This window comes from Cyprinus carpio, chromosome A9, assembly GCF_018340385.1.
Source record: "Cyprinus carpio isolate SPL01 chromosome A9, ASM1834038v1, whole genome shotgun sequence".
NCBI classification, from domain to species: domain Eukaryota; kingdom Metazoa; phylum Chordata; class Actinopteri; order Cypriniformes; family Cyprinidae; genus Cyprinus; species Cyprinus carpio.
Window position 1 is genome coordinate 26,052,999 of NC_056580.1, and position 72,089 is coordinate 26,125,087.

Below are 72,089 nucleotides of genomic sequence, written 5' to 3' on the forward strand. Positions count from 1 at the left end.
GTGTCTTTGCTGCTGACCCTTGATGATCCAGTTAATCCATATTAATATGCAAAAATGACTTTAGATAAACTAACAATTGTGCTTCATTGTTTTTTTATTGCTGAAGAGTGTTGAACCTTCTTCATGTGTTCTACTATACAGATGTGAATTTATTTTTCCTTCAGCCTGAGGTTTATTCATTACACTTATGCTGTGAAAGGGCTTTTACATTTGCTATAAATAGAACTTCTTATATTAAAAACAATCAAGCCCCACTCATATTTAAAAAGTAATGCAAAAGTAACACAAAAGTAATGTAATGCATTACTTTCCATAAAAAGTAACTAAGTAACTTAATTAGTTACTTTTTTAGGGAATAACGCAATACTGTAATGCATTACTTTTAAAAGTAACTTTCCCCGACACTGCACGTGACAACTTGTTTTTATGGACTTTCCTTTTCTAGTTGTCAACAAAGTTGTAAGCGGTGAGATCAAAGCAATATAATCAACACATCAGTAGTTACTGATCCGTCACTGATCCCGCCATTGTTTTCATTTACTACCCTAAAATTAAAGGTTCAGAGGCTAGAATAACTTGGCTGGGAATTTTCAGTGTGCATTCCAACTTAATGTGCCATTTGTGATGGGGTTATGCATGACCTTCACACCCTGAGATGCCAGCCAGAATACCTCGAACAAATGGTCAACTGCTATTTATAAAAGACAGGATTTCTGGTTTAATTTTCTGTTAGGAATGAAATATTGAGCCAGTACATGAAAATGTCAGTTCAAGGCACTACAGTAAGCATACAATAATGATTTATAGTCAGAGCTGTCAGGTTTGATTTGGCAAAAAATTCAGGATTTCATTGACTTTTGCATAATTATACATAAATAAAATAAAATAATAGGTCTCATTCACTAATAATTGGGTGGTTTTATACAGACCCAAATTACCGAGCTGTACTTAGTCACATATCTATTTCACTGTAGATGATTAAATATATTTAAGCTGAAATATCTATGTATGAAATTTAATCTCAACACAATTCTAACTGTAATTTGTGAGTATGTGTAGTGTCAGATGTTCCTAAATATTTTTATAAATGTAGAATAAATTAAAGTACGAAAGATGTTTTATGTTGCAACCAGAGATATCGATAGAGAGCTCAGAATCCTGTGGTGCACCTTGAAGTCAACATAAAATTGTGTTCAGAACCTATTTTAATAATGTAATCTGAACTACTTAAGAAAAAAGTGAGTATTAGATTAGTGAAATCAGCTGAAAAAGAAAGTTATTTTGGAGCATTTTTTTTCTACTTTTTGGAATAATGTGCACAGATGAATCATTCACAGTAAGACAGCAATGTGCATTCAGAAAGTAAATAAAGAGTTTTGATTTACCATTAAGTGTAAGCAGTGTCTAAATTTAATTAAAACAAGAGTCTGTTTAGTATTTGAGAAGGCATGAATGTATGTTGCGCAAATGTGAATATTACATCATAACCAATATTTAGCTAGAATGTTCAAAGCACGCAATGGATTTAGAATAGAGAGAGCGGCCTTGTCTGATTTAATGAAAGACTTTTCTGTTGTTTATAGGATAGAAGACAGCTTGGTCTCTCGTGGTCAAAAAGAGATAAACAGTGTCATGATTAAAAATGTGTGCTCATGGTTCGCCTTTACCAGCAGAAAAAAGCACTTTTTTAATTACACGTAATGGACGATTTAAATCCCTGAATCAATACATCACTAATTCAGCAAGCAAAGTGGACCATGTAAAAGCTTTTGGCCATAAAATGCATGTGAGTGGACACTCGATTTATTCCTAGCAGCTTTAGTGGTTGAGTTTGTGCTGTTGTATAAGACTTCACTTGTGACTGAATGGTTGAATTGCATGGACTGATAAGGAATAGTTTAAATAATGACTTCCTTCCTCAAGAACTTGCATGTATTCTGTCCAGCAACTTTTTTTAATCTGAAGTGGGAGCTTTCTGTTTAAACTGTGGTAACAAAATGGATATATTGTGTCAGAGAAGTAATGAAATAATACAAAACAGGTTCTTGTTCAGATATTAAAGATTCAGTTAGTGAGGGAGTCATTAGACTGATTCACACTGTAGAAACTTTGAGTTTGAGATCAATTCCTGTGTTTCGTTAAAATGATTCATCAAAAAGAATCATAAGAGCCTACCGGAAATACATAAAAACTTGATTTTTGATTAGTAATATGCATTGATAAGAATTCATTTGGACAACCTCAAAGGTGATTTTCTCAGTATTTTGATTTTTTTGCACCCTCAGATTCCAGATATTCAAATAGTTGTATCTCGGCCAAATATTGGTCTGATCCAATGGAAAGCTTATTTATTCAGCTTTCAGATTATGTATGAATCTCAATTTCGAAGAATTTACACTTAAGACTGGTTTTGTGGTCAATACACAGATTCACACTGTAAACACTAAGTTTGAAACTGATTCCAGTGTTTCATTGAAATGATTCATTAAAAAGATTTAAAAAAAAAAAAAACTGGACTTTGTTTAAACCATATAAAATGCTTGTGTCAGATTTATCAAAAGCATATCTTTTACTCTTTATTTTAATGGCATGAAATAACAGAAAACTGGTTCTAGGCTCTGATTCACAATACAAACACTATGAGTTTGATTCCAGTGTTTCATTAAAATGATTCATCAAACAGAATCTGTTCAACAGAACCATTTGTTTGTGAATCAGACTACACTTGCTCTGTATGTTAATGAAAATGAACATAATTTTGTAAAAAAAAAAAAAAAAAAAAATGTGTTATGTGACATTTCTTAATATTGCTCAATAAAGTGTAGGCACTTTAGTGTAGACTAAAGTGTAGATTGAAATTAAAAGCCTTTTAGCTATGTGACAGTGTGTAATATATCTGTAAGCACATGATGGGTTTTAATGTCTGTGTGGATTGAAATAGAAGTGCTAGTAGATAACGGTTTGGAGAGGTTTTATCTTTGGAGCAAAGCCCAAACTTTTTGAGTATGTTTAGTGCTATGACCTCTCAAGACCAAATTTCCAGGACTAAAGTTTACCCATCCATCTGAAGCAAACCAGCCACACAAAAACATCACAAACAAGTCTTACACAGTAATATGTCCTGCTTTGAGATGAATTTTCACCTGTTAAAGTAAGCAAAAAACACAAATCACAAATCACAAATAAAGGGTCTTTTAGTTTTGAGTCAGAACAGGCTGAACACTAGTGCATTTTCTGCTGTTGGCATTTTTAAGGAAATGTACCATATTAGCGTAGAGGCGGAATAACACATAATGAAGGATAACTACATTAGTGCCACAATAGCCAAGGTCAAGGATCAAAGCACCTCTTTCAGCCCATTACTGAGTCCAATTTGCCTCTGTCCTTTTCCCATTGACCAGTGATTCCATTAGTGTTGAGCTCAGACGGTCAGCTGAGGCTTCTTAACTGAAAGGAATGACATTGCCATAATTGAGAGAAATAAAAACAGACCGTCATTTTTCTTCTGAAGACAGAAAATTCCTAGACAATCTTCTGTTTCAGAGTGTTTTTATCATTGTCATTGTTGCACCAACCACAAAGTTTTTTTCTTTTTCTTTTTCTTGGTTTAACACTTGTGCTGTGCTGAAAATCCTTTACATAATCTGGTGCTTCCTGTCAAATATGACCTGCAAAATTGCTTGTAAATCTTTCATTATGCAATATTATCAACAAATCTTGGATTCAGTCTTTTTGGTCTTGTTGATCTGAGATTATGCACCTCAGTTTTTGAGTGAACACTGCCAAGATTATCCACAAATAATTATTTTTTCACTCAAAAACTAAGGTATGTAAACTCAGATCAAATGAGGCCTATGACCAATTAGATCCAAAAAAGGAAAAACAAAACCTGTGCTAATTGAAAGAAAACAAGTCTATAAAAAGAATCTTACATTTGGTAATAAAATAGCACAACAAGAGATTTATAAACTATTTTTTGTGGGTTTAGCTGGGAACACTGCAACTGTAACAACGTGTGTGTGTTTGTGTTTTATTCCACAATAAAAACTACAGAGCTCATCATAAACCTCACCAAATTGTATTTGATTTTTGATCAAAACAAGAAAAAACTAATCACCTATGGGGTAAGAAAACTAACCGTTAATTATGGGGTAAATCTTTCCTTTAATCATTTACTGTGGAGTATGTTTTCGAGGATCGGTTCACACATCACCAAGCTTTCAAACTCATTTCTGCATGTGATCTTAAAGATAAGCCCTAAGCCATCCATATTCATATAACCCACTTTCCAATGTGAGAAGTCATGGAAACCAACAGTGCTCAAACAGTAAAGCTGTAAAATGATTTGTGTATTGGCTTGATTCTGGGTCTAGGTTCTGAGTAGATTATCTGTTTCTGATCGACGATTCCAGTTATCTTGACTGGCAACGTGCCTGAGTGTAATTACTTGGATTGGGTATTAAATGAAATGCACTAAGAGCATTAGTTTGCATGTTAATTTGATGCTGTGATGATACTGCACAGTCAGCAAAAGAGTATCACTATTGATCTGTTTTCAGCACTGATAATAATAAAAAAGATGATTTGACTTTTAAAAAACACAATAACAGTGTTTTGTCTTATCTTCACTGAATGGGTAACTATAGAGACTACAGTATTTGTTTTTCCCCACTAGACCACGCCCCCATTTTATGATATGTTCCTGACTGTATCTATACTGTGTTTATAGGCCAGTGCTATGTGTTTGCGTGTGTGTGTGTGAGAGAGATAGAAACATGCCCGTTTAGGCTGTTTTCAAAGCAATAAAGGTGTGCTGTAGATAAAACTCCACATTCCACAGCTTGAAAATAACCTTCTGGTCTGGTCCCTAAAAAGACTGCAGTAGAGATAGGCTGCTTTTCAGTGTCATTGTTCTGTGTCGTCTTATGGCTAAGAAACAGTCTGCAATTGTAACAATATAAGTCCTAACACAATCAATAATTAGTTGGAGGTGTACCACATAAAATGTACAGTGCCATGTGTTTCATGTTTTCATGTTTCATGCCTAGATAAAAGGCGTCTTGGGTGGCAAAGTAGACTATTGCACACTGATGGAAGAATATAGAAAGGTGATATACAATGTACCACTGAAGGATTAGTCATACGAGATATTAATTTGCTGTAATTATTCTATTACTGTATATTCTAAAAGAACAGGTTATGTAACATTCTCATATTTCAGAGGGCCCTGGAATCATTATCTGACCACAATACCTATGAGTTTTGCCCTTTGTCTGCTTATTGTTGACGCTTTGGAGCCAGTATGTTGGTCCTGCAGGCAATATTCCTATTTTTGCACCACGCAAGAAAATGAAGCTCGGAAAATCCTTTCATTTCTACTCCTGACATGTTTTGGGAAGGTTAGGCTGGCAGGATTTAAGTTGTTGTCATTGATCTTTGTGTACATTCTTTTGCCCGACTTTTCCGAGAGATGGTAATACCACAACAGTGGAGAATGACAGGCCTCGTCATGTTTTGTTTTGTGTTGGGGTCTTGAGCAGACAGAGCTTGCATTTTTCCATCCCACTCTCCTCGTTTTCTTTTCTATGGAATCCTACATCACCTTGAAAAGGGGCTGTTATGCATTTGGGCATCTGTCTGGATGGACCTGGGCTTCCTTCCTCTCAAAGTGTTCCAGCACATTGACATAATGTCCCATCATGCCCTGCTCCAATGCTCTTCACTCTTCCCCTTCATTTGGAATCGGGATAATCCGATAATGTGCCCTGGGAGAACAAAAGGGCTTGAAAGCAGTCTATCCCTTGTGCAGACTGGCTACAAGAGAGGCATTGTGCCTCAATGCCAAACTTAGGTAGCATTAAGCTGATGTTCGTGTGACATTTTATGTTACATCGCTCTTATGACGATGTTTTGTTGAACAGTAAAATCTTGATTTGTTGCTGACTTTTTGATCATGTCTTCAGATTAATGTGCTTTTAATAATAGAACAATACCACACGACAGCCTAATATTGTAATCAGACTTATATATTATCGATGGTATCACATATGTTGAGTAATAATAATCCATAATAATTAAAAAGTAATCTCATCTGAATCAGGAAAGAAATATGCACAGATCAAGCACCATCTATAAGTGAAAACAGCCCAAAGCAGTTCTAAACAAATATGTGGGTGGATTTTGATGCGAGGGGACAACAACAGATCGATTTTTTCACTGGAGGAAGCGGTATTATGGATTATGGACTAGTGTTTTGGACAGAAGTGATGGTTTGAAGTTAAAAACATCTTGATGGATTTGTTTCTTACAAACTCTCAGCTTTTTACTTCACAAGACATTAATTGGTGGACTAGAGTCGTGTGGATTATTGTGCTGTTTTTATCAGCTGTTTGGACTCTCATTCTGACGGCACCCATTCACTGCAAAGCATCCACTGGTGAGCAAGTGATGCAATGCTACATTTCTCCAAATCTGTTCTGATGAAGAAACAAACTCATCTTGGATGGCCTGAGGGTGAGTATGTTTTCAGTAAATTTTAATTTTTGGGTGAACTGTTCCTTTAATATTATATTTTTAAACACATAATCCCCAGACTTGTACCCAGGCTCCATCATTTTACACTTTGCTGCTGTGTTCTTAGCTGTAATTTGAGAGGGAACAGGGAAAATGGGAAATGGTTCTGAGATACTCGGCCGATGCTCATCACCAGAACTGCTGGGGGCCATCGGACCACAAAAAGGCCTCTGTGGAAGAGAGATCCGGGGTCGGGCCATGCCGCTCATGTCTGGGTTTCCTCGGTCACTTAAATCCGCAGGTGCTGAGAGGGGACGTCTGTGACTGCCCAAAATTCCCAGGGGGCCATTTGATACAGACGTGAATCAGAACATCCTGTCACTGATGACTGAATTACACTCAACTCATTCCACAGCTCAGCAGACGCATATATCCCCTCTGGTTTCATGTGTGACCTCTGTTCTGACCATATGTACTAAAAAAATCAATTATGAAAACAACAAGTTTCCATTATACAAACTACAAATGTACATAACCCTATAAAACCCTGCTGTATCATATTTGATATGCATATTTCTAAGGCCTCTAAATTATTATTTTAATAAATTAAATTAAATTATCGACATGATGAAAACTGCTGTCACAATCTACTACATACAGTACCGTCTAATTGATAGTTTATACTTTTTTAGCAAGTAAAAGGCCTTTTAGTATAATTAAACATCCTGTTTCAGCTCGTGGTTCACTTGTCTTTTTGCTGTGAAATCATTACTGATGTTTATAACGTAAATGTAAGAACATCTTTAATATTTCAAGATTAACATTTACTGGATTAAAGCAGCTTAGTTTTACTTATCAATACATAATCATTTGGAAAAATCATATTTTAATGTGAATATCAAATACTGTAATCAAGCTTTTGATGAACGTTTATTTGTTCATCTCTAAATCATCATTATATTGCATTGCATTATACCGTATGTTTTAACTTCCACAATAAAAACTACAGAGCTCATCATAAAACCAAGCATTTAAATCTTGAAAATCCCAGATTGTTTCCTCATCAGTCAATGTTCTTATATAAGAAACATATGAATAAACAGAGAGAGAAAGAGCGATTTAGTGGGAAAAGCTTCATCAGGATCATATATATATTTCTATTTTGTTCTGTTGCTGTACGTCTAGTTGTTTTAATGCCATTTTTAGGCAGTATCTGAGAAAAACAGATTCAGGAATCGGGCGGTCAAAGGTCAAGCTCAAGTTACGAGTGGACATTAAGACACAATTGTGTTTGGTGTTAAGAAAGCTGACATTTAAAATCCAGGGGCTTTGCAGCAATAACCATCATCCCTTTAATCCCAACACAAAAGCCATGGGCGGCAATGATGTGTGGAATTTGATTCAAAGTCGACATTTGGCAGCCCTTTCAAAGGGGTCGGTTATAGCGAGGGCCTCATGCTCTATGGATATACAACTGCCTTTCAAGAGGACAGTGGGAATGTGCTTAAGTCACAATCCAATTCAGACTGAGACAATGCTGTTTCTGCCACCTCTTCTTTTAATTAATGCTGGATAAAATCAAAAGTTGTGTTTGGTGTGTAAGCTGTCATTCAGGCTTCACTTTTCAGAATATTGTAGATTGTTTTGCTTTCACAAAAGTTGTAATAACTACAAGAATGCAATACAAATTCTCTGGATTGTACATGCATTCATTAATATCACAAAATAACTCCATAATACAGCCTCGAATATTTTGTATACGTAATAAATGAACCCAGCTAGCTTATACAAGAAGCTCTCATTACTTATATTTTATATATTTATATATGAATCAACATGATAAACATGGTAAAAGTTTGTGCTTTTTTTCTGAAAACCACTTTAAATTGAAATATGGTCAAAGGCTGCCCTCTATTGGTCAAAGAGTAAAAACGCAACCGAAATATTAATGCTTAAAGAAGGGTAGTTTACTAATGGAAATTCATAAAATAATTTTTATTGTAAACTAAGAGACATTATTCATTCATTCATTCATTCATTCAAATTGAGGATTTTAGGTTAAAATGCATATATTTCAGTTTATGTTTTAGATGCTGTAACTTGTATTTGACTTTTTTTCTTTTTCAACTAGTTCACTTCAATGATCTTGAAGCATTAAATCACTTTTGAATTGTTATTTTAAAATATTCCAAATGAGCTCTAAATTAATATGAGGTCATGAAAATTGCATGAACAATTATTGATGAAACATTGGAGGCAATTCTCTATAGCTGACATGCTTGAAATTTCAGAATGGAATGACTAATTTAGAAAGCTATCTAGCTAATATTGATAAATGTGAGGTACAAATTGTACCGAGAATGGAAATGCTAACAGATAACTCTCACCAGGTAACCCGTTGCTAACCACTTCTCTAGAATGGTGCTGTATTCATTAAACTATTCACTAGATGGTGCTGTGCACTCATCAAACTCAGTTCCCTCGCAAAACTGCTTTTGACAGCAAATATTGATGCTCCAAATGCTTTGGGTATGAAGTTAAATAGCCATTATATAACTAAACACAAAAAATAACTGCTGAGGTCAATGCACTTTTAAGTAAAAATCTCTAGCATAAAAAGATTTGATAAAAATGCCCTGATGATAATATAATCACTTAAATAACATAAAGCAGGACTGTGATATTATCACAAAATTAGGAGTAATTTCATAACCAGCCAATAACCGTCTAGGCCTCGGTTAATGAATTAAATAAAACCACAAAATAATAAAACAAAACAGAGTTTATATTACAGGTGTAAAGATTCACATGCAATACAGGGAAGTGCAACCCACTACAAACAGACATTAACACAGTTTCTTGTTAACAAATCATTGAAGCATACGGTGTACACACTGCCAACATGTTATTTAAAGACAGCTGTAGGATATATTGTCTCTGCACTCGTGGATATTTTGTATGATGGGTTTTTTATAGTAATTACTTTGAGTTTTGTGTTTGTCAAATGGGTATATCCTACTGCAAAAAGCCATGGTAAAGTCATTTGGCTGACGTGAAGTGCTTGGCCTTTACTCTATTTCCTGCTCTTAATGCTTGTCACTGCTGCATTTGGCATGTATAAAATTTGTGGTTAAACATTTTTCTCTTTTTATAGCTTCTGGGCGTATATATTTACTACAGAGGTCCACTGGAAAGGCTACTGGGAAGAAAAATAGGCTTTATAAAAGGACACCATCAACCTTTGCGCTCCTGGTTTTTCTGAAGCCAAACACATACACACAGTAACTCTGTGTTGTCCAACTTGTCTGACAGCTGATGTTTTGATTTTTTCACACTTTGTATGTCATTTGTACAAGACAGTAGCCATTTTTAAAGTAAAAAATTATTTATATTTAATGTCATATTATATTGAACCCATTATTATAAACATCACAGGTACAAACAACTTACAACTACTAAACATTAAGCTTTGATGAAGTAATAAATTATGCCTCAAATCATGTGGCTTGGTGAGGAGAGGTGTGCTATTATTATTATTTTTTATTATTGATCTAACTTACCATCTTTGCCTGGTAGATGATAAAAAGGGTGAAATAAACCCATATACTTACATAAAGGATGCAATATAGAGACAGAATATAGCGACTTGACGATGGGCTTTTTTGTCAGTAGATTATTTTACACACACACACACACACATATATACAGTACAGGTCAAAAGTTTGGAAACATTACTATTTTTAATGTTTTTGAAAGAAGTCTCTTCTGCTCATCAAGCCTGCATTTATTTGATCAAAAATACAGAAAAAACAGTAATATTGTGAAATATTATTACAACTTAAAATAACAGTTTTTCTATTTGAGTATATTTTAAAAAAAATTATTTATTCCTGTGATGCAAAGCTGAATTTTCAGCATCATAACTCAAGCCTTCAGTGTCACATGTAACATTCAGTCTATCACATGATCATTTTAGAAATCATTCTAATATTCTGATTTATTATGAGTGTTGGAAACAGTTCTGCTGTCTAATATATTTGATGAATAAAAGGTTAAAAAGAACTACATTTATTCAAAAAAAAAAATAATCTAATAATATATATTCTAATAATATATTTTCTTTACTATCACTTTTCATCAATTTAACACATCCTTGCTGAATAAAAGTATTGATTTTATTTAAAAAAAGAAAGAAAAAAAATACTGACCCCAAATTACTGACCAGTAGTGTATATTGTTATTACAAAATATTTATATTTTAAAAACATAGCTTCTTTTTTTATTTTTTTTACTTTTTATTCATCAAAGTATCCTAAAAAAGTATCACATGTTCTGAAAAAATATTAAGCAGCAGAACTGTTTCCAACTTTGATAGAAGTTGATAGAAGCAGAAGAAACTTCTTTCAAAAACATTAAAAATATGTTTCCAAACTTTTGACATGTACTGTGTATATATATATATATATATATATATATATATATTATATATATATATATATATATATATATATATATATATATATATATATATATATATATAATAATAATTATTATTATTATTATTATTTTGTTCCCGTAAGGACACACAAAATTAGTCAAAAGTGACAGTAAAAAAAAATGTATGTTACAAAAAAGTTAATAAATACAGTTCTTTTGAACCTTCCAAAATCATGGTTTCCACCATCTCAAGCTAAATAAATTAATATTTTAATATATTCAGAGATATAACTATATAGTCTTTAAAAATATTACCAACGTGAAGTTTTACAGTTAAATTTAACATTATATAGTGAAGCTACTTTTCTATAAATATCCATTTTACAATATATATTTTTTATGTTTACAGTTGTATAAAAACTAAATATTATTTATAAATTCATAAATGTTGGCTAAAATGTAAATGTATATAAACTTCTGTTCAAAAGTTTGGGGCTCACTAAGATTTTTAAAATAAATTAATACTTTTATTCAGCAAGGATGCATTAACTTGAACTTTCCATTCATCAAAGAATAATGAAACGTCAGAAAAAAATTACAGTTTCCACAAAACTATTATGCAGCACAACTGTTTTAAATATTGATAATAATAAGAAATGTTTGTTGAGCAGCAAATCAGCATATTAGAATGATTTCTGAAGGATCACGTGACACTGAAGACTGGAGTAATGATGCTGAAAATTCAGCTTTGCATCACAGGAATAAATTACATTTTCAAATATATTTAAATAGAAAATAGTTATTTTAAACTGTAATAAAAAATATTTAGATCAAATAAATGAAGCCTTCCCTAGTAAAAACCCTTGTGAAATTCTAAAAACCACAAATGTAAAAGAAATCTAGTTCTAAATAAGCTTTTAAAATCATAGTTTGTGTGATCATTTACTCACCATCCCTATCTTACTATTTTATTTTGTGTTAAAGAAATTATAACTACGTGTACATATCCCTTTAAGACCTTTACGTTCTCACATGGCCAAAAATATACCTTGAACAATCACGCAAGTTTGGAAACTGTTTGTTATGTAACCATAACTCTTTCTGTCCAGATGTCTGGAAATCTCTGATTTCAGATGACCGATGTCTTCCATCCCTAACTGTGTTTCACTTCTGACCACTCAGGAAAACAGCCACAGAACGTCCAAGTGTCCATTTCCTGTCCTCATGCCTCACCCCAGCTAAACCAGCACAATGCATCTGTAATTACGTAACACGCCACTTCTTTTTATGTGTTTTTCCAAGGAGCGTGTGCATACACCGATGTGTGTGTTTCTGCACTTGTGACGCTGCATATCTCAGGAATGAGGCCATCCGAGGGGAACCAGGAAAATGACACAAAGGTTGATAAATGTGTTTGCTGTGGCACCAGGCAAAACAAGCCTGACTGTCACACGCCTGCTTTTTCTCAGCAAACTGAATGCTGTTCTCATACATCGCTGCTGTTAGAGTACAGTAGAGATTGTGCAGACTAAAGAAGTACAGTAAGTAAAGAACACTTGCATGTATTTAAGACACAATGCATTCCAAATTACACCCAAAATGAACATTTTGTCATCATATTAAATTTAAAGCAAAAACGATGGCGGATGTAGACATGTCACGGCAGGTTTGACGTTACTGACAGCAATTTTCATTTTGCCTGTCACACAGAAAAAGTGAATAATGACCTAATATTTAATATCGTATGTCTTCGGAAGATGTGAAATATAGTGCATGGCTCATATCAACTACAATTATTATACTTTAATGCTGCCATTTTCAATTTTGGATTATCGTACCGTGCAAAAGATTGGGTTACTATGTTTTGTTTTTTAAAAGAAATTATTGCTTCTATTCAGAAGTGACACATTCAATTAGTCAAAAGTAATAGTAAAAACATTTTTAATATTACAAAATAACTTTCTATTCATCAAAAAAAGCCAAAAATAAATGTTTAATAAATGCTGCAAATCCGCCTATTAGAATGATTTCTGAAGGATCATGTGACACTGAAGACTGGAGTAATGATGCTGAAAATTCAGGATTGCATCACAGGAATAAATTACATTTTTAAATATATTCGAATAGAAAACAGTTACTTAAAATTGTAATAATATTTCACGATTTTATGGTTTTAGTGTATTCTTGATCAAATAAATGCACCCTTGGTGAGACTTCTTTCAAAAACTCCAAACTTTTGAACATTTACTGTAAATCAGCTTCTACTTTCATTGTAAATAGAAAAGAACATCTCAGACATTTTCCCTAATGTTTCGTTTTGTGCTTCACAGAAGAAATTATAGGGTTGGAATGACATGAGAATGAGTAAAATTTTAATTTTTGTGTGAACTATCCATCTAGTTTAGTAGCAGCAGTAGTAGTTAATTTAGTAGTAGCCTACAAATTGATGTGCAACACTCTCTTTTTAGTTTATACAAGTTATACAAACTACCTCATAAATGTGATTAAACTTTGACCATTTTTATGATAGAAATATACAATTAGATATCAGCATTGCATGTTTCCATGCCTCCCACATCTCTCTCATAAATCGAGTGTAAACTCTGGCTTCCTGAGTTGAAATACCTCTCCTGTGATGCTTCATGGCCAAAGTCAGAATGAGGTCACTGTCGCTTTAAGAAGCATCCTGCTCGAGCTCTTTGACTTCTGTGAGCACTGCTCAGATCTTCGTCCACAAAGCTGCTGATGTGCAGAGAAAGAGGACAGGAACACAGAAAGAGTCCAGATCACTGATTCACACATGGCTGTGACATCCCATGAAGGTCTGTTGTATGAAGATTAACTTTATTTGTCAGGTGAGTGTTTGGAAGACATTTTTCTTTTAAAGCCTCGTTCAAGTCAGCGAAGCATTTAAAGTGCACTAGGATACGAACGTCTGATTCCACTACTTAAACGTTCATATTTTGCATCTTTTGTTCATTTAAAACAACATTTTACATTACAAATTATACTGTCAAAATAATAATTTAAGTAAAAAATCTGAATGTCTTTGCTTTAATGACTACAGAACTGGAGATGTTCATGTTCTCCAGCAGGATTTGAGATGATCCAAAGAGCTTCAATGAAAAATTTCTACAAAAAGTCACATGAACAATTCATATTTACTTACTAGTGACCTAGAAAATATGTAGAGTATTATGTCTGCTTCATTTAGATCTTAAACTTTATGTTTGCGTCCAGGTTTAAATAAAAATTGTGATCCCTGATGTTTAGACCCCACTGTATGTTTTGAATTGGTTTGGGAAAACTCATGCATAAAAAAGCATTGAATCTCTTAACTGTCTCTATAATTGTTTTATAATAGTAAGATTATTTGATTATATTGTTTGTACTGATTTTCAATGAGTGAATCGTTCATTATATTGAAGGAAAAAGTAAAATCAAAGACCAAGTTCAACATTAAGCATCACTGAACTTCAGTTTCACCTTGAATGAAGAGGAAAGTTGGCTTGTCTAGTGATGGACATTTGATAGCCATCATGCCACCATTGTTAAATACAATGGAAACATGAACCTATATGAATATTTAAATGTTAGCTGAATGCAGTTGTGCAGCACTGGCTTATTAAGACTTGCAAGAAAGTTAAATACGCTCTCTGTGATACTATGTGGTCAGGAAGATTTGGTTGTGGTTTTTATCCACATTCTCTATCTTTACTGCATCTAGCACAATAAGCTTGAATGTTTCCGAGTGTCAGTTGTGCATCATGATAAAGAAACGGCTGATATTTTGACCAGTATAAAAGTCAACTGCTAACAGAATGATTATTTTGGATATTGAATTCAAAATGTTCAGATGTTAAAGGAATTAAATGAAAATTCTGTCATTTTTTAATGACCCTCATGTTGTTATAAACCCATATGATCTATCAACAATTTCAGAGCTTTGTTAATGCACTTCTCAACATCATACAATACAGTTTAAATAATAAAAACAATCTTTCCAGCACTCTCAGAGTAAATGGCACAAAAGCTGTCACAGAGATGTTACCCTTTCAAAAGCTACTAATATGAGGAACCAAAAGCCAACTCAAATAATGCCAGTGACTTAAATTTCACTCTGTTCCTTGCAAAAACTTTGTATGCTGTTGAGAAGTCTAGAAAAATAGCATGCAGGTCATAGAAACTATTAATGAAGCATTTATATAATTTTATCAAGAAACTGAATATAAAAAATATTTAAAAAATTACAAAACATTTCTGAAAAAAAAAAATTATATATATATATATATATATATATATATATATATATATATATATATATATATATATAGTTGTAGTAGCCTTTATTGTCACTGGTCACAGGTACTGTGTGTATATATATGTATATATATATATATATATATATATATATATATATAAATTACATGCATTGGAAAAGACTACTGAATATCTATTCATTTATTTGTTCCACAACAGTGTTGTTATTGTTAACTAAAGCTAAAATTGAAAATACGAAAACAAATGTGTTAATTGAAATAAATTAAACATTTGCAGAAGTAAAAAAATAATTAAAAAATACTTAAACTTATTTTATTTCAGTTAGTTGAAAAGGCAAAAAAGTTAAAGGACTAAAATTTAAACTATAATAAAACTGATACTGAAATAAAAAATGAAAACTAAACTGTTTTCTGTGTCAGTTTTCATTTAACCTAGTTTTCCCTCTGTGTTCTCTCAGTTATTTCACCCGTGTTCTATTAGTGCCTTTTGTATTTATACTCCCTGTTCTGTTCAGTGATGCAGGTTATTGTTCATATCTATGTTTTGTGCTCCGTTGATTCTAGTGATTTTCCTGTGTTCCTTGTGGATTTCGTCGTGCGCTCATTTATAAGTATCGAGCGTGACAGGCATACAACAAAATTATTAAAACTTTGTAATGAACAAGAACAATGAAAAATAAAGACTAATTCAAAATATTAATAAATACTAAGATAGCAGAAATGATACTAAAATAACACTGTTCCACAGAAATAAACAACAGCATATGGTTTTGGAATGAAGTTAGGATGCGTAAATCATGAGAGAGTTTTCATTGTGTGTGTGTGTGTGTGACCTGTTCCTTGAATTCATTTTAAGTGGGTCAGATGTTAACTCTCTCTAACTCTGTCTTATATAAAAGGGAAATAAAACAAACCGCTAGTGCTGAGACGAATGATTATGTGTGCAAGCAAATGAACTGATATATTAATTCAGACCTGTTTACTATATATTCCGTATGTTTTCAGGACTCACCCTCACAGTGGATGGAGGAGGTAGTCTGGTTTAGTCCAGCGGGGAACAGTTCTCCATCATGGATCCGTTCGAAAAGCTGAGCAGAGAGAAATTGATCTTCTATCTGACAGTGCCGCTGTCTTCAATCATCATCTTCTCCAACCTCTTCATCATAATAGGCATCGCCTGCAACCGTCAGCTGCATAACACCCCAAATTACTTCTTCCTGAGCTTGCTGGTGGCCGACTTGTGCACTGGCATCACCCTGCCCTTCATTCCCCGCATGACGCTCGACCGGCAGCTGGATTTCAAGCACTGCTTGGTGATGTACATCTTCCCAAACTTTCTGTTCCTATCGTTCCTCTTCAATCTGGTGATGGTGCATTACGAACGCTACCTGTGCATCGTCAGCCCGCTCCATCACAGCCAGTTCTGGGTTCACCGCTGCTTCCCACTGGCCTTGTTGATCGTCTGGCTCCCGCCATTGCTGTACGCATCACTTCCTGCCTTTGGATGGAATAACTGGGTTGAACCCAGTGCCTACAAGAGCTCAGACTCAAACGAGACGTTCTTGAGATCAACCACATCTCGTAACTCTTCCAAAGAGGATGAGGTTTGCTCCTACAAACAGGTTTTTCCCAAGGCCTTTATTTATTTGGAAGTGTGCGGACTGGTGCTTCCGGCCATGCTGTCCATTGTAGCCATGATGGGACGGGTGTTGTGGATCGCGCGCAAGCAGCTGCAGAACATCTGTAAGCTCCACCGCGCCGTGGACCGTCTTCAGCAGCAGCAGAAGCCATCTGACCATGAGCAGCAACTTAACATGCGCTACGCCAAATGCATGGCTGCTGTGTCTCTCACGTTTCTGGTCTGCTGGGTGCCGTATATCATCTACCAGCTCATGTCTGTGACGGCTCTGCAGACCGGGGTGAGCTTGCCAAACTCTACTCTGTACATCATCATGTCCTGTACGGGAATCGGAAGCATGGCTGTCATTCCGCTCATACTGGGACTGGCCAACAAGCAGTACACTGAGCCCATCAGCAGGGTGATGCTTAAACTGAGAAACCGCTGGAGAGGAGGACAAAATAACAGAGATATCACACTTTGACAAGTGGACAGTGAGTAGATAGGATGTTTCAGTTGAATGTGTAAAGTTCTGCTGTGCATTAAATGCTTTAAAAAAAAATACACTACTGTTTAGAAGATTGGGGTTGGTTAGATTTGGAGTGTTTTCAAAAAAAAAAAAAAAAAAGTCTCACCAAGGCTGTATTTATTTGATAAAAAACTGCATAAAGTATTGTGAAATATTATTACAATTCCAAATAAGTGTTTTCTATTTGAATAAATTCTAAAATATAATTTATTCCTGTGATGCAAAGCTAAATTTTTCAGCATCATTACTCCAGTCTCCAGTGTCACATGATCCTTCAGAAATCATTCTAATATTTTGGTTTGCTGCTCAAGACATTTCTTTTTATTCTTGATGTTGAAAACAACTGTAATGTTTAATATTTTTGTGCAAACTGATTTTTTTTATGAATAGAATGTTCAAAAGAACTGCATTTAGTTGAAATAGAAATCTTTTGTAACAGTATAAATGTCTTCACTGTCACTTTTGATCAATTTAATGCATCTTTACTGAATAAAAGTAATAATATTTTTAAAATAATGACTGATCCCAAATTTTTGAACGGTAGTGTAAAAGAACAAAACACTCTATTAGTTAGTAATCACTTCTGTCTTTTGTCAGAGAGTTTTGTGTTGTCACTAAAAATCGTACATATGTTCATCTTATATATATTTTATATGCCTTACATACTTAAATGTTAAGTTTTCTGTGATATGTTTTACATTGTTGCAAATTGTGCTGATCTGTCACCAGGATAAAAACATCTATTATACTAAAGTTGACTGCAAAAATGACTTGTCAGTCTTGGATGCATCAGTAGCATTAAAACGACAAACCAATTAGCAAAACTGTGTTTATGAGTTATATTATAGCTGTATATTTTAAAAGCATATTCTTCATTTTGGGTGGATTTAAAAAAAACAAACAAAAAAAAACAATATTTTATAAATAATCTAATATATATTATTTTTAATATTCATTTATTATATAACATTAATTTATGTATTAGCATTTTTATATTTCATTAAATGTTAAACTACATTTAATGAAAAATATATATATTATATTTCACAAGTATAAAAATACATTACTAATTTTTTTTTTCTTTTTGTGGTTTGACTGGGTGAAAAAAAGCAGAAAAAATATTATTCTTGAGCTATCTATCTATCTATCTATCTATCTATCTATCTATCTATCATTACAAATTGAGGACATTTAGCAGGCTACATCATATTAGTTTACCAAACGTTCATATTCTAAACTTTTCTCACTGGGATAAAGCATTTACAATGAGACATACTTTTGAAGTCATAAAGTAAATAAATGAACCATTATGGGAACTTTAAATTGACCAACAGTTTAGGATGTGATCATAGATGTCTTAAGATATTTTTGCAACTGAGATAAGAGTGTTTTGAAAGGTCCTTCTCATACGCTCTTTCCCAGAAACGGTCCTTCCGCTGACAAACCCACGAACAGTGTATTCATGACGGTGGGAAATGGTTGAGTGATACACTGAGTCTTTTGAATATTGTGTGTTTGCATACTGTCTGTGTGAGCCACAAGACAAAGAGCTAAAATCATAAAGTAACTGTAAACAAGACATAAAGACAAATTGAGCCGTCCTAATGGTTTGTGTTGGATGCAGGGTAAAATGTGAAACATGTCGAGTCCCTTGAGAACATTTCAGTAAATTCACATTGGTAGATGCACTCTAATGTCGATCATTACTCACATGAGCATTTATCTCTTAGTCTGTAAGCCTGACTCTTTGTTCATCATAGTTTTGAAACAGAAGCTAAAGAAGGTCAATAGTGTAAAAAACCACAAACACACCCTCATCCATCCACCCACCCCCACACACTCACACACACACACACACACATACAAATTCATCTCTTGCACTTTCGATACCCAACACTTTCTTCCTTCTTGCTACTCACAGAGAGTTCCTCTGTTACTTTTTCAGCTTTCATCAGTAAACAATATAATTTAAATTGTCTAATTAGTTGTGCATGCAAAGCATTACTATTGTTCATACTTCCATTTAGGAACTCCTGATCTTAAGTATTAAATTTAATCATAAAACTTAAAAATACTGAAAAATACTGAAAAATACAAATTTTGTGGTTTATTAATCAAGTATAACATAAAACACACAAAGTACAAAAAATATGCATGAAAGATATTAGACATTGTCCAGGCAGCATTTAAATTAAAAATAAATGTAAAATAATACAAACAGTTCAAATAAATAAAATAATTTAGTATACACTCTATCTGACCTTTGACCTTCAGTCTCTGAAGTTTGAATTCACAAGTATTTTAATGTATTCATTTGAAATAAAATAAACGGCAGTGCCGGTGCTTAACATTAAAGAATATCTTAATTATAATGATCATATTTAATATTTCTTAAGTTATTTGTTTATTACATTAACTGTTTTTTTTTTCTTATGAGTGAATTTCAAGAAAATATGTCCAGAACATTTCTCCCTTAAATCAAAAAAGTTATATTTTGTTTAAAAAATATATTGTAATTTTATTATTTAAATAAGTATAAATAAATGCAACAAATACAACTAAAAATGCTGTTGAGTAAACATTTTACTATGTAAATTATACATTTTCCCCTATTCCAGTAATGAGAATAAGAATTTTGTTTGTCTGTTTTTTATTATAGTAATAAAAATGAGATTGTCCTATGGCGATGACTAGAAAGGTTAGGATTTTATGAGATTCCCCCATAAATAAAAATGTTTCCTTTCATCTGTCGGGAATTATATTGCATCATATATTACACTTGCATCATAAAATCCATCTGCACAGAAGAAGACCCCCAAAAAGCAGGAGCATCATATCTAGTCAGGTTAACTCAGGCCATTAATTGTGCTGTGACCTTTCATTCTGAAAACCAGATCCAAGAAGAGCCAATGTAAATGTGCTTTCATCACTGACAGCAGAAGTGTGGCCGCAAATCAGAATTTAAAATTAGATTATTTTACTTATCAGAGAAGGATGAGTGCATTTTTACTGAAAAGGTAACTAGATCAAAATCAGATACACTTGACCAAAAACAATACTCACCTTTTTTCCTGTTTGTTCTGCTCTCCATCATCTTTATTGCAAGCGGCAGCAACCTCATACTGGCTCGTCAGTTTCAGGATGTTATCTGTCTCTGTGCTTCTCTGGGTTTCCATGCTCAGAACACTCCAGCTTGAGATTGAAGCTCAGCAGATCTTCACCTTAAAGTAAAAAAAAACAATTACTCAAAAATGAAAATGTTCATCATTTATTCACTCTTATTTCAATTCAAACCTGTAGGAGATATTTTAAAGCAGGGGTGTCAAATAGGGATGTAACGATTCACTCAACTCACGAATCGATTCACGATTTTTATTTTTATAAGAAAAATTATGAATTAAATGTGTTCTTTTATTATTGCTTGGACGAAATGCTGTACATTTCTTTGTGAAATTATAATATAACTATAATAATATACTAATATAGCACTTGCATATTATTGCTCTTTTGTTGGTTTTGATTGCTTCTATTGTCCTCATTTGTAAGTAGCTTCGGATAAAAGTTGAAATAGAATGTAAATGTAAATAACAAAACTAAATTGAAATTTTAAAACAAGCCCCAAATCATATAAATAAGTAACACAAATAAAATAAATCTCTTAATATAAACAAAATAAGGCTTTGTCTGTGCTCTTTCCATTTAAAATTAGAGGCAACCACTGCATTTTAATCATGATCCAAACAAAGATGCAACATCAGCAGTTTTTAATTTAAATTAGATTGTATAATTTAGAAATTTTGAAGCAAAAACAGAATGGTTTGAGTTCAGTTTTGTGAAACTATACATAAAAATATCTGCATGAAACAGCAGAGCTGAACAAGACGCAGATTCACTCTCTGCCAGCAGGTGGCGCTTAAAGTGTAGCGCTGCACTTATGAACTTTAATATGCATTATACAGGGGTAAGATGAAAAGAAAAAAACCATCTAAACTTTTCTAAAGACAGTAAGTTCCCCTCAGACATGCATTCATATAAACTCCTACCCCTAGATGAATCGCGATTTGTTTAGCATCTCAACCGATTTGAATCGTCACATATTTGAATCGATTTTAAACCGGCTCGCGGTTAATCGTTACATCCCTAGTGTCAAACTCAATTCCTGGAGGGCCGGAGCCCTGCAGAGTTTTGTTCCACCTCTGCTCCAGCACACATACCATGTAGTTTTCAAATAAGCCTGAAGGACTTGATTAGTTGGATGAGGTGTGTTTAATTAGGGTTGAATCTAAACTCTGCAGGACTCCGGCCCTCCAGGAACTTAGTTTGACACCCATGTTTTAAAGTATATTCAAGCTGCTGTTTTGCAAAAATATGTTCCCATTAAGGTATGAACACGTTCTCTGAATGTTCAAAACAACCCGTTTTTTAAAATGTTTTAAACATGTTTTTTCTTGGTTATTTGAATGTTGAGAGAACATTCCATTTTGAATGGTAACGTTACTTTTGAATGTTCTCTGGAATGTTCTCAAAAAATGTTAGATGCACTTCTAACTAAAATGTTTAAGAAACATTCCATGAACAATGCATAAATAACTTTTTTTGTGTGTTGAGTTTGAACAAACATTTACATTAACATTACAGGAGAACATTTGGCAGAAGCTTGCCAGAATGTTAGCCAAAGTTCTGTCATGATTCCCTGTTAGCCGGGCACATTGAAAGTGCATTGCTCAGCTTGTCGTTGTATTCAAAGAATCAACAGGTGGAAAAGTTGTCGGACGTGATCGATCTCCCTGAGAAACAGTACATCTGTATTCAGACAGACTCCTTCCCAAATTATAATCATGCATTTTCTTATACAGTAGATGGACAATATTTTGAAAAGAGCATGCATTAGTATATCTGTGTGTACATAGATATGATAGACGGTTTTTATTTGTTTTGCTATTTGATTAAAACTAAATCTTATGGGAGTTTAGGAGTCGTGCATTTTCTGTTTACACATTTCTATGCTCTTATCAGAAGTCTATACTCTCTGTTGTCATAATTCAGCTCAGCAGAGGATTCTGATGTTCATGGGTCCGTCTTTGTGTCTTTCCAGGCTGTTTGTCAGTTCATAGCAATCCAATCTTTATCATATTACATACCATTAAACTAAACATATTTAATTATACTAACATATTAAATTATCATGGGAAGCTACAGAACTGTGTCAGAGGTGAATGTGTGAACTGTGAGGTCGCATGTTATCAAAGATCTCTGAGGTCAGATACCACAAAAGCATGTTGCAACAAGATATGTTTTTTCTGCTCACAATAAAGCTAATGAATAAAAAATAAAAAAAATAAAATAAAAAAAAACTCTTTCCAGTCACATAAAGGTATATTGTTGCCAGAAAAACACATATAAAGAAAGATAAGAATTCGGAAATCGGTGGTCTGATTCATTTCCGCGAATCGGTTCTCGTTTTCGGTGAACCAGTTTAAAAAAAAAAAAAATGATTCAGTGGTTCTTTTACGTCACGGCGTAATTATGAAATCACGTGGTTCCTGATACCCCTATGTTGCATATTAAAAACATCCTCTCAGTCATATATTCGATTCACTTCTAATGCTTTGATGAAAAGAGACGGCTCTCCTTTCAGTGTCTCGAGTTGTTGAATCGAGAACCGCTTTTAGCCTACTGAATCACTGTGATTCATGAACGAATCGGTTCAAACGATTCATTTAAAAAGATCCGACCCCAAAGAGATATCCCTTGTACCAGTGCGTAAAATACAAACCTAAAGGAAGAGCAAATATATTTAAGTATTCCCGCTGGTTCCTTAAATTTGTCTACAGGAATCCTGCATGCTGTTTAATACAGTCCTTCATGACTCAGAACTTTTCTTGTGAGTAACACAGATATCAAGCTGTCTCTGCTGCCCTCGTGTGGCCATGAGTGAAAACGCCACACTTCCCATTATTACAATCACTTTTCAAAAACGAAAAACGAACTGGAATTTATTATATTATATCATTATATAATTTCATATTATATTATATTTTTATGATAGCTTATTATTTTCAAAAGTATTCTATTTTAATGTTTTGATTAAAACACAGTGAAGCCACAGTGGAATACATTCAGACACAAGTCAGTCATATAATGAAAGCAGATTTGAACTGAATTGCTGAAATGTGATCTCCATTTTTTGCCGTTTCTTTAATTGTTTTGTGTTTCCTAATTTAAAAATATTTGTATTTTGATGAAAAGCCTATAATAAACTCCCTGGTTCCCAGTGTGACAACTTACCCCATAAGCTATTGCTATTGGGGCATGTTGTCACAAAAGGTGTGTTCAGTGAACCATAGTTTGTTTGGGGAGACTTTAAAGACTTTTTTTACCAAAATATACTGTGCATCTATAGAAAGTGAAATATGTCATGGATGTGACAGGATTTGTGAGATGAACAGTGTGTTTCTATGCACTTTTCAAATAGCATTTTAAAACAGAGAATGTATTCATTTCAATATTTATTGACCATTTATTGTTTATATCTCGATTAAAAAAAGCTTATAATAGGCTGTTTGGTTCCCAGTGTGACAACTTACCCCATTAGCTATTACTATCGGGGCATGTTGTCCCAAAAGTTAAAGCAAAATTGAATAGGTTGTAAATAAAACAAAGATGATTGGAGTATGTTTTACAAAAAAATACTAAATCTGTTTTTCTTCCTCAAAATGTCATGAGTGTTTTTGTCATTTTTTTTTTTTTTTTTTTTTTGCTAAATTTACTAGCAATTTCTTAGTGAAATTTGTTTTAAAATAAACCCTCTTCAGTGTAGTTTGAGAGTATATCCCTGTTTATCCTCTGTGGGAATTTGCAAACAAATGAGATCCGTGCAGGTGTAGACTTGCATCCCCCTGACCAATCACTGCAGAGAGCTGAACGCACCAGACAGAGCTGAGTCTATATATAGCTGCTCCCAAACCCCCCTCACATACCTGCCGCAGGTACAACAACAGACCGCGTCTCGCAAGCACGCTCAAAGGCACTTCTAATCCTCACCATGTCATTCATGAGCCCTTCCAGGAGTTTCTCCAGCTCAAGTCTGTCTGGTAGCATGGGGTCAAGGGGCGGTTTGTTTGGGGCCATTTCCCCAGCTACTATAGGGAATCTGGCAAACACAATGCGTCCGATGGTGCAGATCAACAGCAGCACTTTTGCCCCAGCTGATGAAAAAGAGACCATGAAGGGTCTGAATGACCGTCTGGCGGGGTATCTGTCAAAAGTGCGACTCCTGGAGGACTCCAACAATCAACTGGAGGAGCAAATCAAAGAGGTTCTGATGAGGAAAGGAGCTGAGATCGGCAGAGACTGGAGCGCCTATGAGAAGATTGTTAATGATCTGAGAAACCAGGTGAGCAAATAAAAGGTTTTGTTAAGTACTCATGCATGCTTCTTGATCATAACGCACACAACCAAATGTTTGGACGCACCTGCTAATTCTTTACTATGACTATTTTCCTTATTTTAGAATGATAGTTAATCATGAAATAACAGAAATGAAAGTTTGGGAATTATGCAATTGCTAAATATGTTCTATTTGTTTCCACCCTTTAAATTCCAGCTCTATAGCTTTTTAAATGCATGAGATGCAAGTTTACATCTATGTTGGACCTTGTTGATGCTTTTTCTTCTCTGTCCGCTCCAACTTACCCATTAAAAATGACATTTGTTAATTGAAATTTAATTTTAGTTTTAATTTTGAATGGTTGTGTATGTGGTTTAAGCTTCAAGAACAACTTACTGATAATATGTTGCAACCACCTTTAAATTTTTTATGGAAATATTAAATAAATCATTGAATTATTCACTGATTTAATTAAAAAAAAAAAACATTTAAATATCTATTTTTCATAACCAAGTAAAAAGATGCATTTTGCATAAGTGACCTCGACAAAAGCAGCAAAAGAAAAACGTTACAAACCAGCAATAAAACAATTGAAGTGCAATTAAGAAACAATGACTGTCAAATGGAAGAAATATTAATAATAAAATAAAAAAGTTAAATTGTAAAGAAAAGTGGGTGCATTAAAAATGCCAAGGGTAACCTTGTATCCTGTATCCTTTTTAGTTTTTAGTACAGGAACCAAGGACTCAAAACATAAATTATTTACTTTTTCTTTTTCTTCTTTTTTTAAAAATAGGTATTTTAAGAGATATAACAATTTTAAAGAAAATACTGAAATACAATGCAGTATGCATTTATTAAATTATTTTATATGATATATGATCTGTTTTCCTCTGTTGGTTATCAGCATAAAGTTTAATGACAATTGCAAACAAATAAGAAAAATCTGCTGTTTGCTTAAAGGCTGTAATCCCTAAATGCAAGACAATGATATGAGTGTGTTTGTATACCAAACCCTCAGCTCCAGGAACTGACTATGGACAATGCCAGACTCTTCTTACAGATAGACAATGCGAGGCTGGCTGCTGACGATTTCAAAGTCAAGTGAGTTATTTGGTTATTTATTTCTTGATGAAATGTTAAAAACTCTCAAATTAAGAAAATGTCTTTATTATACTATAATAAGATGAATATAATAAAAATATAATAAAACTAAGCTGTTCTGCAGCACAGTTTGCTGTGAATATGACACACACCCTGTGGTCTCTGATGTAAATAATCTCTCGCTGAATCGCTCCGGGCAGGTTTGAGTCGGAGCAGGCCATGCGGCAAGGGGTGGAGCAGGATCTGGCACGACTCCGCAAGATGCTGGACGACACTTACATGGGCCGCATGCAGCTGGAGGGCCAGATCGAGTCTATGAGAGAAGAGCTGGCATTCCTCAAGAAGAGCCATGAGGAGGTACACACCTTAAACACACCACTCAACAATGATTAAACAGCAACACCTCAAACCTACAGAGATTTAGGTGGTTCATTTGATCTGTGCTTCTATGAGACAGACTCATTGTTGGACCACAAACAGTGAATTTGAATTTATTTTAATATTAAAATACTTGGAACTTAAAAATAATTTCAAATAGTTTAAATTAATGAATATTTTAATATTAAAATACTTGATTTTTTTGACTAAATATATTCATTATCTTATAATTTTAATAATTTTAATATTAATATTTAATAAACTTAAAGTGCATTTAAGTTATTTATATATAATCAGTGGCTTCAGTGGACAGATTCACGTGGTTTGTTCCAATAACTCTTTACTGAAGCTCTAATTTATTTATTTATTTGGTAAAATTAATTTTATTTGATTTTAAATATGGGGGGGAAATATGGGCAAAATACTTTCCAAACTAAGACCTGCTAAAAAAAAAAGTGGATGGTCACCATGCAATCATTATTTGAGCGACTGTCAACAGATCTTCGGATCTTCTTGCTTTAGGGCAAGTGTTAAACAAACTCAGCTCTGTTGACAAATCCTGCTTTTATAATCCATATAATTAAATTCATTTATCATTTTATTTCACAGGATGTTGCCAACCTGAAGAGCCAGATCAGTGATTCTCAAATCAATGTGCAAATGGAGACTAAAAACAATGCAGACCTCAATGAGGCCATTAATAACATCCGCACGCAGTACGAGCGAGCCGCGCAGAAGAGCCGCGAGGAAACTGAAGCCTGGTATAAAAACAAAGTCAGTCATATTTTGCATTCATTTGTTGTCTGCTTCTGTTTTTCCAAAATTGTTGCCACTTATATAGTGCTTCTAAAATACATTAAAAACAGCTCTTATAATAATTGCACCTCTTAAGGAATTAAGGTTAAGCACCATCTTTCATTTTTCTTTATTTTTATCTTTTGTGAGTTGTGACCCTATTTTGTACCCTATGGGAAAGTGAAAGGTGCCTTTTAATTTAAAAGGGCTTTGTGCATAATTATAAGGCGGCACTATATTGTCATGTAATCAAACGAATCCCTTGTTCTCTTTGTTCCTCACTATCCAGTTTGACAACATCACAGCTGAGGTGACTCAGAACACAGAAGCTCTGCAGGCAGGAAAGACAGAGCTGAACGAGCTGCGCAGGCAGAAACAATCTCTAGAAATTGACCTGCAGGCTCTGCACAACATGGTACGGTACACAGATTACACAAATAATGCACTTGACAAATCACTCAGTCAGCACTCTCACCTGGCAGACATGTGCATCAATTAAATGATTATGAAATGTGATTGCACTAAATGTTCAATACCTGTGCATGCATGTCATCTGAATTTACACATTATTCCTGTGCACTCAAGTGTATATTTAAACCATGGGAAAAAAAGGAGCTATTTTTTTCAACCATATGGTTGTTTGACTAGATTTTTTTTTTAAAGATAAATTCTAAAGCACATTTCTGCAAACAAATAGTTGCTGAAAGTAAAGAAGTATAAAAAACCAACACAAAACAAAAACAACGTAATGTTTTCTGAAGATTGGAGCGTATTTCGACAAACATAAAAATTATGTAAGGATTTGATTTTGAGGTGATTAAGTCAAGGATGAGTCTGGCATAGAGCTGGAATATTATATTCTTTTTGTATTAAATGTATTATATTGTATTAATTGTGTTTTTGTATTTATAAATTGCCTTTAATATATTGTGAATCTTCTTCAATATATCCAAGGCAAACTTGTCGTGAAACAAAAATAATGAAATTAAACAATACATTAAAAATAATACAATAAACATTTAGAAATAAAATTACAAATTTATGTTTTCAATTTCAAGCATTTTCACAGAGGCCTTTATGTCAAAAAGTTATTAAGATAACGAGAAACATAATTTTTTATTTTTTTTTTCATTATTCTGCTTGGTGTTTTGCAGATTCGATCACTCGAAGATTCGCTGCGTGAAACAGAGGCACGTTACGCTCACGAAGTCAGTGGGTACAACTCTCAAATCCTGCAGCTGGAGGGAGAGCTGGGACAGGTGCGTGCGCAGGTGGAGCGTCAGGCGGCCGAGTACGATGCCCTGCTCAACATCAAGTCCAAACTGGAGGCAGAGATTGCCACCTATCATCGCCTCCTGGAGGGTGTTGTTGACAATGAGGGGGGCAAAAATAGGTAAGATGAAGGAGAGATGATGAGCTTGTGAACAGTGATCAAAAAATTGATATTCCAGCTCGATGCCAAAATCATCCTTGACACTTAATCGCCTCAAGTCCTCAATGAGCTTAATCATTTTTTCTTTTTTTTTTTTCTTTTAGACTGAAGCCAAATTCCATAGACACCCTTATAAAGATTCAAATCAGGACTGGGAAATATATCAAAGATTCACAATATATTCAACACAATTTTGCTAGTCATGTAAAATTATTGGAAAAAAAATTTATTACTTTTTTTTTTTTTAAATACATACTGACTTAAACAGTGTAGCAAAAATACCATCTAAGTTGGTTAGTTCGATTCATTTCATGTATCAGATCGCGCTGTCTATTTTAAAGGAATAGTTCACCCAAAAATTTAACTCACCCTCAGGCCATCTTCAGTGTAGATGAGTTTGTTTCTTCATGGGAGCAGAATTGGAGAAATGTAGCATTACATCACTTGCTCACCAATGGATGCTCTGCAGTGAATGGGTGCCGTCAGAATGAGAGTGCAAAGAGCTGACAAAAACATCACAATAATCCACAAGTAATCCATTCCACACCACTCCAGTCCATCAGTTAACATCTTGTGAGGTGAAAAACTGCATGTTCGTTAGAAACAAATCCAAGGCATTTTAACTTTAAAATGGTGCTTCTGGCCAAAATTCAAGTCAAAATTCAACTTAATTCATAACGCCTTCTGCAATGGAAAACATTAAAATGATTCAAAACACTGATTTGATGATTTCTTTTTAAAATTGGAAATCTAACTTTCTCTGAAAATGTTTTAGTATATGCAGGTAAATACTGCTGTTTGTTAAAATGTTTTGGTCCAGTTCAGACAAATACAAAAAGCATGTTTGTGCATGTTTGTTGCACCATCATGTTGTTCCAAACCTGTATGCATTTATTTCTTTTGCGAGAAAAAAAAAAAAAAAAAAAAAAAAAAACTGCATTGTAATAATGTTCAAAACAAAACAATTCAATTTCACATTGACTCCCATTATGTTTTGTTCATATAAAATTTTTATTTATGTTCCACAGAACAAAGAAAGTCACACAGGTTTAGAATGTAAATGACAGAATTGTAATTTTTGGTGGACTATCCCTTTCATCTTGAAATCTCTTTGGTCACTGATTGCAACATGCACATCACACAACATTGCTGTTTCCATACAGCATTTTCCTTTGTGAGCTGCCCATGCAAATCTAGCGTGCACAAAGCTGATCTTTCCATGGTGAAGTCACTTTGTAGTAACAAACACACGGCACAAAGACTTTCCCTACAGGCTTGTGAGAAACATGTCCCAGCAATCATCTGTCCTTTAAAAGAGACACCACTTAAAAACAATGAGGGGGATGTTTCCCCCTTATACAGTATATGCAGAAAAGTGATCACTCAGTGTGGCTTTTTCAGTGAAGCATTCATAACTTCTATCCACCCCAGTCTTGAACATTTAGTGTCATCTTTTCCTATCAAGTACCTCCTTCTGTGCCATTCTCTCATGTTTTCTCTTCCCTCCACAGAGAAGAATTTTCTTTAGAGCAGGCATTGTATGCAGGTGAGTGCCGTGACGTGTAGATTGTAGGCATCGTCAATATAAGTTAACAAACATGCTTGCCTAACCCACATCAAGCTTGTCTTCATACTAATCATCACTCACTGCTCTATGGTCTAACAAAGACGGGTAAACAGTGCTGCCGGAGCCCTCGCTGGTCGAATACACTCACATCACTCACGCTGTTTATGTTTCTCACTGCTAACCTCATGCAAATATGTTTGAAGACAATCATCTTTACAACCTGTCGAAGAAACAAAAGGGTCATTCTACAAAGCAGGTGCTATTTGTGTGCCTTTTTTTAGCCACCTGTGGCTCTATTAACATGTATATCGTAAAATTAATAAGTTAAAAAGTGGATATTTGTAGAAATATCAGCATTGAATTCTCAAAGAAGGACCTTCATGTGCTTATATTGTCAAATTAAACTGTAAAACTTCACCCTGTTGCTGTTCTGAAGACATAATTATATCGACATATTCTAAATATATCTACGAATATATAAACGTTAATTTTGCTTGAGATGGAGCGATGCAACATTAAAACACATAATTTTAAAAATCTTTTACAAAAACTCGCTTGGAAAATTACCTTCTCGAAATGCAACAGGCATCTGATTCATAGAATGACCCAAGTAATGTTTACTAGCCTATTAAAATGTTGCTTTCTCAACTAATACATGCAGCAGTGTTGAACTTTGATGATTTGTTTGCTTGTAAAAGCTTGTTAAAAAAAAAAGTCTAACTTGTTTTTGAATGCTACATAAGTGCAGACATCCCACCCTGACAAAACCCGTTTCCAGGAAATAGCCCTGGAGAACAAGCACCCGTTTGTTCATTCATTAGTATTCATGAAACGAAAGTGAGAGTGATCCAGTGTAGTCTCAAAATAACTGGATATCCGAATGCAAGAAGTCCGGATACACATTGATAATACCAGGAAAATGCATTATAATAACAGGTAAAAACTATAAAAAAAATATGTAGGTAAACGTATTATAATACCAAGTAAAATTGTGTCTTGGCTGAACAGCTGTTATCGGATGACCGAAAACACATCTTAATACCATGTGGAAATAGGGATTCTCTCTCTCACACAATAGATATTGTTTAGAATTCGCAGGCGACAGGGAGCCGCTATCATTATGCGTGAGTCTCCCGGACATTCCTGGAGAGGTGGGACGTCTGTAAATGTCTTAATGAATTACCAAAGACTGACTCTAACCTCCAGCTTTCTGTCTCCAGCTCCTCCGCCTTCCGTCGGACTTAAGAAACCCATCAACATCACGCAAGAAATAGTGGACAGAGAAGTGGTCTCTCAGAGCGAACTTGAGCAAAATCCTACTATTCACAACAACCACATTTTTGGGGAGGAAGAGGAGTTGACAGAACAAATGGAGTTAGCGATGGAAAAGGCGAAAGAAGAGCAAGAGGAGTTGGCAGAACAAATGGGGTTAGCGATTGAGTTAGCAGTGGAAAAGGAGAAAGATGAGCTACAGGAGTGGGGAGAACAACTGGAGTTAACGATGGAAAAGGCGAAAGAAGAGCAAGAAGAGTTGGCAGAACAAATGGGGTTATCGATGGAGTTAGCAATGGAAAAGGAGAAAGATGAGCTACAGGAGTGGGGAGAACAACTGGAGTTAACGATGGAAAAGGCGAAAGAAGAGCAAGAGGAGTTGGCAGAACAAATGGGGTTAGCGATTGAGTTAGCAGTGGAAAAGGAGAAAGATGAGCTACAGGTGGGGAGAACCTTAGTTAACGATGGAAAAGGCGAAAGAAGAGCAAGAGGAGTTGGGAACAAATGGGGTTATCGATGGAGTTAGCAATGGAAAAGGAGAAAGATGAGCTACAGGATTGGGGAGAACAACTGGAGTTAACGATGGAAAAAGCGAAAGAAGAGCAAGAAGAGTTGGCAGAACAAATGGGGTTAGCGATCGAGTTAGCAATGGAAAAGGAGAAAGATGAGCTACAGGATTGGGGAGAACAACTGGAGTTAGAGATGGAAAAGGCGAAAGAAGAGCAAGAGGAGTTGGCAGAACAACTGGGGTTAGAGATGGAGTTAGCAATGGAAAAGGAGAAAGATGAGCTACAGGATTGGGGAGAACAACTGGAGTTAGAGATGGAAAAGGCGAAAGATAAGCTACAGGATTGGGGAGAACAACTGGAGTTAGAGATGGAAAAGGAGAAAGATGAGCTACAGGATTGGGGAGAACAACTGGAGTTAGAGATGGAAAAGGCGAAAGAAGAGCAAGAGGAGTTGGCAGAACAACTGGGGTTAGAGATGGAGTTAGCAATGGAAAAAGGAAAGATGAGCTACAGGATTGGGAGACAACTGGAGTTAGAGATGGAAAAGGCGAAAGAAGAGCAAGAGGAGTTGGCAGAACAACTGGGGTTAGAGATGGAGTTAGCAATGGAAAAGGAGAAAGATGAGCTACAGGAGTGGGGAGAACAACTGGAGTTAGCAATGGAAAAGGAGAAAGATGAGCTACAGGATTGGGGAGAACAACTGGAGTTAGAGATGGAAAAGGCGAAAGATAAGCTACAGGATTGGGGAGAACAACTGGAGTTAGAGATGGAAAAGGCGAAAGAAGAGCAAGAGGAGTTGGCAGAACTAATGGGGTTAGAGATGGAAAAGTTGATAGAGGAGCTGGAAGAACTGGAGTTAGCGAAGACAGGGGCGCCCCCAAGGAGTAAACTCTGGCCACCCCAGTGGCCACCCCTAAAATAATTTTGCCATGGGTACTATTAATTTAAATGCATAATGTAAATTCACAATAGTTCACGAAATTAAAGAAAATAAAATGCAGATCTCGCTGCAGTCACGGAAAAAGATTGTAGATTGGCACCACCAGAGTAGCTGTTTCACTGCCCTACTCGTGAAAAACATTCTTTATTGTTATGAAAATACCCCAAAGCTCATATCAGTTATATACTATGTTAATCTTGTGTTCATTAGCTCCATGTTCTTGTGTAGAAACGTTTCTCTGGGTTTGCTGTGGACAGAACAGGAGTAGCTAATGCTCATCAGATTGTGGAAATCAGTGGAAAATGAATAGAAATTATGATTCTGTCTGAAGAAGTATGTGCCCTTTTGGACTATAAGCCCTTATTGATGGTGTTCAGTGAAGCTGTGAAGACAAATAAACCACAGCAGACTCTACTGAATATGAATGCTTGTTATTATTCTATTCAAAATACCATACATTACTGAATTATTATTTTGCACTCCTGACATAAATTAATAAATGACTTTCACTGCAACCGAGTTTTATCATACAGTGGTCAAATATCGAAGCTGGAGTCTTTAATCTTTCTGATGATACACAGTTTGTCCAGATCAAGCAAGTGTGTGATGTTTTAACATGCAGTGAATGTGAAACAGCAATAATCTGAGGCCTCCGGCGGAGGTTAAACTAAATATCCTCCTTTTGTTTGATTTAATTATTTTAAGGAAAAGAACTACACTATTTAAAGAGTTATTAATGGCTAATTTACATTATATTGTTACATTAACCAGCAACAAAAGTAAATAACACATATTACACTGAATTACATAAAAATAATCAACTAAAAATATGATAAATTATAACTACTAACTCTCATACTAATACTACTCATCCTAATCTTACAGCATTAATGGTTCTTCATCTCTGTATTTTTTTCCTTCTTATTGCTCAATTTTGCTCAGTTTTTCTTTGTGATGACCATGACTATTTTATCAATCTCCTGTACCACAATAAAACGTGTATGAGCTTTATTTCCTGGCTAGTGTTGTTATTTTAGAATGTAAATTACCAATCGGAAGTTTGGGGTCCGTAAGAACTTTTGTTTTTGAAAGAAAATAATACATTCAGCACCAAAAGTTACAGTAAGGCATTTATAATGTTACAAAAGATTGCTATTCATCAAAGAATGCTGAACAAAAAAAAAATGGATCACAATTTCCACAGAAATATGAAGCAGCACATCCATTTTCAACATTGATAATAATAAGAGATGTTTCTTGAGCAGCATATTAGAATGATTTCTGAAGGATCATGTGACACTGAAGACCGTATCAGTGATGCTGAAAATTCAGCTTTGCATCAAAGGAATAAATTACATTATAAAACATATTAAAATAAAGTGTTACTTTGAATTGTAATGATATTTCACAATATTTGGGTTTAAATAAATGCAGCCTTGGTGAGAATAAGAGACTTCTTTCAAAAGTATTTAAATAATCTTTCCGACCCCAAACCTTTGCATGCACACAGTCATTTTACCCCAAATAACAGACACAGAATCTCTTATATAGAAGACGGGTTTATTCATGACCGATTCAGGATGTCCAATATTGATGCATTTGGCGCAAACAGAGAAGGCAAGAGGAAAGGGAAAATACTGCATGACTAATGTTGATAAAACACTGTCAGACAACAGCTACGCAATGAAACAAGAGTATATCAAAAATCTGACATACAAATAACATTTGTCCTATAAATGCAAAGCGAGAAATATATTTGTCTCCCTGTTGAGGTGCAATTTACAGGTGGAGGATCGATATCACTGGCCAGAGGTGTATGATGGAGTCCACAGATGCTGGTCTCGTGATTGCACATCATGTCCTTAACGGGAGAAGGTCTTGCCCCTGGACAGATCATGTGAGGGTTACATTCATATTCACAGGTCAAAACAGTGGAGTAAATACAGCTATATACTCAATATTGCAAGAATGTACTACAGACACATGAGACCAAGAAAATGTAAAAATGCACACATATATATAACCAACTCAATATAACAATAAAAATAAGATAAAAAAATATATATATTTCACTGTCTCTGCATTGCAATAATTGATTCTTAAGGATTTATAATTAAGCATGAATCTGTGAGACTTAAAACGGAAGTTAGAAATCAGTAACACATTTTAGGAAAATATTCAGTTGGTTAATATTAGTAAATGCATTAGGTATCATAAACTAACTATGAATGTTCATTTCACACTTTACAATAAGGTCCCATTTGTTAACATGAAAAATACTTCTAAAGCATTTAACCTTAATGTTAATTTCAGCATTTACTAATGCATTTTTTAAATCAAAAGTTGTATATGTTCATATTATTTAATGGACCTTTGCTGACATTAAAGGGGTCATATGATGCGATTTCAAGTTTTCCTTTGTCTTTGGATTTTTAGTAGCTGATTGTGCATAGATTTGCAAAGACTAAAGTCTCAAAACCAAAGAGTTATTCTTTATCAAAGTTAAGACTTTGCCACGCCCCCCTAAAACGGCTCATTCAAACACACCCCCACGTCTATGTCACTATGTGGAAATATTTGCATAATGCCGCCCAAATGTTCACGCAAAGAAAGAAGGCATGGTTTCAGTAACCGCAGTTAGTTTTGATGCAGCCATGTCAGGGAGATGCTGTGTGTATCTAGGCGAAAGCACTTTATTTGGCCTTCCAAAATTTGATGCATTTAGGAATCTTTAAGATTACTTACAACAGAACAGCAATGCACCGTGGACGACCGTTTCGTGAAGCTAGGAGAGAAGGTGGTTCTGACTTTGCTATGACAATCTGGCACTTCTGAATCAGCTACTGTAAGTATGTTTTGTTATTAGCTTAAGTATTTGCTGTTAACTGTTCAAATGCGGAGTTTTGCGTGTCGTGTGTGTGTGTGTGTGTGTGTGAGAGAGAGAGAGAGAGAGACCGGGTCACATCACAGAGTCAGCTGTCTTAACGTCCGTGGCTTGTGTACTGCAAACACATACAAGCTTCATCAGTGTGTCTGTCACGTGACTCTGTTCCCCTTTCAGGCTTGAACTGATGGTAAAACTAAGGACATTATTAACTGTCTTTACATTTATTTTGAAAGATGAAGCTCGTGATTATGGAAAGGGGCATTACATTTCTGACGAGTGCTTGCGGTGTTCGGGCCAATCACAATGCACTGGGCCAGTTGGCCAATCAGAGCAGACTGCACTTGTCAGAATGAGGGACTTTGTAGAAAACAACGTGTTTGAGAGAGGCGGGGCATAGAGGAACTATAATAATGTACAGTATTTGAAAAATAATGTGTTTTTTGAACATTAAAGCATTTCAACATATTCTGTTACACCAAATACACAAAATAATGATCTTTAAAAAAAGCATCATATGACCCCTTTAAACTAGCAATGAATAGTTGTATTTTTATTAATAACACTAACAAAGATTATTAAATACTGTAACAAATGCACTGTTCATTGTTAGTTAACTAATGTCACCTAATGGACAATTGGACAACTGAACAACTATGACAATTGAAACAGAAAAGGCAAAACTACATAACTGTGTGCTTAAATTATTTATGAAGTATAATATAAGAGGTTTATTGCAAAATATTGACAGGAAGAACAGTTTTTTTTTTTTTTTTTAGTTAAAAGCACACTGCCATTCACGAAAAGTAATTCATTAGAGCTCACGGTAGGTATATTTCGAAAGGTTTCTACATTATTGATAAAAATCAATTTCTAATCTACCAGAAAAAAATGCCCATGGTTTCCAGAGAAGACGTATCTGCAGCATTTGGCCATGTTTCAGTTCAAACAAGCTCAAACAACAACCAGCTGAAGTATCTTTGAGAAGTACATGGTAATCTGCTTTGATATGATCAGTGTATGGCGCAACGCCTCAACGTAATTAATAAAGATTCAAACACATACTATCACAAATTAATCTTTTACAAGCACATGCCACTGGTGTTAATTAAAACCCAGAGATATGCACCAACATCAACACAAATCAACCACTTCTACTGGAAAAGTGCCCATGAGAAAAATACTTTAAGACTTGGATAACCTTGTGCGGTTTCATATAACGTGTGAAACACTAATGGTTGTGAAACAGCACTTACGAAATAGTTTTCATCTCTTTCTTCTCAGCGTCCGGGCGAGCTCGGTTGAGGACCTTGAGGAAGTCCGAGGTCTTTGACCTCATGCGAGTGTGGATGTAAGCCTAAAACCAGAGAAAACACATCTATGAGAGTGGAGAACATCTACATTCCCAAGAACAGAGCAGTTTTCTTCATGCTGACAAATTTGTTTCATCTGGCCAAACAAAGAGCCGAATGATTGAATGACAAGTATGCAAACCGAGAAGCACATTTGACCCTTCAAAAACACGCAAAGAGGCGTTTCTGAGGAGGGTCTCTCACCTTGGAGCACTTTATGTGGTAGTGCAGATAGTCCCGGAAGGTGTGGATGAGGTTGATGGTGTTGTCTCTGGTGTTGGTGTTGGTGTGTCGAGGAAACAGCACTGTTGGGAAATGATTTCAGTATTTTTATTTAAAATATAGTAAGAAATTCACTGTAATTGTGACACATTTGGGTAACATTTATACAAAGTTTGGGATTGGTAAGACTTACAATGAGTCTCTTATGCTCATCAAGACTATTTATTTGATCAAAAACTGAGAAAAAAAAACAGTAATATTGTGAACTTATTTGTGACTTATTTCTCTGATGCAAAGCTGAATTTTCAGCATCATTACTGCCTTCTTCAGTGTCATGTGATCCTTCAGAAAATCATTCTAATATGCTGATTTATTATCAATGTTGGAAACCGTTGTGCTGCTTAATATGTTTTTGGAACCTTCTGATCAATAATCAAAAATTCTAATCAAAACGTAGCCTTCCCATTACGAGGTGATATTTGACTCCTTAAAAGTAATTTACGGGGGCACTTTTCTAACTGTATTAAAAGTATGTCATCTTTCATGTCAAATTCAAAAATGTATATTTATAAGCTTTTTAAAATTTCTAACTAAATAGAATAAAAACAAGTAGAATAAGTTACCAATCAAATGAAATTAGTATTAAAATTAATTTATACTACAGAGGTGGCACAGAAAAACACTAAAGTGTCTTGTAGGTGTATTTTTAGATGTTTAATGATGCTCATAGGTGGCATGAGTGCAGTTAAATTCATGTTGAGATTAATGTTTTAAATATAAAATTTTGAATATGGAAATATTAAATTATTTAAATAACTGAAATGATACTTTAAGGAGGCAACAAAAACTGCCAGTAGGTGCTGCTACTTTTCTCTCCAATACAGTAGGAAGTTAAATGAAATGAAATGTGGAGGATGTTAACTGTGACAAGATGATTGACAACACTCAATATGACCGCTTCATTGAATGAAGTCCCGCCTTCTGAATAAAAGAGCCAATTGCTAATCCGTAATGTAGGCATGTCACTGCAGCTGCCATTGGAAGTGCTTTGAGCAGTTAGTGGATTCTGATTAAAGGTGCTGTATGTAAGATTTTGACTCTATTACAGCATAAAAATACCATAATATATTTGCAGATATTTAAGAAACATGCTAAGTTAACATACTTGTTTATCTGAAAAACAATGCTACAGTCAGTAATTCTTCTTTGAAAATGTGCGTTCCGGGCCGGAATGTCGATCTTTGTTTTGGTTTGTGAAACCCGCCCACTGACAGTTTACCCAATTGTATTTCAGCATTTTGGGTTGCCAGTTGGCAGAAAACACAGCGTATTTCATTTCATTCATCATCAAGTGTGCTTGTTCCTTTTTATGTCGTCAATCTGGCAACCTGCGTCTGCTTCAAGTCTGAGGAGGAGGGGCCAGGTGAAAAAAGCCCTCTCCAATATTTTGAATTTGGACTGCAATACCTAGTTCAACCACTCGGTGTCAATCCTACATACAGCACCTTTAACATTGTGTTTAAGGAATAAACAGACATGTCTGTGATACATTACTCAATGCTGCAAAAACATGTAATTAGTAAATTTTGAAGCTCCCCTGAGCACAAACACAAATATGCTGATCGGGTCAGTTGCACTGGTGCTCCTACATATTTTTTTTCATAGTTTCACGCAGTAGTTTTCAGTCACAAATGCAATTATATATATATATATCTCTGTGTGTGTGTGTGTGTGTGTGTGTGTGTGTGTGTGTGTGTGTGTGTATGTGTATTATAACTATAGCAAAATCTAATTCTACGTTTTTAGTTAACTAAGTCAGTGCACTAGGACCAAATACACTTATATTAAACACATGAACAGATCTGAATATCTTATTCCCTGTTGCTTCTCAAGTAAATTTATCCTGTTTCAAGAATTGTTAAATATTTCAACAGGAAAACAAGGCAAAAAGACTGATTCAAAACTTACTAAGAAGTCATTTTTTTGCAGTGTAGTTGCTATTTATAGAGGGATAATATATAAATCTGTGAAATTTAAACCAGAATGGATGAAGAGACAAAACAGAACTAAACAAGCACTTAATATTGCATCTCTCTCTAGATACTTCCTGGTTGCATGAAAAACTCAAGCGGAGTAGCGCTGGTAAATGTTCTGGCTTTGATAAAAGGGTGTGGTGCTTTTTCTATTCATTAAGAGGTTTGTGTAACCGCCATGAAGAGAAGATGGGTGTTTGCTCTCTTGATCCGAATGCAAATACACAGTGCACCTGTCACAGGTAAGCAGCAGTGCTTTGTTCTGGCCTCATAATGTCCAAATTAACGTAGAAGGCATCATCAAGTCAACCTGACAAGAGTCTATATTTAACTAGCAGCTGAGGTTGATAATAGTGTTCAACCAGGATCTGAAATGAATACTTGCCAAGTGCCATTTTCAAGTAAAGATGCTAAATTAATATTTATGAGTATGTGACATCAAGATACAAACCAAAAGTGATGTAGCCGATGTTGTCTCCCACTGTGGCATCGGTGTCCTTCAGCTCCAGAGGAGGTTCTCTGTGACTGAACAGCACCTGAGGAGCCGTGTGACTGGCCCTCCTGCCCTCCTTAAACTCCTGAACAAAGAGGAACACAGGCATCAGTCTGTCTTGTCATCATGATGACTGTAAAAACACCACTGTTAACAAACACAGCAGCTGACATCATTATGTGCAAGTGACTTTGTAAAAATAGTCAAATTAGACTAGAAATGCCCTTTATTTGTAAAGCATTTTATTCACTGGATTATAAAAAAGCTCAGTACTTCTCAGAACTGCAAAACATATAACTCAGAATTCCGACTTTTGATATTCTGAGTTTAGATCTTGCAATTTTGATTTTGATATCTCACAATTCAGATTTTTTTGCTTCTGCCACAGAATAAAAAAAAAATGAATTGTGAGAAAAATAACTCAAAATTTTGAGTTAATACATCAATTACCATTTTATTTATTTTTTTATTCCACGTTGGAAACCACAGAAAATAGTTACTATTAATTGCAATAATATTTAACAATATTACTGTTTTTACTGTATTTTTTTTATCAAATAAATGCAGCGTATACACTGAGAAAATAATATTCTTAATACGCATTTATATCTTTTTCAGTTAAAATCTTAGTAGTTGAATGGATCGTAGTTGATCTGTAATCTGTACGGATTAGGCCCCACAGTTCGGCACGCATGTGATCAGCGGATTAATTGTAAAATTTAAGCATAATAGAGTGCAAGTTTATCATTTGTACGTGTTAACACACTCAAGAGATTTTAAACCATTCCAGAGCAAGAACAGATGAAAAACACTATCTATGAAAGCAAGCCTGAATATCTTATTCAATGTTGCTTCTCAAGTAAATTTATCATGTTTCAAGAATCTTTAGACATTTTTATACATCAGCAAAAAACAACTAATTATTTAATATGTATATAGTTGCCCTCAAAACATTTTTGGGCTATTACAAAGGTCTTAATGTCATTGCATTAGATGCAAACTTTGATAGAAATGAGTGCTTGCTTATATATTTATTTAAAATAAATACCCTTTGCATTGATATTTTTAAATAATTCAAACATATTTATGCATTTTCAATTGTGGCTTATTTGTCCAAACACTTTTTGGGGCTACAGTACATATGTTACAGAGATATAAAATGACTTAAATGTGAAAAGCATACAGCTCTAACAATGAGCTCGTAAGTTTTGAGGTCAGTCTAAATGACAGCATTTCATTCTGTAAATGCAGAAATGACAGCACTGCTTGACGTGTGGTGGTTTAACCTTGACACATGACACCAAATGACTGGATTGCAAAACACCCAGATGGCATCTGTTTCAACATTTTAAGCATACAAAAACAACTGCATAGTAATGCAATACAGAAATAGTCAAGATTGAACCTGAAAACGGGATAAAATGAGCGAACCTGCATGAACACTTTCCCGATGATGACATCGTCGTCATCCTTGAACACTGTGCTGAACACAACAGTTACTCTGTCTTTCTTAGCCTCGATATACCTGAAACCAATGAGAGAAAGACACAAACACAGGTGAGATGCGACACAGCTACAAAACTGATAACAAAAAAATAATCAGAGCACTCCATATTAAATGCTTGTAAAAAAAAAGAGAGTAAGAATATATTTTTAAATAGAAAAAGTTTTTTTTTTTAGTATTCTGTTTTGTTTTCTCAATATCATTTAATCTAATCAGCCTTATAATAAACTAAATTCACTAGAACAAATTCACATGATAACATGTTTTCAGAAAACGTAAGTTTATCTGAATTAATCAGTATTAATTGTTTTAAAATAAATTGTTAAATTTAAGCTTAAAATATTTTACCGCACAGTTTCCACAGAAACAGTAAAAATCAACAACAATTTTTTTTTGGTTTAATTTGATCGAACCTATTCTGCTGTTTTCAAAGTTTTTTTTTTTTTTATAATGTAAAAACATATTTAAATATTTATTGTCTAATCATATTGCTAATTATATTCATATGTTGCTATTTATATTGTAACAAACTATTTTAAAGGGATACTCCACCCCAAAATGAAAATTTTGTCATTAATCACTTACGCCCATGTCGTTCCAAACCCGTAAAAGCTCTGTTCGTCTTCAGAAGACAATTTAAGATATTTTGGATGAAAACCAGTAGGCTTGAGACTGTCCCATAGACTGCCAAATAAATAACAGTGTCAAGGTCTGAAAGTATGAAAGACACCGTCAGAATCATCTGCCATCAGTGATTCAACCGTAACGTTATGAAGCGACGAGAATACTTTTTGTAAGCGAAGAAAACAAAAATAACAAACTAATTAAACAAACAGAGTATAAACAGTCTCCTCTGTGTCTCTCCATATCACCGTAGCTGCATATGCTCTTCAAGGATGCGCTGTTTTCTTTCAAATCAAAGCTAAATACACGTAGCAAAAGCGCATCCTTCTGGTGTGGCTGATACAGAACAGAATACGCAGCATATGATGAAATGGAGAGACAAAGGAATTGTTGAATAAAGTCGTTATTTTTGTTTTCTTCGCTTACAAAAAGCATTCTCGGTGCTTCATAAAGTTACGGTTGAACCACTGATGGCAATATTCTGATGATGCTTTTCATACTTTCCTGGATCTTGACAGTGTTATTTATTTGGCAGTCTATGGGACAGTCTCAAGCCTCCCGGTTTTCATCCAAAATATCTTAAATTCAAAGCTTTTACGGGTTTGGAACGACATGGGGGTAAGTGATTAATGACAAAATTTTCATGTTGGGGTGGAGTATCCCTTTAAATAATTTTACACAAAATATTGCATACACTCACATACATTACATACATACATTTTCCTTATTGCCTTGAATTTGCACATTGTTAATAATATGTTTTGTCAGTTAAATCCAAGAGGAATGTCATTGAAAGGAAACAATTTAACAAAAAAAAAAAAAAAAAAAAAAAGATTAACTGATTATCTAAATTAGTTGCAACTCTACTGTCCTGAAGTTTTGAACATAGCAGAAGCAGCTTACATAGACTCGTCATCCCTGTAATGGACAACAGCCCTTTTTTCTCCCTCTCGACCCTCCTCCTGGAACTTAAAGTACTTCTCAAAGACAGAAGCGAAGCAGTTTCTCTTGAGGATGCCTGCCTGGTGTATCATCTCCTCTTTGTTGGGTGGAAGAGCCTCCAGGTCAAAGAGCAGTGAAATATTGTACCCTAGAGAGGAACAACAACAAACCGTCAAACCAAAATTCTTCCAGTAAAAATAACAATGAAAACTGCAGCGATTTGGCTTACCGTCTTCTGGTGCCACAAGGACATTTCCATAAATACGTTTCAGCAACTGAAACACAACAAATACAAACCTCTTTCATTTGTTTTATTAATAAATATACTGGAAGTAAATTCATTACGGATCATTACAAATACTTTGTAATGATGAAGAAAAAACGGTGCATCAAGATGCATCGATAATCATTTTATCATCACAATGCATCCCTCTTAATCATAATCAAATCGTGTGGTACCAAAACATTCCCAACATTAGAGTACAGCATGTCACATTACAGGACACACCAACTTCCAAAGGCCTACTTCATGTCAACTATACACATATATAGGGCCCTATGATTTCTGTGATGCGGAAAACGCGGACGGAATCCAGTCATAAAAACGGAAGTCACAGTTTAACACGGAATGTCACAGAATTTGTCAAATTTTGAATGAATTAATTAAAAATAGGTCATTAAACTTAAATTAAATCGTGATATGGACTAATATCTGTAACTATTAACCCGCAAAAGTCTATTTAAATATGAATCCTGCATGTTCTGCGCATATATGTCAATGAATGGCTGCTGTCTCACTAAATGAGGATGTAAATACATGAACAACATCTCCAGAACTGCTCTGAGAGTCACTCCATGAGCATTTGACCTTTTGATTTGAGTAAAACTAGCTTCATATCACATACACAGAACTGTAAAGGTATTCACAGCAACCCGTCAAAATAAAAGTCTGGTTTGATTTGAAATCTATTTTTCAGTAGAATGTACATCTACTAAGAATCTACTACTACTAAAATAGGCTATGAAACAAACATTTTTTTAAGGAATAATCACACAACATTTCTTCCAAGTTTTAATTTTAATAGTTAATCCCCTTAGTTTGCCAAAAAATAAAGTTTGTTTAATTTTCAATAATTAAAAGATAAATTAAATTAATGTTTTATGCCTTCATTTGATAACCAGAAAAATATAAATACACAACACAGAATTTCTGAGAAAAAAAAAAAAAATCACAAGGCTATTTTAATAATAAAAAAAACAATTAAAAAAAATTAAATAAATAAATTACATAGTTTTATGCATTCAAATAATTAGACATGCTATAACACAGAATCTGGTAACAATAAAAAATATGGTGAGAAAAAATAAAAAATTTCATAGGGCCCTAAAACATGTAATTTTTGTTAAACTTTTATTAAATTGATGTGAAAATGTATACATTTCATGGTTTTAATTAATAAGACATTCTTTTTTGATTAACAAACTTTAATTTAACTATTAAAAAGGAGTCGAGAAAAATGAAAACAGAAAAAAAAATAGAATCCAGAAAAATTAAAATGGAAAAAACGGAATTTGGAAAAAAATAAAACGGAATTTAGGAAAAAATAAAACGGATTTCATATGGTCCTACATATACAATGGCTTGTTTCATTCCCTGCATTTCTCACATGCTTTGAGTGTCCTGTATTTTTTCACCTATTTTAGCCCAAATGTCATAGAATGGAGACAGGATTAAACAATAAAACAGCTCCTAGAAAAAAACAAAGGCATTTGATTTCATTTTTGTCTGGGAGATTGTCTTTGTGTGCATGACACGAGCAGACGGGTAGTTAAGGGCTGTTTCTGCTGGATGTCCCTCTGATTTGCATTTATTTGATTTACATCGGGAGTCCTGAATGAGGCTGGAAGCGACTTTGAATATTTATTTGCATTGGCAGAGAAAAGGCCACCAATCAACCTCAACTCCATGAACCCTCCAGACCCATGAAAATCCTGCCCTAAAAAAATGCACTGATTCAAAATCCTGACAAAGCAACCACATCAATCTTGAAATGTGCCTCCAAATAATTCAATTCAAAAATTAAAATGACAGCTGATCGCTAAATTAACTTAACAAGTGTACTGAACAAGGAACCTAGGTTTCTTTATTTAAAACATGTGACTTCCTCTATGCAAAGTGAGTCACAGACACTTCCTGTTTCACAAAGAAACCACATGTCACTTAGACCCTTACATGGTAATTAAATGTGATCACCCTGCCTGTACTGAATCATGTTTAAAAAAAAAAAAAAAATCACAAGACAAGATCAGTATGAAAGAATGACCCAAAAGAATGTGTGAAATAAAAATTCCTTTATGTGTCTGCAACTTCACACTGCATAAGTGCCCACAGGAAACCTAAACTATATTTCGAAACAGACCACAATTACAATTTATACACTACAAACGTCACAAAAACCAGCTGCAAGTATGCAACTACTCTAGATTGACAGCGTAAAGGGGTAAATCTCACAAAAACATGTCCAGATCATATCTCACCTTAAATCACAAGGAAAATGTTTTAATAACACACTAACATTTAAAAGTTTGGGCCTGGGGTCAGTATTTAAAATAAATTAATAATTTTATTTAGTGAGAATGTATTAAATTGATCAAAGTGACAGTAAAGACATTTATAACGATACAAAGAATTCTATTTCAAATAAATGCTGTTCTTTTGAACTTTTTTTAAAGAAGTGTTTTTTAAAGAATTCTCTTCTGCTCACCAAGCCTGCATTTATGTGATCCAAAATACAGCAAAAGCAGTAATATTGTGAAATATTTTTACTATTTAAAATAACTTATTTCTATTTGAATATATTTGAAATGTAATTTATTCCTGTGATGAAAAGCTGAATTTTCAGCATCATTACTCCAGTCTTGAGTGTCACATGATCCTTCAGAAATCATTCTATGTTCTGATTTTCTGCTCAAAAAACCTTTATTATTATTATTATTATTATGTTGAAAACAGCTGAGTAGAATTTTTTCAGGTTTCTTTGATGAATATGAAGTTCAGAAAAACAGCATTTATCTGACGTAGAAATCTTTTGTAACATTATAAATGTCTTCTGATCAATTTGTAGCGCCCTTGCTAAATAAAAGTATTAATTTCTATAATTCCTTTCCCCCAAAACAAAATAAAAAATTTTTTACTGACTCCAAACTTCTGAATGGTATAGTGTATAATGTTAAAAAAAAAATATTTCAAATAAATGCTGATCTTTGGATCTTTCTATTCATCAAAGAATCATGAAAAAAATTTACTCAACTGTTTTAAATATTAATAATAATACATGTTTTTTGAGCAGAAAATCAGAACATAGAATGATTTCTGAAGGATCATGTGACACTGAAGACTGATGCTAAAAATTCAGCTTTTCATCACAGGAATAAATTACATTTTACAATATATTCAAACAGAAAGCAATTATTTTAAATAGTAAAAATATTTCACAATATTACTGCTTTTGCTGTATTTTGGATCAAATAAATGCAGGCTTGGTGAGCAGAAGAGAATTCTTTAAAAAAACATCACATATATATACATAGATATATGTGTGTGTGTGTGTGTGTGTATATATATAAATAAATAAATAAATAAATAAATACACATATATATATATATAAAAGAAAGAAATATATATATATATATATATATAAATAAATAAATAAAGAGATATATGTATTTTATATTTATATATATATATATATAATTTTTTTTTTTTTTTCTATTATTACTAAATAAATGCAGCCTTGAGGAACATAAAAATCTTACCAACCCCAAACGTTTGTATGATAGTGTATATTTTGTATAGAGGGAGTCAATTTTTAGGATCTTTCTTTTGATTTTATGGTCAAATACAACCCAGGCATGTTTATGACAGGTTTTGTGATTACTTCTCGTACCTCATCGGCGCCGTGCTCCTGAAGCTCCTTGTAGAACTTAAGAGAGATGCTGACCATTACTTTAGTTTTGTCTCCATTGGGGTTGGAGATGTGGTAAATCACACCATCAAAGTCTGTAGCAAAGAAATAATAAGACCCCATGTGATTCATTTTGCTGTAAGATCAGATGCAAGCATGCACAGTAACGATTGGAGAACAGAAACATGGTCTTCCACATCTGAGGTCATTTTTCGACCTTACCTGCAAATGTAACATCTACAGCTTCAGGCTTGTTCCTAAACAAAAAGAAATCGATTTGTGAGTTAATACGGCCTGCTATCCAGATTACTTTTTCCCATGAAACACAAAGAAACAAGGAAAACTAGTGAAGGGATTATAGACAGTCATCCAAGTGGATCAAGCAGAAGTGGTTTATTTTGCAATAATGACATTATTCCACGTCTACACGCCTGCTTGCCATGAAATACTTATTGTTGGAATAATTGTATTAGCTTATAAAATATGGCATTCATACAGTGTCGTCATAGACAACGCACATTATTCAGAATGCAGTGACTGGCCAATCAGAATCAAGTATCACAGTAACAACGTAAACAATGACAGAACGTAATGACACAAATGTCAAAATGCAACAACGAAACATTTCATTACTATTTAGTTGAAGTAGATTAACTAAAAAGTAAACAAATCAGAATTGGTTCGTAATCAGTCGCAGCAGGCGCGTGGCCGTTCCAAGCAGGAGCGCGAGCACGCGCAAAGTCACATAGCCTACTGGAGAAGAATAAAAGAGGGAAAGAAGTTCTCGAGGAAGCTGTATTGTAACTTCTTCGTGCATGGACGGGTCTAGAAGAATCGCTGATATTTGCTTGTTCTTGCAGCGACGTGCATGCACACGGAGGCTTGAACAGGAAGTGTCTGCACTGCAGTCTGAACATCTCTGTCAGCCGAAAGCGATGTGTGCAATGCTCAGAATCACCCGAGAGACCCGTGCTAGCGAACAAACACTCTTAAAACATGTTTTTCTTACGTGACCTGTCCTCCCGGACACACCCCATAAGCGATGCTTCATTACTCCGACATGAACGAATCAACAGAACAGAGTCAATACAACACGAAAGCTTGTGATAGTGTGTAATTTTATACATGCAAACAAAACATAGCTCGTGTCGAAGCATGCATGCATGCATCAGATGAGCGATATTTGATGCGAGATGTGTGAGATTCGGACAGGAAGATGTTCCTCTTACCCGTTGCTCGCGCTGTCGAATTTCAGGGTGAGAGTCTCCTCTATGATCCGATTGTTGATTTCCAACAAAATCATGGTGATCTAAATGAATGTTTAATGGCTGTGTGGAATAAAAAAAATAAGAGAAAATATTGGTTTCCTACAATCCTGCTACAGTCGTTTTGGTTTTCCTGCTCCTACACCTCTGGCCGCTTCCGCATTGACTCGAAAGACCCGCGGGCTGCCCGCGTCACTGCCTGACTGTTCGTGTGTACTAGTTATTTAAACAACATTCTTTAATGGAATTATGCTATTTACATTTTATTTACTGCTAGATTTCCAATTTCAAAATCATTTATTTATAATTATTTGTTCTTTAAAGGTTCCCACCCCACCTTTTGGCCAGAGAATTCCCATATGACGTAATTCGTGATTACTAAATAAGGAGTTTTACAAACATTGCACCTTCAAACAGGACTTTCTACTCTTTATTCTTTCGCTCTGAAATATTTTAGCACAAAAATGATATTCTATATTAGAACATAAAATCAGCCTGTATTGTGGTTTCCATTACTTTTTTTTTTAGACTTATATGCCATTTTTACAAGATGTAAGCAAAGTCTCAGGTGTCCCCAGAATGTGTCTGTGAAGCCTCATCCCAAAATACCCCACAGATCATATATTATATCATAGTTCTGAGACATAGCTTATAATTTATGGGGATTAAAAAAGAGGAGTTGGTGGGTTTTTATCATTATGGGGTGGTTGTGTACACACTGCCAACAAACATTTATATTCAAACACCATGTAAAAGTGTATTTTGGACAATAGGTCCGCTTTAACATTCCCTAATACTTGGAGGTTTTTCATGAGGGTGCATATTGTTGTTGATACTAATACCATCCTGTATGACTTTCTTTGTTTTGTGGAACATACAGTATATAAGAAAATATTCTGAAGTATGTTGGTAACCAAACAGTTTGGGTTCTCTTTGAAAAATATGAAAAAATACAATGAAACATGAAAAATACAATGCAAGTCAATGTGAATTGAAACTGTTTGGCAACGTTCTTTAAACTCTCTTTTTATGTGTTCTGCTAAAGAAAGAATGTCATACAGGTTTAGAAATACATGAGGGTGAAGTAATGATCATTTTCAATTTCTTTCCCTTCAATAGATTATCGTTAAAAGTTATTATGATTCATATTCTATAAAGATGATATTTTCTTACACACCACATCAGTGTTTATGAAAGTGGCTGCTCCTCATGTGAGAAACACACTTGTTTACAGCATCTTCAGGACAAACCCAGTGGGATGGAGTTGCTCAATTTCCTGGATAAATTTGGGTAAATGATGATGTGTGACCTCGCATCTGTGACACATCTTTCCTCCGATGTTGAAAAATCACTTCCATATTGTGTCACATTTTTCTACTTGAAGTTCAAACTTTTTTTTTCAGATATAACTATATAAACTTCATGTTGTTTCTCCTAATCCTAATCATTGTATCAAAAAAACAAACAAACAAAAAAAACATTCCAGTCATTACTTTAAAATTCAAAAATGATATGTAAATAAAATGTAATTTGTAAATAATAATGAATTTATTCATTTATATTGATTTCTTATTTATATTTACTCTTAAAATATAGATCCATATATATATATATATATATATATATATATATATATATATATATATATATATATATATTTTTAAAAGTTACTATATATATATATATATATATATATATATATATATATATATATGGATCTATATTTTAAGAGTAAATATAAATAAGAAATCATATATATATATATAAATATATATATACACATATACATATACATATACATATATATACACATATATACATATATATACATATATATATATATATATACATATATATATATATATATATATACATATACATATATATATATATATATATATACATATACATATATATATATATATATATATATTGTATGAACGGGTTCCAGAATTCCTATTAAATGGCCTCATGACTTTATATCATAAATATTAGGATGATTGTAGGCCACATGATTCTTAGTTTCACTTTTGGTGTTTTGATCATGTTTATGTCTTAGACTGAACACGAGTGTGGATCTTGTGACCGTTAGGATATTTATAATTTCCCCAACAAACATCTCTAATCTTCTGCTTTCTGGTAGTGGCATAAAAGCAACATCCTGGTCTTCTGCATCTCCTTCAGGAATCAGAAACATAGATGTGGGTATCAGCTTGTCTCCTGTGAAAGGGAAAAATGCCTCCTAAGATATACCTGAAAACTGTGAATACGTTTTTGAGAAATAAATAGACAAATTAGAACATCTTAGTTGAGATTGCACACTTGAAGTAACCTTTAGGACTTAAGCAAACAGGATATATCAACATCCCTTCAAAGATTATAAAGGAGCCTTTCAGAACACAACTCTGACATTTCATCCTGTTGATTATTCTCACATACGGCACCACACCAAAAAAGAAGTTATGATGACTGGTAAGATCAATATCTTCATTTTATAATTTAATCAGAAGTCCACAGTTTGAGATCAGATTTTAATAATGCACCGTAAACCTGGATAAGTTGAATTTACTTAACTTCATTGTTCCGAAAAAAAAAAAATTAAGTATTGTGAACTTAAAAATTTTAGTGTATTTAACTTAAAATGTTTTGTTACATCAATTAACAGTAATTACACCTATATTTATGTTCAATGTATTAATTTCCAAGTTAAATCTACATCAGTTGTTTTATTTTTCCAATTTGTTAAACTAGAAAATTAATGATTTATATGTGAACATACATATATTTTTATATAACGTTTCTATTTTTATACTGTAAACTTCTCAACCCTAAACATCCTTTAGTTGAACTACTAAACTATAATACATGCTGTAAGAATTGTTTCAACGTTTTAATAGTAAATGTCACTATTTTACTACAGATTGCTTTAATATTTCCTATTTGTCCTTTTCTAACAGATCCAAACCATTTACTGAATATCAATGACTTCAGTGATTTCTACAGTGAAGAGTTCAACTACACAGATCTCCAGAACTTGACTGAATTTGTCGTGGATGAGAAGACGTTGCTTTGCTCCTCCACCATCATGGTGGATGCCGTCAACATTGCATTCTGTGTCTTATATGTGATCATCTTTCTGATGGCTATTCCTGGGAATCTGATCGTAGGCTGGGTCATCTTCTCACATAGACACTTGCTTACCGCCTCAGATGTCTACTTATTCAACCTGATGCTGGCCGACACGTTATTGGCTCTGATTCTGCCATTTTCTGCCTTTTCCATGATCCACGGTTGGGTGTTTGGTGATATTGCGTGCAAGTTGGTTTGCCTGGTGAAGGAAGTGAACTTCTACACCAGCATTTTGTTCCTGGTGTGCATCAGCGTGGATCGCTACATGGTCATCGTCAGAGCTATGGAGTCCCAGAAGGCTCAGAGAAGATTGTGCAGCGGAGTCGTCTGCGCATTGGTGTGGGTCTTTGGATTTGTGCTCTCCTTGCCGTCGTTCTACAACAAAGCGTATTACGAGCCACTTTCCCAGCAGACCATTTGTGCAGAACGCTTTGAGACGAATCACGCCGACGAGTGGCGACTGGCCACACGTATCATGAGGCATCTGCTCGGGTTCCTCTTCCCTCTGGTGGTCATGTTGATCTGCTACAGCATGACAGTGGAGCGGCTCTTGCGTACACGCTGTTTCCAGAAACAGAAAGCCATGAAGGTCATTGTAGCTGTGGTTGTGGCCTTTCTTCTGTGCTGGACCCCCTTTCATGTTTCGACAATTGTTGACACCCTCCTGAGGGCCAAAGTGGTTCAATATAGCTGTTCGACACAAATGGCGGTGGACATCGCCATGTTCGTAACTCAAAACCTTGGCCTTCTGCACTGCTGCGTGAACCCATGGCTGTACGCCTTTGTGGGAGAGAAGTTCAGAAGAAGATTTCTGCAGATGCTCCATAGAAAAAGAGTTCTGGAGCGGTTCTCCCTCTCCAGATCTAGTAGGTCTTCTTCTTTGACCTCAGATCCCACTTCTGGCTTCCTGTGAGCTAAACAATGGAAATCAATGTATGTGAACTTTAAGTCATTTAGTGCACCTTCCCTTGCTTGGTTGTACAAGAAAAACACTTTGTTGTAGGGGTTAATTGCCATGATGCACTGGCTCCCTCTATTGGTCAGAAAAAGCACCTTTTTGAAGCCTAAATGAATAAAAAAAACTAAACATAGGCTATAAAGGAGCTACACAACAGTTGCACAACTTCAACATCACCACCTCTAAGCTTCCGACAACTCTTTCATTCTTTATTTAAAAAATATTTTCCTTTATAGTTTGCGAGATCTTGGTTATAAACACAAGGAGGCTAGTGATTGTATGAGTTTACGTGTTTGGCATTTAATGTCCCTGACAACCTCTATGGTCTTATTTTGACGCTTGATGGCAACTGCCTTTTTCAAGACAAGTGAAAGATTAAAAAACATTCAGAAAACCCATTGACCAAAGTATGGTCACATGGGCAAAAAGGTCCATTGTCTATTGTGTAGTGTTGTAAGGTGCCCACACAAAAATCTTTTGCCCTCATGCAAATTTCTGATCTGTGGATTCCTGTTGAAATGACTGGCTGTTTATTAGTACTTATAAAGCACATATTCTGCATAACAGTATTCTACATCCTTAAAACCTAAATAAAACAACTACCTTACTACAGGATGTCATGGATAGTTGAGCCAATGTTGAGCCAAGTCATCTTAGTTAATAGTGAGAACTGGATCTTAAAATAGTGTGACCGTTCTGCATTATGGACATGAACGAAACCTTTTCAAGGTGATCAAACTTGCTATTTTTACCAGGCAGATGATAACATAAATGAAGAAACTCCATAGACTTCTACTGAAGGATGAACCCAAGCCATCTGAGATACTATAATATCATAAAGACTTCAGGGTAATGAACTCATTTGACTAGCTATTAAGCAAACACATGCAATTGCAGAAAGCTAGGATGCTGGTTTGGAGAGAGGTGTGTGATTGAAGTTAGCAAAATAGCCAAAATCGCTCTTTTTATAGCTTTATATATATATATATTATTTTTTATTATTATTATTTTTTGTCAAGGCAGCTGGTCTGTATGTGGACAGTACGCAAAATGTTTTTAATTTAAAGAGATTATGTGCATGTATTAAATATATAGTATGATGTACAACAAATAAAGTAAAGATCAGGTTTTCTGAAATGCATTATGCTTTTTTCCTTTCTTCATAAATTGTACTTTAAATAGTACTTTATAAAGTGCATGAAAGCTATTAGGAATATTTTTTTGTACTCATAAAGAGTTTGTGGTGTAATGGTTGTCAGCCTTAAACGGATGCAATGACAGAAGAATCTCTCCAGGACTTATAATGGATTTACTTTTAGATTTTTATTCTTATTTGTAAATTAAAAAATAAAAATGTTATGAACACTGCTTGTATGTCTCTTTAATATACAGTCAGCCAGTCACTGTTGCAAAATAAAATGATCAGTACTGTCAGATAGACAGATACTGTTTCACAAGTACGCTGAGGCCACTTCCGTGTCATGTGATACTGTATGTGGCATTTGATGAAGGTGACAGCATTAGCCTACTTTTAATCACACTTTATTTTTAGTTATTTTAAATATAGTTTTCTTAGTTACAGTTGAGTTTTTATTTCATGGGCATGTTTTTAATTTATTTTTGTATGTTTCAGTTTTTGAAAGCAGAAGCCTGAAAGCCTGATAAAATAAATAAACTGGTACATACAGAATGCGCCCACGGCCTCCTTGACGAGTAGTGCCTAAAATCACCAACAATTACGATTTTATCTGCAGCCAGCACAAACAAAAAATCAGCAAATTCTTTGATAAAGTCTGTATGGTGCCCTGTTGGCCTGTATACAGTAGCCAGTACAAATGTCAATAGGGATTTATCATTAACACTTATTACACTAGATCAGGGGTGTCAAACTCAATTCCTGGAGGACCGGAGGCCTGCAGAGTTTTGTTCCAACACTGCTTCAACACACATACCTTGTAGCTTTCAAATAAGTCTGACAGCCTTAATAAGTTGGATCAGGTGTGTTTAATTAGGGTTGAATCTAAACTATCCAGGGCTCCGGCCCTCCAGGAATTGAGTTTGACACCCCTGCACTAGATGATGTTACATGAAACACCATTACTTCAAACACATTATACTGGAAATCAGACCTCTGAGAAATACTGAAAATATTACTATCAATTTTAGCAGCACTTCCCCCTTTACCTTTTGAATGTGGCTCATGTTTATAACAGTAATCTTGGGGGGTAGACTCATTTTTTTTAAAAAATTAATCATCTGGTTTTAGCCAGGTTTCTGTCAAACAGAGAACATCTAAGTTCTGATCTGTGATCATATCAATTACAAAAAGCGCTTTTGTAGAAAGGGGATCTAAAATTCATTAAAGGGGTCATATGATGTTGCTAAAAAGAACATTATTTTGTGTATTTGGTGTAATGAAATGTGTTTATGCGGTTTAAGGTTAAAAAACACATTATTTTCCACATAATGTACATTATTGTTGCTCCTCTCTGCCCCACCTTTCTGAAATGCATCGATTTTTACAAAGCTCATCGTTCTGAAAAGCGAGGTGTGCTGTGATTGGTCAGCTATCCAGTGCAAAGTGATTGGCTGAATACCTCAAGCGTGTGACAGAAATGTTACGCCACTTAACATCCTGTGATCTAGTGGCACGACCAGACAAAACCAATAAAACCCACTTAAGTGAGAAACGGCTGGCAGATTCGACAAAGTTGATGTATTTGCTCAGCGACCAACACGGATAAGCTCTAGGCATGACGAAGTGGATATCATCCTCTTTTGGAAGGCCAAACAAAGTAGTTTCGCTTTAACAACAAAACACAGAGTCTCCACAACATGGCGGCAACAACAATACCTCAGCGAGAATAAAAGTTACACCTTCTTTCTTTACATGAACATTTGGGTGGTGTTATGCAAATCTTCCCACACAGTGACGTAGAGATGTGGGGGCGTGTTTAAACAACGCATTTTGGGGAGGTGTGGACGAGTCTTAACTTTTATAAAGAATATATCTTTGGATTTGAGACTTTAGTCTTTGCAACTTAACAGATCTTATTTATGCACCAAGAGCTTGTAACACTCCAAAGAGAAAGGAAAATATTGCATCATATGACCCCTTTAAGCCAAGCTTTATCATTAGTTTATCTGTGTCAGGACTCTGCACTGTTCTGTTTCGTGTTTTGAAAGGAAATGATGGGATCAAGATTATGATATAACATAAATACATATTGTAATTTATTTTAATTTCATATTTAAATACATATTAAATACAAGCACAATCATGTATCTAATAAATATAGTCAACATTTATGTTTAGACTGTTAACAGATTGCAGTGATTTCATCTTGTTTGTGCACTTATCTTATATTCATACAATATGCAGATGTAACAATAATCACCATAACCATTCATAAATACTCTAATTTGAATAGTAATAACAAAAGTTATTGCAACCCCTCAATTGCAGAGCCTTTTAAAAACTCTTTCAACTGCTCAGCTTTATCGTTAGTTCTGACTGGTGATGCGATGCGCAATGAGAGTTGGGTGATTTTCACTCTCCACTTCCTCCATTCTTGGCAGGAAGTTTGTGTGCCAAATGTGCTAATGAAAATTTAAACAGACAGTTCTTAAATAAATTGTTGCTATAGTAGCCTAATATGAATGCTAGAAAGTCTATGCACTTGGCAATTGTGATATTTCAAAAGCCTATTATATTTCATCATTAAAGGGGTCATATGACATATGTGTTTATGCGGTTTAAGGTTAAAAAAAAGACATTATTTTCCATATACTGTACATTATTGTTTCTCCTCTATGCCCCGCCTTTCTGAAACGCGTCGATTTTTACAAAGCTCATCGTTCTGAAAAAGCAAGGTGTCCTCTGATTGGCCAGCTATCCTGTGCGTTGTGATTGGCTGAATGCCTCAAGCGTGTGACGGAAATGTTACGCCCCTTAACATACTATGCCGTCTCCCAGCAGCATGAGACTCATGCAAATCTTCCCACATAGTGAGGTAGACATGTGGGGGCGTGTTAGAACGAGCCGTTTTAGGAGGGGGTGGTTGATCTTCTTTATGCACCAAGAGCTTGTAAAAAATTGAAATCGCATCATATGACCCCTTTAAATTCTATTTTCACACTCATTTTGAGTGAGGAGGCAGGATAGTCCTGCATGGTGAGGGGGCCCCCAGTGGTGCCGGCCCTCAATAAATTTACAGTTGTTTTTGGATGACTCTCTGGTGAAACCAAAGTACTGATAATATCTCTGCTCTACATTATTTTTGATTATTCACACAGGAAGGAAAGAGACAGGGTCGCCTAGTGATAATCAGCAGACCCGTAGCCAGCTATGAGGTCACGGAGGTCCGGACCTCTGTAAATTTCTCATGTTCAGAAATAAAATTTGTTCTCTGCATGACTAATTTGCTGTTAAACTCTCCATTTGAATGTCTGCCTGACGTGTATAATTCAGTTTAGACTGTTTGCAAGAATGTTTAGCGTCTGTGGTATGAAAATTGTTGCTGCGAGACGCTGGCAGAGTGAACGAGTCTTGAGAGAGTTGTGAGTGAGGGCACTGGCGCAGCCAGATCCAGCTATTATAAGCACTTTTGGAACTTAATTTTACAACTTAAAAAGACAATAAAGAAAGAAAATAAAGTACAAGGTCAGTGATATCTTTATCTAATATAATATATTATCTTATTTGCAAAAGATTTGAAATGATTTAGGTTTATTTTTATTTATTTGTTTGTCTTAATAGCAATATCTGGCAACACTGCATCGCCGGTGGCATGGCGAAAAAATGAATCATCTGCCGAAAACTGATTGGCGCCTGTAATTACTTTTTGGCAAGTGTAAAACTGCATTTTATGGGTTTTATTTGTCATTTATTTCAGGTAACAGATATTTCAACAGGTAAAAAGGACTGCATGAGGTATAATCTGTCAAATATCACCCTCCAAATATAAGTCCTTTTTACCTGTTGAAATACCCATAAAATGCAGTTTTACACTTGCCAAAAAGTGATTACAGACTCTACTTATTGAGTGAACTGTTCCTTCTGCCTCAAAATTACTTAATTTCATTCATGGTTGTTATATTTGACAGATTATACCTCATTCAGTCCTTTTTACCTGTTGAAATGCCTTTAAATGTTTAATAAAACCCATAAAATGCAGTTTTACACTTCCCAAAAAGTGATTACAGACGGCAATCAGTTTTCGGCAGACGATCAATTTTTGGCACGACACTGGCACTGAAACTGACAGTAATCTAAAAAGCAAACTGACAGAGTATTGCTGACAGGATACAACATTCAGTTAGGGAAATGCAAAAAATATGATACTATCTATCAGACGTCAATGCTGTCAAAAACAGTAGCATTTAACACTAGTACACAGACCCCCCCCACCACCCGATGATAATCAGTTGTTATGAAACCACTCTCAAAAAATCAACAGTCAGTCAGTATTGAGTAATTTTCACTGAATGGTCTTCTAAACCCTAGGACTGCCAGACATCAGCGCTGTTAATCATTAAAATCACAGAAAATAAAACGGTAAGAGAATACAATTTCGATCAATATATAGAAAGTTTGTACCACTTTTAATTAATTTAAAGATTAATGCATTAGCCAATATGACTTAATGCACTGAACTATTTAAGCATACTTTTAGATTTATGCATTTACGCATACACTATACCAGTCAAAAGTTTAGACATACCAACTCATTCTTTATTATTGTTATTTTGCACTTTTAGAATAAAGGTCAAGTCATATTTATATAGCACTTTTATATCTACAATATTGTTTCAAAGCAGATTCACAGGAATAAACAAAAAAATTACTAACGGTGCAGTTATTTAATTATAAAACCATTTCAGATGTAAAGCAGCTTTAAAAAGACAATAGTGTCATTATTCAGCAAAATTTATGTCAGTAAGTGAGTGTTGCAAAGGGAACACACTTCAAATTTCAGGTCAAGTTAGTTGATTGTCGATTCAGTTCAGTTAAATAGTGCAAAGTTAAAATTAACTGTAAAAAAAATTGTTTAAACTAAAAAGTGTTCATAGCCATAATTTTAAGTTTAGTCAACTCAAATATCCAAGTTGTCACTAACACAATTTAGCATCTCAAGTTGACTAAACTTATAATTTTCAGGCATCTCCAGGGCTTGAAAACGAAAAAAAAAGAAGAATTTCAATCGGTTCACTCCGAGCAGATATCGATATTTTAACGTTTCTGTTCCTGCGTTCCTCTGTATTATTACCGTTCCGAAACCGGTTCGGGTAGAAGAAAAAACGGTTAATAACGTTGTTTTTTAAAAACAAATTTCTTTGCCTATAATAGGCTAATAATAATAATAATAATAATAACAATAGCCTAATAATAATAAAAAGAAAAAGAAAAAGAAACAGGAAGCGATCTGATAACGTTAGCCTATAACCCGCTTCGCTTAGTCACAGCCAATACAGCATCATCTTTTCTAGATTTTGGCAAATGTAGTCGACTAAACAAAAGAAAAAATCGATCAATACTTTAAAGATGTTAAAGTATTTTTAAAATATTTATAAATGTTTGCTGCATTGTTAAAAATGCTATTTGTATAAGATTGCATTTTGAGAGTGAAAAAAAAAAACGTGAGTCGCGTATAGGCTACCGTCGTATTTTATTAGCTCTATTGCATTCAGAAATAATGTAGGCTAAAATGCCAGTAGGCTAAAGCAAAATGTTTACAAACATTATAAACACAGTTATTAGTTTCTCTCCACAACAAATCCTTTAAAGTTAAGGCTATGCATTTAGGCTTTAAAAACGTCAATCCAGAAACAAATTAATTGCTGCAATTTTGCAAAAATATGTTGTGTGTGTGCGAGGCGCCGGCGCAATGGTCCAAGGCTGGTTGGTTACACTTATACAGATAGAAGAAGACATCATTCAAAACTGTCAATCTTTTGCAAAATAAAGAAAACTACTCTCTGCCGTTCTCGTTCCTTGAACCGGTTCAGAGCCCTGGGCAGCACACACTTTTATTTTTTAAGTTGAAACTGTTTTTTTCAGTGTGAAACAATATTAATTATCTACTATTATCTACCATCTAATTGTCTAATCCATTAAAAATAAAAAAATAAAATACATTTCATAAATTACATTGATTAACACATACTGTAGGGGAGAGCAAGTACCATTTTTCAGAAAAACATCATTTTAAAAGATAATGTTGTAGACAGAGATATATTTCTGCTGTGGCCACTAACTCAGAAGTGTGGTCTATCAATACCAGGTGGTATTTTGTAGAAATGTAGAAAGACTTCAGTATAATTTCACTTTGAACATAAGTTGCACATTGTTACTTTCGACCCCGTCGGTTGGGACGAAAGTAACACACAGGTGGGTCAAAAGTAACACAACAATATGAGCTAGATTTTTTACTGTTACTCTTATTTTTATTAAGTATACCTGACTATTACCTTGTTAATATGTAACTGCAAACATATTCTGTCCTTTATTTTTACAAAAAATGATTAAATTACATTTACATATTTTCATTTTCAATTTAAGTTTCATCAAATGTCTCAAAATCCGACTGTACAAACTTGAATTGTTTAAAACATTTTTTTTTTATTGGCAATTTTAATTTATTTTTATATATATAAATAAAAAATTGTTGTGTGTGTGCGAGACGCCGGCGCAATGGTCCAAGGCTGGTTGGTTACACTTATACAGATAGAAGAAGACATCGTTCAATACTGTCAAGCTTTTGCAAAATAAAGAAAACTAGTCTCTGCCGTTCTCGTTCCTTGAACCGGTTCAGAGCCCTGGGCAGCACACACTTTTATTTTTTAAATTGAAACAATTTTTTTCAGTGTGAAACAAGATTAATTATCTACTATTATCTACCATCTAATTATCTAATCCATTAAAAATAAAAAAATAAAATACATTTCATAAATTACATTGATTAACACATACTGTAGGGGAGAGCAAGTACCATTTTTCAGAAAAACATCATTTTAAAAGATAATGTTGTAGACAGAGATATATTTCTGCTGTGGCCACTAACTCAGAAGTGTGGTCTATCAATACCAGGTGGTATTTTGTAGAAATGTAGAAAGACTTCAGTATAATTTCACTTTGAACATAAGTTGCACATTGTTACTTTCGACCCCGTCGGTTGGGACGAAAGTAACACAACATGACCTAGATTTTTTACTGTTACTCTTATTTTTATTAAGTATACCTGACTATTACCTTGTTAATATGTAACTGCAAACATATTATGTCCTTTATTTTTGCAAAAAATTATTAAATTACATTTTCATATTTTCATTTTCAATTTAAGTTTCATCAAATGTCTCAAAATCCGACTGTACAAACTTGAATTGTTTAAAACATTTTTTTTTATTGGCAATTTTAATTTATTTTTATATATATAAATAAAAAATTGTTGTGTGTGTGCGAGACGCCGGCGCAATGGTCCAAGGCTGGTTGGTTACACTTATACAGATAGAAGAAAGTGACGTGACATTCAGCCAAGTATGGTGACCCATACTCAGAATTTGTGGCTCTGCATTTAACCCATCCGAAGTGCACACACACAGAGCAGTGAACACACACACACACTGTGAACACCCACCCGGAGCAGTGGGCAGCCATTTTATGCTGCGGCGCCCGGGGAGCAGTTGGGGGTTCAGTGCCTTGCTCAAGGGCACCTAAGTCATGGTATTGAGGGTGGAGAGAGCGCTGTACATTCACTCCCCCCACCCACAATTCCTGCCGGCCCGAGACTCGAACTCACAACCCTTCGATTGGGAGTCCGACTCTCTAACCATTAGGCCACGACTAAGACATCGTTCAATACTGTCAAGCTTTTGCAAAATAAAGAAAACTAGTCTCTGCCGTTCTCGTTCCTTGAACCGGTTCAGAGCCCTGGGCAGCACACACTTTTATTTTTTAAATTGAAACAATTTTTTTACAGTGTGAAACAAGTTTAATAATCTACTATTATCTACCATCTAATTATCTAATCCATTAAAAATAAAAATAAAACATTTTATAAACTACATTGATTAACACATACTGTTCAGAATGTCCAAAATGTTGACAGGTAGTGAGTGAGTTAGATCGAAATATGCTGGTTCTAATACAGTTTTTCCCTCCCACAGTTGGAAGTCAAACGTCTTAAACATGGAAACTACTACACCAGATTTCATGTACCCTGAATTGGTGACTCCCTGCCCAGATACCATGCAGAATCTGAACAGCACGGCTTTGGTCTTAGTTTACATCATAGTCTTCTGTCTGAGCTTGACAGGCAACACGGTGGTGATATTCGTGGTGAGTTGCATGGAGAACCGCAGGACGTCAACTGACGTTTACCTGATGCACCTGGCCATCGCCGACCTGCTCTTTTCTTTGACACTCCCTTTCTGGGCTTCTTACCTTCACGTCGGCTACTGGATGTTTGGCACAGTTACGTGCAAACTGATTTCAGGCTTGCAGGAAGTTACATTTTACTGCTGCGTCTTTCTTCTGGCATGTATTAGTATCGATCGCTACCTGGCCATTGTGAAAGCAACCCAATTTCTCACGCAAAAACAGCATCTGGTGGGAAAAGTGTGTGCGGTGGTGTGGCTATGTGCCTTTATGTTGTCCCTGCCCATTATGGTTAATCGTGAGGCCTTTGTGTCCAGTAATACAGAGCAGTATGTATGCCATGACAATTTGACCGCGGAAAACATGGACAGCTGGAGAGTGAGTTGGCGGATTCTCCACCACACTTTGGGATTCTTCCTGCCATTGGCCGTCATGATGTTCTGCTATGGTTTCACCATCTGCACGCTTTGCCGCTTGCGCAACAGCCAAAAGCATAAGGCCATGCGGGTCATCCTATTCGTCGTGTTGGCTTTTATTGCCTGCTGGCTACCCAAAAATATCCTAGAGTTAACAGACAACCTGATGCGAGGTGGCCAGATGAAGGAAACGTGTAAGATGAGAGACAGAATAGACGTAGCATTGTACGTCACGGAGGCATTGGCTTTCACCCACTGTGCAATAAACCCCATCTTGTATGCCTTCATCGGAAAGAAATTCCGCAACCAGCTCTTGATGTCTCTCTTTAAAAAAGGCCTGTTGACGAGAGACACAATGTCGAAATATCGAGTGGGATCTGTTTATAGCTCTGGAAGCACTCGGCAGATGTCAGTGACTCTGTAGTCAGCTGTATTCTTCTGTAATATTAAAATGATATGTATTCTTCCTCTTTTGCTTCTGTTAAAGAAATAGTTTATCCAGAAATGCTGATTGTTATCTCATCCCTGTCATAAAAATACAGAGCTTTGAGGTTGGGTCAATAATGACTGAACTGTCATTTTTAAGTATTAAAATAAGAGCGTGCTTGTGTATCTTTGATATTTTTTTTACTGATAATGATCTTTGAAAGGTTTTTCTTTGGTTTGAGTCAACATGCCGAGCTTGTGCTTTTTGAATGCTGTGTACTTATCATAATGATCTGCGAAAAACACTCCGCAGAGGCTTACATTTTTGTTGTAACAGTGTAATAGGTGAAAGTAGAGATTTTCTGTTTTGTATATTTTTCATCTGTATTTTACCAGTGATTTGTAAAAGTTTGAGGTTGGTAAGATTTTTTAATCTTTTTTTAAAGTCCTTTATGCTCACCTGCATTTATTTGATTAAAATACCGTAAAACAATAATATTGTGAAATGTTATTAGAATAAAAAACACTTTTTCTATTTTAATGTTTAAAAATGGAATTTATTCCTGTGATCAAAACTAAAGTTTCAGCATCATTACTCCAGTCTTCAGTGTCACGTGATTCTTAAGAAATCATTCTAATATGCTGATTTGCCGCTCATGAAACATGACCATTACCAAAAAAAAAAAAAAGTCTTACTGACCACAAAAATTTTAAAGTTTTTATTAGTTGCTTGTTTTAGGACATGCTATTTTTGTTCTTACTCTAATTTAATGTAAAAAGTTAATCATGTTTTGGCTTCACATGTCTAAATAAAGCTGCTTTAGAAAAAAAAAATGCTTCTCACACTTGTACCTTAACTTTTTTTTTTTTTTGTTTGAGTAATCAGCCTGCTACACTCTTAAAAAAAAAGGTGCCAGTAAGAACCAAAAAGGGGGTTTCGTGGCGATGCCATAGAGGAACCATTTTTGGTTCCCTAAAGAACCATTTTGTGAAATGTTCTTTAAAGAACCGGTGTTTTCCTTGGTGCCATAAAGCACCTTTTCTGGTACTACAAAGAACCCTTTTTAAAGGTTCTTCAAAGAACCACAGATGAATAGGTTCTTTATGGCCCAATTTCTTCCAGATCAATATCCTTACATTTATCATACTATTTTACTAAGTTTTCTTTAATAGGATTGTTCAAAAAGTAATAAAAAAGTCCAGAAGTAACAAGACGTGACTAGATGTATGATTAAAATGTTTATTGCATTTACAGTATGCATGAATGCAGTCTACATCATCGTGTATATGTGTTTAATAGGAATGTGCACAAGTACTAGAGTACTCAGACTTGACAGCAATGATAGATCATTTTTTAAAGTCACTGCAATCATTAGTTTCATGATCAATCATCGCTGTCAAGTCTGAGTACTTGATGATAACCTGACTTTATATATTTATCTTTTTCTGTTTGGTTATGGCAGCATTTTAGGTGGTACCTGAGCTCTGACTAGTTAGTGTTAGGACAACATGCCATTCAGACAAAATCAAAACCAACAGTACTTGAAATTAAAAATGGAAAAAAATGTGTAATACTGTGAATACAGCAGGTTAATGTCAGTACCCCCATCATGCATTAGTATGCCCTTTTTCATCCCGTGGAAACTGACACTGGTGGTTCAAAGAATTCACGCCTTCACAGTCCTTTTGATGAATGGTTGAGGCTGGGTACATAGGATCCTATATGGAAAAAAAGACACTTTCATTAGCTTCTTAATTTTCATAGGTTTAGCACCTTTATAGGTTTAGGTTTACGTTTAGTATAATGATGCAAAATGACAAACAAAGATAATGGAAGGGTATGTTTTAAGCTGAACAGCAGTAAGAATAGAAACAAAATCAAAGCAAGTCAAAGAACTTTGGAAGTTCATCCATCCATCTATTCACTCTCCAAACCACTTATCCTCTCTAGGGTCGTGGGGGCTGAAGCCTATCCCAGCATCTTGGGCCACAAATGCATCCAATTAATGGTATTTAAGCATATAAGCACTACACTCTTAGAAGAGATTGAACCTTTGGAGTTCAAAAAAGAACTTTAAAGTTCAAATATGAACTTCTACCTATCAAAAAGGTTCAAAGTTGAACCACTGGTTATTAGACACATGCTATCAGTTCTTTCAGAACCTCTGTTGTGGCAGAAGGGTTCACATAAGAAGTAAGTTCATGTAAGATTTGACTATTTTGTTATTCTGGGGACTATACTTTGGTTTTAGTCCCTGAACATTTCACACACTAGAATTATTAAAGACTGATCACTACATAATTGTTCATTTGTTAGTTTAAAAAGTAGAAATATGTACAATTCAAGGGCATCGGTGATGGTACTGCCACCCCCTCCCCCAAGATATAATCAAGACTAAATATTGAATTGTGATCTTTTATTTTTTTTAATTGCTAACTGAAATTAATGTGGAATAATAATAATAATAATAATAATAATAATAATTCATTATGATTACTATGGTAATAATAATAATTAATATTGTTAAAACATTTTTTTTCAAAGTTATGTGAATATGTGTTTTTATGCACAAAAAAAAAAAAAAAAAATCAGAACAAACAAACATTTTCATCTTTTTCCACCCTGCAAATTGACTAGGGCTGTGCAAAAAAATCGAATAGGATTTTCATGCGCATCTCATCAGTAAAGACGCTCCCGTCCTGTAATTAGTAGGGTTGCCAGGTATTCACAACAAATCCTGCCCAGTTGCTTCTCAAAACTAGTCCAAAACTAGCCCAATCGCGTTTCCAGGAGGTTCCCCGATAAAAATTGCATCCCGGTGTTAAAATGTACGTTTTTCGGCAGGGTTCCCTTGGTAATATTCACATTTTAGGGGCTAAATATCACATTATTGGTATTGGGGTCGCTTCAACCCGCGAACATGGAAAACAACCACAGACTTGGCAACACTGGTTGGCATTTACTACACAGAGCCGTAATTCACTGACAGTCTACACAAAATCGATTTTAAAATCGCAGGCGATTCTTTCTCGATTTTGAAAGCGATTTTGTGTAGCTTGTCGGTGGACTACGGCTCTGTGTAGTAAATGCCGCTCCACCTCAACCAGTGTTGCCAAGTCTGCGGTTGTTTTTCATGTCCGCGGGTTGAAGCGACCCCAATACCAATAACGTGATATTTAGCCCCTAAAATGAGAATTTTACCAAGGCAACCATGCCAAAAAAACGTATATTTTAACCTCGGGATGCAATTTTTATCGGGGAACCTCCTGGAAACGCGATTGGGCTAGTTTTGGACTAGTTTTGAGAAGCAACTGGGCAGGATTTGTTGTGAAAACCTGGCAACCCTGATCTGAACGCACGTGCTGGAGATATACTACTAATTACAGGAGCGTCTTTACTGATCAGATGCGCATGAAAATCGTATTCGATTTTTTGCACAGCCCTAAAATTGACTAGGCTAATAACAATTCATTAGCAATATAATAACCATGAACCATAAACCATTTGCATGTCTTCGATAATAGGATGAGTGTAATGTCATAATAAAGTTGAGCTCATTTTGTGACTCTTCAATACAGCAGGATCACAAAACTGATTGTATTCAGAACTGTGAAAAAAGGTAAGAAAAAAATATTTTATATTTGTTTTTATGTGTACCCCCTCCCCTTATTTTTATCCGTTTCCTGTCTAGAGCACATTATATCAGTAACAAGATACTGATTAGAGAGTTCTAATTTACATTGCTTATTGTAGGCTATATGATAACTGGAAGCTACAATCTATTAATTCACTACATCACTGGTTCTCAACTAAATTTAATTTCTAATTATAACTAGTTAACTCTTTTAATTTCATATTTTCAGTTTCATTTTAATTTTTAGTTAAAATAGAGGATATACATGTATATGTGTCTTTATAACTGCTTCAGTGTATTGTAATGAGTGTATTTAAAGAGTTTATAGCTGCATTTTCTAAGTTTTGGGAGCTCTCTATCATTTACTGTTAAGGTTAGTGAAATATCTTATATTTCATAACAATTTGCTAATGAATAATTTGCTAATAACATGTTTTTTTGTGTATAACTATTGTGATTTCATTGAATGTCATGGTGTTGAAATTTGTTACTGGTAAAGTAGGTCTGTGATTACAAAATGTACAGTGTATTATACACTACTGATGTAAGTTAACGTTATCTTACCTGCTATGTTTGTATATTAATTGTTTATTTATAAGCAAAGCTATTCTGTGCGTGGACCCCTAACAACTAAAAGTTGAGAGTTGAGAATTGAGTTGAGAATATATATATATATATATATATATATATTCTTATAAATATTTTTCTGTCCATATTAGTTTCCTATCATGTTTAATTGTTTATTTTCTTATGTGGTATATGGTGGCAATGTCAAGACATTGTACTCTAAACTGTAACAGTTTTCTGTACACAGATTGAAACAACGGTGAGCACAGAGGTAATTCAGTGGACAGTCCGAGATGTGGCTGATTGGTTGACTGCAAACGGTTTCCAGGATTTCATCCCTACATTTCAAGGTTGATTTCACAGAGATGCCCATTCTCTTTAACTGTCCATTATGCAGCAAACAAACATTTCCTATAGATCGCATATTTATCGCAAACATAGGGATCTTCTTTCACTGGTCAGTGAAGAAGGGCAAGCTTGTGATAATAAGCATAGTAACTTGGAGGAAAATATTGAGGACTTTCATAGTTTTGAAGGGGAGTATAGCACTGATGTGATGGACATTACTAACTGCAGAGAGCAAAACCTCAAGCGAAATCTTTGTTTTGTTCATTAAGAGAAAAGCACTGTATTGCTGCCACAGTTCAGTCCAGTATTGTGGAGAACCTCCAAGCCATCTTTCAAGAGTTCACCCATCATTATGCTGAGATTCTGAGGTTTCATCTTCATCAGCAACATCAAATTGACACTGATGCTGATGACGATTTGTCTGATCTACTTAATCAGCAAAATATTTTTGATGACTGTCTTCACCAGATCAGCAGTGAATGGATGCTTGAACGCTATTGTAAAGATGAACTTGAATATATTGCACCTGTGCAAATTCCACTTGATCAAACAGAACATGGTACACATTTCCAGTACATACCACTCAAGGCTCTGCTGAGTAAGATTGCTCAGAATGGCGATGTGTGGGCAATGCTTAATCAAGAGGAAACACCAAAAGATCAGGATGTTATGAAAGACTACACTGATGGAGACCAGTTCAAAAGTTGTGTACTTTTTTCTTTATCCAGTCTGCATCTACATTTCTACATCGATGAATTTGAGATTGTTAACCCTTTAGGTTCCAAAAGGGGAAACATAAACTGACACCTGTATATTTTAAACTTGGAAACATTGATAAGAAATATACATCAAAACTTGAGAAAATTTACCTTTCATCTTTAATCAGACATCGGTATATTGAAGAAGATCTTACCAACTATAACAATCTTTTTCAGCCTTTGATTGAAGTAGTAACACGTCTTGAGACAGAAGGAGTGACTCTGTCATGTAATGGGGAAAGCAGAAGATTCTATGGCACAGTAGTCACCATATCAGCAGACAATCTTTCAGCACACTCTTTGATTGCCACAAAAGACGAAATCACTACCAAATTCAAAGAAGAGGACTTTACTCTAAGAAACAGTACTAACTATAGATACCACCTGCAGGCTGTCCGTGAAAATCCTGATTATAGGTCTGTTTATGGTGTGCAGAGAGAGTGCTGTTTCTCATCTCTTATCTATCCTCCTCAAGTGATAACTCACTTGTTTCCACCTGATGTGATGCATGATGTTTCGGAGGGAGTTACTCCTAATGTGCTGAGGCGGATTCTTCATCAGGTGATCCAGGATAAACACTTTACCCTAGCTCAACTGAACTTTGAAATTGAGAATTTGCCGTATTCTGTAAATGACAAGACATCCAAACCACAAATCTTGACGGAGAGAATGTTGTGAAGCAGAGGTCAACTCTCTGGTAAAGCTTCTGAAACCGGGACATTGTTTCGACTGCTAACACAAATGGTGGGATCTTATGTACCACCAAACAAGTATTGGAACTGCTACATTTTACTATGAGAAGTGGTGGATGTGATCATGGCCCCAGTGGTTAGAAGATCATGGATACCCTATCTTGAGGAGAAGATTACAGAGTTTTTGACAACATTTCATGAAAACTTCCCTGATGGTGTCATTCCAAAAATGCATCCTTCACTTATGCTGAAATATGGGCCATTACTTAATTTGTCTTCTATTTGCTTTGAAGGAAAGCATCAGTATTTTAAGAAAGTGTCTACTGTTGTTTGCAACTTCAAGAACATCACCAAATCACTTGCTAGAAGATATCAGCTGAGACAGCGCTAGGAGCAAGCTCAGAAGAAAAGCATTGGATATGAAGTATGGCATGCCTCAGGATCTTGTGATGTCCCATCAAACACCCTGCCTTCTTTGGTTTTGGCCACTTTAGAATCTCAGGTTGGAAAACCTCAGTCAAATGAAATATTACAAAAACCAAATTCCATCACAGTTAACAATACATCTTATAAAACTGGTGAATGCAAAGTGATCGACACTGTACACACTGAAGAGATTCCATTATTTCTCAGGATCAAAGCAATATATGGACACAGTGGTTTGTGGTACATGTTTGGAAAAATTCTCACTCCATTCACATTTGACAGTCATCTCCATGCATACAAATTTATGGAAACATCTTGTTGTGCCCTTGAGTTAGGGAAAGGGTTAGCTTTCCATGGACTGGACACTTATAAAAACCTGGAAGGAACTCTCTTGATCCCTTTGCAACACTGGATTACTAAACATTAGATTGTGTATCTGCACCAGTACACAGTTCATATTGCAATTTGGTGGATAATGTTCTCCTATTGACTCTTGTTGTTTTTGTACAGAGAATGAAATTGATGGGGACACTTTTGTGAACCTAACCGAAAATATGATAACTAAAATATTTCCAAAGATGAAGGATCAAGTAAAATTTATGAGATTACAGGACAGCCTAAAGACTAAGATGCCCTCTAAGACCACACACACCAATCATGAGTAAGTATTTTATGGCCAAAGGTATGTTGACAGCCCTACTACTTACTGAGTCCACATTTTTCAGCCACAGCTATTGTTAACATGAGTTTTAAAAGGAAAGTGTATATGTAACTACCTATGCAAATCTTTACACTAACTTAAAAAGAATTGAACGGATTGTGGTCACAATACACAACAATAGGATGAGAGCACGTCAAATAGACCTCAAAATGACAGATGGCGAGGACTTAAGCCAAAGCCTCCTTCTCAATAGTAGAATAATTCCTTTGGGCAGCAACGAACTTCTTTGAAAAGTAACAGACAGGGTGTTCTACCCCATCAGAACCCCTCTGCTGGAGAACAGCTCCCGCACCCACGTCTCTCGCATCCACTGCAAGGCTAAAAGGTCTTAAGTGTTTTGGTGCCACCAAAACAGGCACGGAAATCAACAAGAACTTATTCTCAAAAGCACTCTGACACGAGTCTGACCAGTGAAACAATAGCTTAGGACTTAGCAAATCGGTAAGGGGATAAATCACAGTTGCAAAATTTTTACAGAACGCTCGATAATAACTGACCATCCCTAGAAAATGGCGCAGTTGTTTTCGATCGACAGGTGGTGGAAACTCACAAATTGCGGTAACTTTTGCCACAACTGGACGAACCTGTCCCCCTCCAATCACTTTACCTTAAAAAAAAAAAAAAAAAAAAAAAAAAAAAAAAAAGCACAAATTTTCATATTCATGTATTTGTGTTAGCTTTACCGAATTCACATTTACTTAAATTTAGTCAAATGACCAGCCGTACCATCATGAGCCACACTTAATGTCTCGATAACCCACTGGAATCACAATTTGATCAACAACATTCCAGATATCAGAATAGTTAGAAGGCACCCACTTTCTCATCAACATCCCATCTCTGAGAAAGTAACCCTGGGTGTATTCCCAAACGTCTGCTCTGTATGAACCACTTCAAATAATGACGCAAGCATAGGATCTGACCTTTGAGTGGCAATTAGTTTATCAGAAGACAGAGACGAATCACCAAGATGTTCAAAAACCTTTTCAGCACTCAGAGGACGCGGATTTAATTCCTCCTGTGGAGCAACAGAAGACAACTTGGTTAAATCAGGATTTTGAAACCACGTACCACTTAACACAAACAAACAAAAAATGAAAACACAATGATTATGTGACGGCTGGGTGAAGGAAGGGCTGGAAACAATAGCGAGTTATGGTTCTTTAATGAAAATAAATAAACAAACAGGGAAAAGACAATGATGCTGGGAAGACAAACATCCAAGATGGTGGTGAGGTGGTGAGGAATCCGGATGATGACGGTGAGAAGGCAACAGGAGAGGATGGCACAGGAACTGCGGGGAATAGAGCCGAAGGTAAGTATTTGTGGCTGAGTGGAAGTGCGTAGAGTGGATGAGGTTCCGGGAAAACACGAACATCCAACGCAGACAACACTGAAGCCAAACAAACAGGGTAAGCGACATGAAACAACGATCTCACAAACACAAGACGTGAGACAAGCCAATATAAAGGGAATGAGTAATGAGTGACAGCTGTTGCTGATGACAATTAACGGAGACGCCCACAAACTAATCAGTGCAGACGCGAAACACACAGACTTCACCACAAAGTGCCAACACCCAGAGATCACGGTTTACCAACCGTGACAGTTTAACCATAGAGCACATGCTGAAAAAACATCAGGGTGCTTTACAGCACACTCATCAGTAGTAGCAGTGAGAGGTGACGTTACAACTTCAGGTTGCACATTTCTAATTCCATTCGTTTTAATGCAAACTCATGATCCAATTATCAATTTCGTAACTCTAATTTTGCATTTTCGAACTCCAACTCTTTCTCTTTCAAAGCTAATTCTCTCAAACGAAAACCATAATCTCCCACAGAAGGACCAGCTGTTTCCTCTGCTAAGTGCCTTTCTAAAACACCCAACTTAACAAGATCACTTTTCAGTATGCTCCGCAAAGTTTCCTTTAAATTCCTGTCCTTAGAGGTTATTTCTATTTTATAAAACTCTCCTATCTGCAACAACTGCTCCTTTGTATACATGAAAGCAGTTCTTCAGAAGGAGATTCCCGAAAAACATTTACCACCAAAGCCATTTCAACAAACTTTTATCTGCACTCGAATAATGAACGAATGTAAAACATACATGCACGTATACAAATAACTTGCTCTCACTAATTAACGATCACTTACGCAACTAAACAAACGCGGCTACCAAAGCAGCCACACGTGAACTGAAACATACCCCCACTCCGAATAACCACTAAAAATAAAAAAAAAACAAAATAACAAAGTGATAGGTCCAACCTACCCGGCAACTACAAACTATAGGGCAAATACTCACGTAGGACCACCGCAGTTACACCAAACTTTTTTCAGGATGGGCAAAATACGGCACACATTTTCCTCCACACATGGAAAAACAAAAGCGTAAAGTTTAGGACTAGCCCTCAATTATGTTACGTCCGCAGCCATAACACATGAGAGGACATAGACTTACACAGCTCGTACAATAGGGAATTTATTACCAAAATGATAGACATGACGATAGGAAAATTAACCAGAGTAAAACACAACAATAGGGCACACAGAACCACTGCCGAACACCCCGCCTGCCGTGCAGAT

The 72,089-nt window shown here is 35.0% G+C and overlaps 5 protein-coding genes across 8 annotated transcripts; 4 read left to right on the top strand and 1 right to left on the bottom strand.

Annotated features, from left to right (window-relative positions):
* Positions 1-13,511: 13,511 nt before the first annotated feature.
* Positions 13,512-17,570, top strand: gpbar1 (G protein-coupled bile acid receptor 1). The gene is made up of 2 exons (XM_042764258.1): positions 13,512-13,805; positions 16,236-17,570. Exon 2 carries the CDS (start codon positions 16,301-16,303, stop codon positions 17,330-17,332), a length of 1,032 nt encoding a protein of 343 aa, XP_042620192.1. The 5' UTR covers positions 13,512-13,805; positions 16,236-16,300; the 3' UTR covers positions 17,333-17,570.
* Positions 17,571-24,343: 6,773 nt separating this feature from the next.
* LOC109077335 (keratin, type I cytoskeletal 18-like) lies at positions 24,344-33,551 on the top strand. 4 transcript variants are annotated; one of them, XM_042764261.1, is made up of 11 exons: positions 24,345-24,773; positions 25,789-25,871; positions 26,072-26,228; positions 26,859-27,023; positions 27,334-27,459; positions 28,199-28,437; positions 29,988-30,022; positions 31,264-31,757; positions 32,165-32,305; positions 32,477-32,545; positions 32,600-33,551. In XM_042764261.1, exons 1-11 carry the CDS (start codon positions 24,423-24,425, stop codon positions 32,744-32,746), a joined length of 2,007 nt encoding a protein of 668 aa, XP_042620195.1. In that variant the 5' UTR covers positions 24,345-24,422; the 3' UTR covers positions 32,747-33,551. The 4 variants fall into 4 exon arrangements, with proteins under 4 accessions (XP_042620196.1, XP_042620195.1, XP_042620193.1 ...); XM_042764262.1 differs by having other exon boundaries at positions 24,344-24,773; positions 31,264-31,490; positions 32,192-32,305; positions 32,477-33,551; XM_042764259.1 differs by having other exon boundaries at positions 32,477-33,551.
* Positions 33,552-34,310: 759 nt separating this feature from the next.
* LOC109077334 (actin related protein 2/3 complex, subunit 2) lies at positions 34,311-48,229 on the bottom strand. Its single transcript, XM_042764263.1, has 10 exons — positions 48,014-48,229; positions 47,007-47,041; positions 46,767-46,879; positions 43,048-43,093; positions 42,780-42,966; positions 41,180-41,273; positions 39,707-39,833; positions 37,205-37,305; positions 36,905-37,005; positions 34,311-34,648 (listed from the first exon to the last, which is right to left on the bottom strand). Exons 1-10 carry the CDS (start codon positions 48,085-48,087, stop codon positions 34,627-34,629), a joined length of 900 nt encoding a protein of 299 aa, XP_042620197.1. The 5' UTR covers positions 48,088-48,229; the 3' UTR covers positions 34,311-34,626.
* A 1,975-nt stretch (positions 48,230-50,204) lies between these two features.
* LOC122146161 (C-X-C chemokine receptor type 1-like) lies at positions 50,205-53,504 on the top strand. The gene is made up of 2 exons (XM_042764264.1): positions 50,205-50,521; positions 51,007-53,504. Exons 1-2 carry the CDS (start codon positions 50,512-50,514, stop codon positions 52,089-52,091), a joined length of 1,095 nt encoding a protein of 364 aa, XP_042620198.1. The 5' UTR covers positions 50,205-50,511; the 3' UTR covers positions 52,092-53,504.
* A 4,031-nt stretch (positions 53,505-57,535) lies between these two features.
* Positions 57,536-62,834, top strand: cxcr2 (chemokine (C-X-C motif) receptor 2). The gene is made up of 2 exons (XM_042764265.1): positions 57,536-57,693; positions 61,302-62,834. Exon 2 carries the CDS (start codon positions 61,324-61,326, stop codon positions 62,350-62,352), a length of 1,029 nt encoding a protein of 342 aa, XP_042620199.1. The 5' UTR covers positions 57,536-57,693; positions 61,302-61,323; the 3' UTR covers positions 62,353-62,834.
* The last annotated feature ends 9,255 nt before the right edge of the window (positions 62,835-72,089 follow it).

Excerpts from the sequence above, each read along its gene's own strand:
- LOC109077334 (XM_042764263.1), bottom strand. The coding sequence starts at position 48,087 with ATGATTTTGTTGGAAATCAACAATCGGATCATAGAGGAGACTCTCACC. Across the intron at positions 47,042-48,013 it reads TTCGACAGCGCGAGCAACGG|GAACAAGCCTGAAGCTGTAG; the intron begins GTAAGAGGAACA and ends CTTTTTGTTTAG. Across the intron at positions 43,094-46,766 it reads AGGAGCACGGCGCCGATGAG|TTGCTGAAACGTATTTATGG; the intron begins GTACGAGAAGTA and ends GTTGTGTTTCAG.
- gpbar1 (XM_042764258.1), top strand. The coding sequence starts at position 16,301 with ATGGATCCGTTCGAAAAGCTGAGCAGAGAGAAATTGATCTTCTATCTG.
- LOC109077335 (XM_042764259.1), top strand. The coding sequence starts at position 24,423 with ATGTCATTCATGAGCCCTTCCAGGAGTTTCTCCAGCTCAAGTCTGTCT. Across the intron at positions 28,438-29,987 it reads AATGAGGGGGGCAAAAATAG|AGAAGAATTTTCTTTAGAGC; the intron begins GTAAGATGAAGG and ends TTCCCTCCACAG. Across the intron at positions 30,023-31,263 it reads AGAGCAGGCATTGTATGCAG|CTCCTCCGCCTTCCGTCGGA; the intron begins GTGAGTGCCGTG and ends TTCTGTCTCCAG.
- cxcr2 (XM_042764265.1), top strand. The coding sequence starts at position 61,324 with ATGGAAACTACTACACCAGATTTCATGTACCCTGAATTGGTGACTCCC.